Source organism: Anarhichas minor, unplaced genomic scaffold (genome assembly GCF_050575085.1).
Source record: "Anarhichas minor isolate MPS153535 unplaced genomic scaffold, ASM5057508v1 ptg000018l, whole genome shotgun sequence".
Lineage (NCBI taxonomy): Eukaryota > Metazoa > Chordata > Actinopteri > Perciformes > Anarhichadidae > Anarhichas > Anarhichas minor.
Genome location: NW_027466464.1, coordinates 4,586,853 through 4,658,941, shown reverse-complemented (window position 1 = coordinate 4,658,941; position 72,089 = coordinate 4,586,853). Strand labels below are relative to the sequence as shown.

General features: G+C 41.8%; 3 protein-coding genes and 1 long non-coding RNA gene across 6 annotated transcripts; 2 read left to right on the top strand and 2 right to left on the bottom strand.

Annotated features, from left to right (window-relative positions):
* Positions 1-5,216: 5,216 nt before the first annotated feature.
* On the bottom strand, positions 5,217-8,156 carry LOC142952746 (uncharacterized). The gene is made up of 4 exons (XM_076094649.1): positions 8,018-8,156; positions 6,866-7,413; positions 5,710-6,234; positions 5,217-5,621 (listed from the first exon to the last, which is right to left on the bottom strand). Exons 2-3 carry the CDS (start codon positions 7,409-7,411, stop codon positions 5,752-5,754), a joined length of 1,029 nt encoding a protein of 342 aa, XP_075950764.1. The 5' UTR covers positions 7,412-7,413; positions 8,018-8,156; the 3' UTR covers positions 5,217-5,621; positions 5,710-5,751.
* A 41-nt stretch (positions 8,157-8,197) lies between these two features.
* On the top strand, positions 8,198-10,835 carry LOC142952808 (uncharacterized). The gene is made up of 2 exons (XR_012954723.1): positions 8,198-9,414; positions 10,492-10,835. It is a non-coding gene; the product is annotated as an uncharacterized LOC142952808 (long non-coding RNA).
* Positions 10,836-23,086: 12,251 nt separating this feature from the next.
* On the bottom strand, positions 23,087-25,043 carry LOC142953033 (calcium load-activated calcium channel-like). The gene is made up of 2 exons (XM_076095101.1): positions 25,002-25,043; positions 23,087-23,780 (listed from the first exon to the last, which is right to left on the bottom strand). Exons 1-2 carry the CDS (start codon positions 25,041-25,043, stop codon positions 23,199-23,201), a joined length of 624 nt encoding a protein of 207 aa, XP_075951216.1. The 3' UTR covers positions 23,087-23,198.
* A 3,050-nt stretch (positions 25,044-28,093) lies between these two features.
* Positions 28,094-55,801, top strand: anos1a (anosmin 1a). 3 transcript variants are annotated; one of them, XM_076095087.1, is made up of 15 exons: positions 29,218-29,258; positions 34,577-34,624; positions 38,240-38,551; positions 39,711-39,776; positions 40,069-40,291; positions 42,723-42,907; positions 43,632-43,761; positions 44,682-44,887; positions 45,689-45,815; positions 48,404-48,511; positions 49,760-49,839; positions 50,144-50,315; positions 51,517-51,725; positions 52,705-52,846; positions 54,722-55,801. In XM_076095087.1, exons 4-15 carry the CDS (start codon positions 39,741-39,743, stop codon positions 54,772-54,774), a joined length of 1,671 nt encoding a protein of 556 aa, XP_075951202.1. In that variant the 5' UTR covers positions 29,218-29,258; positions 34,577-34,624; positions 38,240-38,551; positions 39,711-39,740; the 3' UTR covers positions 54,775-55,801. The 3 variants fall into 3 exon arrangements, with proteins under 3 accessions (XP_075951201.1, XP_075951200.1, XP_075951202.1); XM_076095086.1 differs by lacking the exon at positions 38,240-38,551 and having other exon boundaries at positions 28,094-29,258; positions 51,520-51,725; XM_076095085.1 differs by lacking the exon at positions 38,240-38,551 and having other exon boundaries at positions 28,094-29,258.
* Positions 55,802-72,089: the final 16,288 nt, after the last annotated feature.

Genomic DNA, 72,089 nt, shown 5'->3' with positions numbered 1-72,089 from the left:
TGTTAAGAATATACTTTGATCCTCTCTTTATTGATTATTGGTCGTAGACTGAATCATTATTCATCATTAGGCAAATTTACTGTGGGTCAAAATGCTGTATATTGATTATTGTGAAACAAACTTCATTCTGATGTTCCATGAATATGGTTTTATTTTATATTTGTCACTGTTGTCATCCTGGATTTAATTGGTGAGGTTGTTTAGTGGATAATGGGGCATTATCTACAAATACAGTTTGCAAATATAACAAAAACAAGGATTTTATTCAACTCGTATCAGGCCGAACTTTAGTGGATCATAAAGTATCAGGTATGGAATTAATCTGCAGATTCTCCAGTTCAAAATAAGACCAAACATTTCTTTTTTGAGCCACAACAAGAGCCAAAAACCAGCAGATCCGCTGGTGACATTTTGTGAACCAACCTCAGGCTGCTGTAAAATAACAACAGAGCCCCCGTGGTTCTGTGCACATTAAACAACTTCTTCTGAGAATCAACAGACGCACTGAAAACATTTCACACAGCTCCACAAAGAATTATGAATCACTTAAAACGTCTGGCCCCACTTCTAACTCCCATAGGGTTGTTCTTTCTGATCCCAGCCTGTGCTTCACAGGTTCACCACAGGTGCAAAACAGGTGCGCCGACGGACCTTGGCCACAAAATTACCAAAAGTGTGTTTGGCACACTCGCAACGCACTGGACAGAGCGCCACTGAGTGAGATCTGTCAGCATCACTGGGTTCACAGGTTCAGAGCCTGTGGTGTCCTCTTGACCGCACAGAGCAGCAACTAACCGTCCACTTGTGGAGGTTAAGAGATAAAAACACACTGAGTACTGACAGCTCAGCTGAGGACAGACAGGGTGGACATCTGAAACATGATGCATCCTTAATAACATGAATTAAACACCACAAAGGCAGTGGTAATCACCACCCAGCCTGACCCGCCGGACCAAACGCCACTGAAAGCCGAGTCGAGAGGGAGGAGAACCGAGATGGAGGCTAAACTAACCCAGCTAGGACCTACGGCTATTCACATAAGCTGTGTCCCAATCCAGCGGCTGCATCCTTCAGAGGACCCGGCCTTCGTGGTCCATGTCGGCCGTTGTGTATTTTTCTTTATAAAGTCTAGATGTCTTTACCAGACAAAGGTAAATCAACATTTAATAACAACATTAACACAAGTTGCCTCAAAGTCTCACTTAACAGTTATTCAAAGATTGTTCATTTTACTCACTCGATCTACTTTTGATAGTTAGGTGAAGGGTTAGGGTACCAGATGGTATGGTAAAAATGACTAACGTCAAGAAAAGTCTCCAAGTCTCTTTTACTCAGGTATCGATGGCTGTGACACAGGAAGCAACATCCAGGATCTCCTAGACAACAGAGAAGATGTGTTCACTCTGGACCAGATGAGAAGGATGGAGGACCACAGGACCAGATGAGAAGGATGGAGGACCACAGGACCAGATGAGAAGGATGGAGGACCACAGGACCAGATGGAGAGCGGCGGTCTCCTTTCTTTCAGTGGGCTGAGTAAGTAATCCCTCACTAAGACTACAGAAGTATCAGTAATAAGATTGGAGGCCAGATTCAACACAACAATGTAAAGGTCGTATAGTTGAGTTAAAAGTTTTCATCTCTTGTGTTTGTGTCTCACAGGGCAGGACTCCTCTGTGCTTTTGTCTCACTCCTGGGGCAGCTGAGAGTGGACGTCAACCAACCCATCATCCCAGGAAGACCCAGACCCATCACAGACCACTGAACCACTCTCAGCACCCCAGTGAGTCAGAGACCCAGTGAGTATGATTACGTCCTCCCTGCTTCTTCTCACGTCTCTGTCTGCTTCTTCTGTGCTGGTGGGTTTGGGAAGCTCCTCACACACACAGGAAGCTGTCAGCAGCTCTTTGCATCTGCTCACAAACCAAGAAGGAGACAGACGGTTCAGGATGAACGAGAAATAATCATTCTAAAAGCTTGAAGGTATTTATAGAACACAGTATGTTCACGTAAACTGTATGTACTGTATGTATACTGCTTATTTACTGAGTAGCACAATAAAAAGCAATGTATGACAAACTTTCTAAATATGTCTTTATATTAGAAACAATATCATGATATTTCTGATAAAATTCAAAAATCTGACAATGTATGACAATTCATATACAATAAATTTTGTGCAAGTGATAATTTAATATCTTTTTGATTTTCATTTGACTCAAAGGCATTACTGTTAGTACTGTTAAGTATTGATAATCACAATGTTGCATGTTGATATGAATAAAATGGGGAAAGCTTTAGATTACGGCAACGTGCAGTATAATTCTTCCCAATTGAATTCAAATGAAATCATAAATAATTGAAATCTTTACTGATTGTTAACCAGTACAGAACGTAATGATACATACTGTACATGTAGGTGCAAGGGAAGAAGATGTGACGTTAATGAATAAGGGGAAACAATGTGGGAACTTAATGCATTATTATTATGATAGGCACAGATGATAACAAAATAACTTCGAGGTACATTTGTGTTTTTACTTTGCAACAAGCAGAGGTAGAGGTAAAAGAGTACTGTCAGGTACATACTGTTGGCCTAAATAGATCATTGAACAATTTGAGTCATTGCACAATATCAAAATGAAATCAATATGAGAAAATGGTACACAGAACGTGAAAATAAATCAAAAAGATGGATCGAGATTTATATTTTGTTGTATCCATGTTTTTATGTAGCATATATGCATTTGCTGCTATATTAGCGTTCAAAATATGAACTACAGCTCCTTAAAGTTATCAGTTATACATTTGTTTTTCTCTGCAGCATCCATAAATGTTGCAAATGTGAGTCTTAATTAAATAAATAGATCAGTTAGTGAATCATTACATTCAGATAATTCCAGTCGTGATTAGCAATTCATTCATCATGTTAATTATGTTAATTATTTAAGCTATTTGTTTATTCATTTAATTTAGCTCTCTTTAAATTGATCGCAAGAGCCAACACGTTTGAAAAGGAGAAACTTTTACTTTTACATTTATTATACAACGTGAACAATGGCAGATTCATGCAATGTGAGCAAGCCATGCAGATGGGGATGTTTTAGTAAAAATATGACAATGCATTTGTACAGCTGTTTCTATTTACAAATGATGATGTACGGAATGTAAAGAAGAGACACACACACACACACCGAGATGTAAAGAAGAGACACACACACAGATGTACGGATACAAATCACTCTGCATTTATTTGTGCATTGTCTTATACAAGTTATGCAACTCTACATTTGTTTGTGAATACGTATGAGACTGATTTAACACCATGTAACTCTAGTAAATGTCTTTTGTAATCAATAATCATATTCAATATCATATAATACAGTTATTTCACATTGAGTGTTGAGATATTTGTTGATGAGACGATGTTGCATGTGAAGAAGTACTGAAACATGTCTGCCATCTTGTGGTTACTAATGTTTAGTACAGCAACAGTGGAAGTGGGATCTGCTGTCAGGATAAATATGTGTGACATAAATACATACTTTAGATCAGTCGTTCATATCAAATGTAATGTTTGTATGAAATGATATTTTTTAGGGTGATTCTATGGATGTATACTATATACATTACATAATGGAATTTGTATTCCTGTTTAAGTTTTGGCCAATTTATTGTTTGTTCTTTTTTCACCAAGTTGCTGGTGTACATTGTATTATTTTAATTAAAACAACGATTTATTAAATTCATATCTATGTTGTTATTTATTATATTTTGATTTACAAAGTTAGGAAAGCAATGTTTAAGTCAAGTCTGATTCTCTTGCTCATAAAATAATGATCCCTGTCACTTCCACCCAGCCGGCCAACATCCAGAGCCCAGGTACTGCTATCGCTATCGGGACTGACAGAGTTACATCGGTCCATCCCTACGTGGTTCCAGTAGTTTTACAGCTACTATGAGCTTGAAGCTGGGGAGAGGGCCACAGCTGTGGAAAACATCCTGCGTGGTACCAGTCCCAAAGACCCCGCGACCCAAGGACTTCAACAGCTTCAGGCCGGTGGCGTTAACATCCCACCTGATGAAGATGCTAGAGGCTGGTCCTTGTGCATCTCCGCCCCCTGGTGAGCTCATCTTTGGACTCACTTCAGTTCGCCTGCCAATCTAGCATCGGAGTGGATGTTCTCTGACGACTCTGCAATCGTCGGCCTCATTTCCGCCGGTGACGACAGGGAATACAGGGAACTGAACCAGGACTTCATAGGATGGTGCCAGCGGAACCGCCTCCAGATCAACACTGGTAAAACCAAAGAGCTGGTAGTGCACTTCCACCAGGGTAAACGCTCTCCTCTGGTACCAGTGAACATCCAGGGAATGGACATTGAGATCGTGAGATCTTATAAGTACCTGGGTGTTCACTTGAACAATAAACTGGACTGATCACATACACTTTACAAAAAGGGTCAGAGCAGACTCTGTCTGCTGAGGAGACTCAGGTCTTTTGGAGTACAGGGAGCACTCCTGAGGACCTTCTTTGACTCTGTGGTGGCATCAGCCATCTTCTATGGAGTGGTCTGCTGGGGCAGCAGCATCTCGACAGCTGACAGGAACAGACTGAACAAACTCATCAAGAAGGCAGCAGTGTGCTGGGGTGTCCACTGGATACGGTGGAGGTGGTGGGAGACAGGAGGATGATGGCTAAGCTATCATCCCTGATGGACAACACCTCCCACCCCATAAGGGACGCCCTGGCAGCTCTGTGCAGCTCTTTTTATTTAAGATGTCACACTTCATATTACTTTCCCACCCTAGCTAAAAGAACCACCTGAAACAGGCCACAATTGGGGAACTTCGCTAAGCGCTTCTCTAATCACTTCCCTAATCACTTCCCAAACCCATCTCCTCTTCCCTCTCAATAAGGTATATTGTAAACAAGGCAAGTCATTTAGAAGTGTTACATCGGACCCAACAAAAACCCACTTGTGTCTAAGACTCACTCTCAAGGCAACTTTCCAACAGGAGCATTCCCAAATAATCCAAAAACTGCCATTCTGACAACATTTGTTTGGGGTGGACATGGAGGACAATTGTCCCCACTTAAATAGCAGAACTTGTCCTGATTGTCAGTAGGACAAATAAGACACTTTTGGACAGAAAGTGGTAGGGACACATGGTATACACATGACATTTTATGTGAATAAGCAGGAGAACAGTGATCGCCGTTAGCAAAACAGATTTATTCACTTAAATATGTAAACATCATATTCAAATAATATCAATACTAAAATACTCAAAAATAGTAAAAAAACAAACATTTATATACACCTTTGGATTCCAACACAATGTGCATCCTTATAACCTATACAATGAACTGTAAAGTAAAATATACTAACGAAAATCACGCAAAATGAATTTTCTTTTAAATATCTATACATAAAGAAAAAGTGAGCAAATGTAAGTTATTTAGAGAAACAATACATTTAAAACTATTTACAGAAAATGTGTGTGGTATGAGAGTGTAGTGTGTGTGTGTCTTTGTGTGTCCTTTGTGTGTCCTTTTCTTTTTGAGCTGAGCACTTACTGCTGAGATGTAAACTTCTGGAACTCTTTCAGCTATGAATCTGTGAATACAAATTCAAAATTAAGTTTTAATTTAACATTGAAATGGAATATTACACCACACACACACACTCTACTTTTCCTTCTTACCAATTGGCTTGGGGTGCTCATGCCGAGGCCTCTCCCACTGCCTCAGAAAAGTCTGCGGGTCATTTGTCTGGTCTGGACACCAGTCCGAACTGGCCTTGCCTCGTCCTCAAACTCCGAATCCTCCAGTGGTGCTGACTCGGGATGCGGCGGTTCTTCCTCCGGTGGTTCTTCCTGCGGTGGTTTTTCCTGCGGTGGTTCTTCCTCCGGTGGTTCTTCCTCCGGTGGTTCTTCCTCCTGTGTTTTTTCCTCCGGTGGTTCTTCCTCCTGTGTTTTTTCCTCCTGTGTTTTTTCCTCCGGTGGTTCTTCCTCCTGTGTTTTTTCCTCCGGTGGTTTTTCCTCCGGTGGTTCTTCCTCCGGTGGTTCTTCCTCCTGTGTTTTTTCCTCCGGTGGTTCTTCCTCCGGTGGTTCTTCCTGCGGCGGTTCTTCCTCCGGTGGTGGCTGCCCGTTTGGCTCGGACTCTCCGCTGTTGTACCCCTCCTCCATCTCCTCTCCACCTGACCCGCTGCCAGCTTTACCTGGCTTCGGCTGAAAAAGAAACCAGAAATAACAGAGGGTATAATAATAATTGTTATTATTTTGACAACCAGTATGATCATACCTGCAAACTCATAAGAGGTGAAAAAGGTGACAAGCACCTGAAACCCTGTCGGGGGGTGCGGGGGCATGCTCCCCGAGAGACTTTTATTTTAAATATGACGTTAATGAGTGACCGCGTGAACTGAACCGGAACATGGGGGGGCTGCATGTTTCATCACGTTACGTTTTTCCTCCTAAATCGTGATAAAGACGAACGTTAACAGTGGACAAAGTTTTGCATGCAGTGGACGTTAACTTAACCCAGCAAGTCTGAACGGTAACTTAACTTAAACTGTAATGGAGGGAAATGAAGACGCTGTAGACATCTTAACGCTGATTGGCCAAGACTCGACACGTCACATCAAAGATGTTGTATCGCGAAGATCACGACATCACCTTTTCTCCTCGTCTCACTCCAATCTGAGAAACGCTGGCTGGCCAGTTGACCCCCCCTAAAAATAACCCCTCTACGGATCTACACGAGTCACGTGGATGATATATTTTGATTCAAAACGGCGAATTTCGCCGACAAGTTTGCAGGTATGATGATGCTTCTCATCTTCCAGCCAGTTGCACTCACCGTTTTAGGTGCAGAGGAGAAACGGCGGAGCATTTTTGACAGCCTCTGGAAGGTCTTGCGGGACCTGGACAGCTCACTCTCCAGATGTTTCACCTGTATTGACAGCCGCCTAAATAGGCGGGCACATTTGGGGTTGCTGCAAATCTTCTTCATCCTCTTCTCTACCTCCCCCTCCTCCTGCAGCTCCATGTCCATGTCCATGTCCAGTCCCGTTACCACAGGGACAGCAGGGTTCGATGCCCTCAGAGCTGCCAGAAGACGGAACGTGACCTGCCGTCTTGCAGCTTGCAGGTTAACCTGCACCGTGGCCATGTTCAGCTTTGTGTGGCCGTTCCGAATGTGCTTGTCCAGTCTCGAGCTCTTGTATTTACAGCCCGAGACTGGACAAGCCTCGTAACGGACGTTGACCCGACCGCTTGCGAGGTTGAGCAGGAGTCTTCTCTCCTCGATGTTTTCCACCCCGTGAAACCTTGTCAGGTGATGTGGCAAGGCCATATACACATTGGGGCACAACGGGCAGAAGCTGGCGGACTTTGTCGGGGTCATTTCTGAAAGAAAAACAAAGAAAGGAGACATCTTTAGTCAAAAACATAAGAAGGTAAGTAAGAAAAAAATATGTATAAAGCGCTTTTCACAGACAAAAGTCACAAAGTGTTTAACAAAGTGGAAAACATAAATAACACAATGTGACCAGACAGTAGAGCAAGGTATGTGGCACAGAAAAATTCCTCTTAAAACACACAATTGAAGGAAAACGCATCTGGTGGTAAAAAGTAGGGACAACACCTCGAGCTATGAGGCTGACATTTCAGCAGTGAGCCCCTCCCCCAGACATGGATACTTGCTGTGAATATAAAAGAGGTCGGAAAAGGTTCATTTTTTACCATGTGGTACCTTTAAAATAGTCCACAACCCAAAAAAAACGGCCAACTTCGATGTCTCTTACAGTTAAATCAGGCAAATCAGTTAGTTAATGACTACCTAATTCATTAATAGAGCCATTTATAAATAACATACTGCTTAATTTCAATACTGGCACTCAAACACACACTCATATCTTGAGTTGAATTACCATAAGGAAGAGAGAGCAATAGTTACAGAGACATAACAACGTTTTTGAATTCAATTCAGAGAAAGATAGTTGTTACTTACTTTATGCACGCCGTATTCCTCTTCGAGAGACCAGATGAGAAATGCAGTGGAAGAGAGAGCGAGGGAGCGGGTCAACTCGAGCCCTATTCTGATTGGCTGAGCTGCGGAGGGCTCACCTTGAACCGGATGTTGTTGTTCTGCACCCCCGTCCCAAAGCTCTCATTTCTGCTGTGAGGCTGATCCGATCCGTACCCCGGTCCGTTTTGGTCCGTGTACGTTTTAGTCATCTGTTTTACCGTTAATTCGGAAAAAACAAAATACGGACCAAAGAACCAAAGTCAAATAACGAGCCGTATTTCGTTTTTGCAAATCCCTTTTTTGTTTTTTCCTTTAAAACGAGACGTAGAGCACAACATGTAACCCGGAAATACGAATATTTCAAAATATAAATGAAGGCAATATAATGACCATATGCAAGAAATGCTTACCGTTATAGTCTGTGATGCAAGCACATACCAGGGTAACATTAGAAGAAAATACATTAATAAATATAAATAAATAATCCTGGGTCGATGGGAGTGTGTTAGCAGCAGTAGTAGCGATTTAATTTAATTTATCCATGTATTGTACACAGTAAGAATCAACTTTTCGATTAATCGGTGCATTGTTTGATGCAATACAGTTCGTGATATAGTTTAATCAAAGTCATTTTTGTGTTCACATAAATGTTGCAGTTGGCACTGATATTTCTTGTTCCATTGTATTGTGCTGTTGATTTAGTGAACGCAGAGTGTAGCCTGTAAGGACACGCAAAGTAAGTGTTCACCTTTCTACCACTAGATGGCAGTATAAGTGTATTTAAACCATAGATTTAGTCATATTTACATGTGCTTTTGTTAATTATCTAGGTTATTGATACAGATGTATTTAATGCTGATTATTTCATCTGATATTTGATGTTTATGGTTAATTTACATTAGTTGTATACATCATACTTGTTATATTTGTGTAATTTAAGAACTAAACATACCTACATGGAAGAGTGAGCATGTGTTGATCACGACTGTGGTCACCATGAACAATGTGGATTATCCTCTCAGTACACATTTAAAAGTCTGCCTTCTGAAGAAGAATGTAAGAATAAACACCTTGGTGCCCACTAATCACGGAATATTGTTATAAACCAAGCCGCTGGTAAAAATAACCAGATTTATCATGAAGTTAAAAAGGAAAAAAATTAAGGAAAAAAATGTGTAATTGCTTGCTTGTCCAAGAAGACGCTCTTTGCTCCCCGTTTGTGTTATTCAGAGGAGATGGTACCTTTCAGCATCTCAGGCATCTTTCTGAGAGGATTACCAAATATGAAAGCAGCAGCAGAACAATGTAATGAAAACACAGCAACTCAAACTGACAGCACCTACAGATTGAGCAGTTTAACAGCAAGTTGAGAAGGAAAGGTATGTGCTCAGTCAGATTATCACCTGTGTTAAAAGAATAGTTGTGATGTTTTGAACTAGGGTTGTATGAGGTGCTTATCCAGAGTCAGTGTATAACCTACTAAGTAGATGGCATTCGGCCCCAGCTTGGAGGAGCAGGGAGTCATCACGCGGAAGCAAAGGAATATATTGCTTTGGACGGGGAGTTGAAGGAGTTCAATTTATGATTGACAAATGTTTCTCTCACATCCTCCATCACATAACTCGTTGAAAGAGGAGAATGCTTTAACAGTGTGTGTGTGTGTGTGTGTGTGCGCGCAAGCATTACTGACAATCCAGTATTGCATTAGTGATATGGGCTTCAGTTCAGCGCTCAATATTTTTTGCTGTACAAAAAAGACATTAAGTTTTAGTTCCGATGTGCTCGTCTTCAGGTTCATACTTTTATTTTGGGTTGTTTTCATTATTATTATTCAGACAAATGGATCCTTTTTGCAATCTAAAAGTCCATTTGTGTGTTTTCTGCCCAAGCTGAACATTGGTAGGCCTTCTGTTTATTCAGTCTCACTGGGTTTTGACCTCAAATCCGGACCCGGACCTCAGCTCCAGGTCTGCCTCAACGGATCACGGATCGATCCGTGATCGGTTCGGATCGCACCTTAAAGTTCGACACACTTGTGAACCGCAAATGAATTGAGTATTTCTTTTTTATTTTATTTGTTTTACAGTTTAATCATCACAGTGTGTAATAAAGTTTTACTGCTGCTGTTCCTTTTCAAGTGACAAGTCCCCAAATATCAATGCAAAGTGTCAGTGAACAGATATAAAGCAGTAGTGTGTTCACGTGAACGGAGGAACTTGAGAAGCCCCCGGCATCATTGAAGTTGCAAGTTTGGGAGCATTTTGGCTTCCCTGTAACTTATAATGACAGGATAAGGGTGGTGGACGAAACCGTTACAGTATGTAGGCATTGTTTAAAGAGAGACATAACAGCAATACAATTTATTGTTAACATGTAAACATGTGAAAATATGTTTGTCTACAGGGCTACAGATTTTATACGCATTCTGCTGTTTACACTGTGTGTCTGTTTTTAAGGTGATGTTTCTCTGGATACTCGAATCAGCCTCCGACTTGCTGCCTCTCAGGTGGCCCTGAGCTTTGAGCCAGCCTCTTCGCCTCCGCCTTCTCCTCTACCGACTCCTCCTCCTCCGACACCGCCGCTGGGGATGCTGGAGGTTTTCGCAAATAGCCACGGCAGCCACCGCCTCCTCCGCAGTGGTGGCTGCCGTGGCTGGGGATGCTGGAGGTTTTCGCAAATAGCCACCGCCTCCTCCGCAGTGGTGGCTGCCGTGGCTGGGGATGCTGGAGGTTTTCGCAAATAGCCACCGCAGCCACCGCCTCCAGTGGTTACTGAATACTAATAAAATCCTTGTAACATCTTTATGAATGATGTGTATATATTTTTATGTATATATTTTAAGTGCTGCAGAATAGATTTATTTATTTATTTTTTGGCTGCACAACTGGGAAAAGTTTTTTATATATATTTTGGATATAGAATATACTGTTACTGTATACTGGCATTTTAGCAGAACGTTTTTTATTCATTTATTTATTATTATTTATCTGGTGCAGAATACTGTTTTGTATTTCAACTAAGGTTTTATTACTGTTATGTTGAAATCAGTTCCAAGTTACACAAATGTTAATATATTTTTAATTAAGTTTGCCTGTTCAACATAATATCAACTAAGTTTTTTTTATATGGCGGGGGCTGGCAGTGTCCCTACCAATGCTGAGACCAAACCTACACCCTTGCCCGAGTTGGACATATTAAAGACATCTAGAGTGAACACAATCACAGTTATCCGTCAGTTGGGAGGCAAGACAGGGGAACTTTTCTTGGGACTTGAGCTGCCATTTTTTTTTTTTTACAACTAAACCACATCTGAACTGCACATTTAACGTTAACGTTACCACTTCACATCTTACTAGTGGTGCAACGGATCACGGATCGATCCGTGATCGGTTCGGATCGCACCTTAAAGTTCGACACACTTGTGAACCGCAAATGAATTGAGTATTTCTTTTTATTTTATTTGTTTTACAGTTTAATCATCACAGTGTGTAATGAAGCTTTACTGCTGCTGTTCCTTTTCAAGTGACAAGTCCCCAAATATCAATGCAAAGTGTCAGTGAACAGATATAAAGCAGTGGTGTGTTCACGTGAACGGAGCGTGTTAAAAGCATTTAACGGTGAAAGTCATGGCGAGTGGAGGAACTTGAGAAGCCCCCGGCATCATTGAAGTTGCAAGTTTGGGAGCATTTTGGCTTCCCTGTAACTTATGACAGGATAAGGGTGGTGGACGAAACCGTTACAGTATGTAGGCATTGTTTAAAGAGAGACATAACGGCAATACATCGGGCATGTCCACACATATGGAGCGCCACCATCCTGGTCTGTCAGCAACGAGGGCCAAGCCACAACAATAACAACTTATCACCACGGCATCTAAGAAACCGTTTGTAGCAGAATCAGACCGGGCTAAAGCTATTACAACATCCTCCAGGGTAATGGAGAGCTTCATGACTGTGACCGCTCACTTCATCATGCGGAGTGGGAGATTCATACAGACGCCAGACACACCCCCTCTGTGAGAGTCACACAGACAGGTGCTGTGGACACGCCCCTCTGTGAGAGTCACAAAGACACACACCTGGTGCAGGTGCTGACAGAAGCAGTAGTGGAAGCTAGGCAAGCCCAATAGCAATATCCCAGTCACCACAGAAAGGTCTACCCTCTCCCCACACACTGTAGATATTCATTTTTTAAGACATTTTTTTAAGTTGTAGACCATTTCACAGTAATGGTAAACATTATTGCAGTGTATTTGAATAACTTAACCTGACAGGAAGTAAACATAGACCCAAGTTGTTGCCGAGCAGTTCAGTTCAGTTGAAACAGTGTAAGCTACCTCTGGTCTGCTCTGCTTTCTTTCAATATTGATCAATGGACGAGGGTATCAACATACCTCATGTTGCACTTAAACTTGACAGAATTGAGCATTCTTGAATGATTTATTTTTATTTGTTATTTTTTTTAATTTTGTTTCAAATTGGACATCATAAATATAAAATATATTTTTTATATGTAAGACTATAGTCAAAAGTTCTTTGCTTTAAGTGTTCTTGAAGTTCTTTAATTAATAAATGGAAAGCAAAGTTATATTTGTTTCCTCCCCTTTTCTTTGCTGATCCGAAAAATTATCCGAACCCTGACTCAAGAACTATGATCAGAACCGTGAGTTTTGTGATCCGTTGCACCCCTACAACTTACTGATACATACTTTTTCTCTGCTCCATCGCCAACACCTGTCTGCTCTTACCGCATCCAAGTCTCTTTCTCCCTACCAACACGCTAAGCGCGCACATACACTAACGTTAACGCTACGTACTTTCGTGCCACTTCTGACCGAACGATGAATGCAATTTAACTAAGTTAACTTTAGCTAGCTAGCATTGACCAACAGAGTGTACGCTAGATCATGAACATTAACATTAACTCAGGTTACATCAATTTATAATGATGGCCAGAACACAATTTAAGGAACCCAGACAGCTAACGTTAAACGAAGAAGCTCTAGCTATCTAACATAAGCAGCAGCTATTCAACTAGCTTAATGTTAGCTTTAATGTTAGTTAGTGTTAGCCAGCTAGCTAGGTAATGTTGGCAAACTATTATGATAGAACAGGGGTATTCAATTAAAATTCCAAAAGGTCCAGATTGAGAAAATCTCCTCGGGCAAAGATCCGGAACATTACAATAATATCTAACTTGCGCTATTTAGTGCCATATATATATATATCTATATTCAAGAAGTCTATTAGTAGTAACGTCTCTGTGTAGTCAACAACTGTCAAATCAAATAAAGAAAGTACACATCAATTATATTTTAACAATTATTATTCTCAGTTTTCAAACTGAACTGGATAGATTATAAATAATACATAGAAATACATAAATAAATGTTCTTCTCATTTCAAGTAAAATAAGAGCTGGATTAAAGAATAACTGACATAACAGAAAGATTTTCAAAAATGTGCATCTTAATTAAAATGAAGTACTTAATTTTAGAAAAATGAATTTCACTGAATTGTCCTTCAGCTTTAAATTCAGTTCATTCTGGTGTGAAGTGATACAAATTTAAAAAAGCCACAATATTATATTTTTCTCATCTTTTAACAGAGAAATGTTTGTGCATGATCTTTATCTGTAGTTATTAAACCACTTGTTTCAGCTCTATTCTCTCTGTTAACATCATTGTTGGACAGTGAATTCATGTGTTAGGATTCTGATCATATTGGGCTCTTAGGTTTATTTTCTGTGTCTTCATTTAGATGTGAGTGGGTATGTTTGCTCAAAAGAGTTCTTTGTCTCGTAGTGACGCTTCATTTACCGCTTTTAATAATCGTCACTGTCTCTGAACATATGAGACACACTGGTTATAAACTGTCCGTGTGAAGAATGAACCTATAAGAGTCTGTTCATTAATGGTTAAAGACTCTGGTCTCTCTGAACACTTTTCTCTTTTTGGAGAACGTCATGTGAAATAACTTCTCTGACTCACGTATTATTCTCCTGCTCTTCCCTCGTCTCTCCCCCGGTGTGTGTACGTCTCAGAATACTCATATTTGATTGGCTGAGCTGCATCACGTGATGTGATTGGCAACCCCTGGTCTAGAGACATGGTTTTAACTGCTAAAATCATGATATTTTTTTGTTAACACGAAAATGACTTTAAACATCAAAACTCTCAAGAAAAATAAAGTCAGGTTACTTCTATTGGCATACAATCAACACCACTGTTAGGCACCTCACAGTTCATGAAAAGCATTTAATCAACCTATATTGGATGAAACCTTATTATGAGATTACATTAACACTGAATCTAATCATCCAGATGCCAGATTTTTATTCAAAAACAGACCAGATTCTGATTTTAAAATATAATTGTTGAGCAAACATACAATTAAACAGTTGATACTTGATCGATAATCTACCTGGCCGTTTTAACAAACAAGACTTGGTGTTTTACCTGATTGGTTCAACATTAAAGATGTTATCTCCACTCCAGCAAACATTTGCCCTTTATACAATGAAGTATTCAAACTTCATCTGCTGGGATAACACCTACTGTACAAAAGGGGAGACAAATTAAGCTCAGATTTTACCAAAGCTTTTAACAGCATCACGTTGATTTAGCTCTAAGTACTGTGGCAACCCGGGGGACGTGGAGGTAAGATTCAGAGATAAAACAGGTGACTCAGGCTACATCCACACTACTCCGTTTCTACTCCGTTTCTATTTGGAAGCAGATTTGTCAAATAGAAACGATCTCCGTCCACACGGGCGTTTCAGCATCATTTTCGAATTGATCTGCATCCACACGGCAACCTTCGAAGACGGACAGCACGTGACCATTAACGTACACTGGGCATGCGCGTGACAGTGTAAACAGGAAGTAGATTGGTTGCTTAGTTTTAAAAAATACGACAGAGTAATAAAGTAGTCTTTAATAATGAAAGGTTGTATTTGATACTTAAGATCTTCCTCTAAAATAGACTCAAACAGACAGTTCGTGGAAAGTTTTAGAAGTTTTATTTTTCAGACTTAGTTACAACGCTGCGGGTCTATCTCTCTGTCTCTCTCTCTCACATCAAATTTACTTTAATATCAACACTTACACGTAAACGTTTACTAGATTATGTGTCCATAAATGTGGTCAACACACGTCTCTCACTCTATTCTGCTTCTGCTTCGTGCAGGAAAGCTTTGCAGATCGCTAACAGTAGATCCGTGAAATAAAGACCATGGAATCCGTAGATGAGTTTCAAGACTTTAGTGTGAATCTTTCTTATTTGTAAAACTGTGGAAACACAATATGAAATATGGCTTTACAAACTGTCCATATACACATACATGAATACATGAATACAAAACAGCAATCCATGATATTCATGTAACATGTCCGACTAGCTAGCTTCTAAACTAATTTTAACATTACCGCCAATGGAGAAATGCTAACCGCGATTAGCATTTCATCTGGACTCGGGAATTGTCGCTCATCACTCGAAGAATAGCTCGCCTCCTCCGCCTGTAGGCAGTAGCAGCATTGTAAAATGACGAATTTAACTCCACAATAGCTGCTAGTGCAGACAACAATGTTGAAATGAATTACTGGTCGCCCTGGCTGTTTGTTTTCTTCCGGGTACGGGTCACGTGATAGTGAGTGTGACGAATCAGGGACGGAGACGTCATGGCTGCTAATAACCAATCCAGTAGCGAACATGGGTGTGGGCGTCATTTTTTCTAAACACATCCGTATCCGACCATCCACATGCAAACGCAACCCCGGAGTTTTCAAACACCTCCAACCTCGGGGGAGTTTTCAGACTCCTCTGTTTAGGGTGCTCCAAAACTCCGGTGTAGTGTGGGCGCTCAGTGTAAACGTAGCAAAAACGGAGTAAAAACGGAGTAGTATGGACATGGCCTCAGAGACAGTAGCCATGTAACAAAAAGTGTCCTTTAAACAGGGTAGGGTAAAGGGGGATAGGGTCAAACTCAACAAAAGATTCCTCCCGGTCGGGGTCTTTGGCCTTCGGTCTACACCCAGTGTGAGATGATTCCTCCGTCCTGTTTGGGCAGAGCAGAGGAGAGAGGTGAGTCCGCTTAATTACCTCCGGTCTGCTGAAGCTCCTCTCCAGAGGTTCAGGAGATCCTCGTATTCTTCTGCCCAGTCTGTCTGCCGCTGCTTCTTCTTCTTCTTTTGTTTTTAATGGCGGTTGGCAAACAACTTTTAGGTGCATTACCACCACCCACTAATCTGGAGTGTGGACTAAGGAAAGTAATTATCTAATACAAAAACCAAACAAACAAACACAAAATAAAATAAAACAAAACAAAATAAATATAATTCTCAAATTCTATTCACTAGTCTTGTTGACTCTAAAAACTCCAAAAGAGGCTTCCAACACTCTTCACCAAAGCTTTTCTTTAATATATCAGTTATATTCTCCTCTCCCATCTCTCTTAGACCACTTTTTAATATTTCTCTCTCTGCCTCGTACCTCTGACATGACACTAAAATATGGTCCACAGTTTCCTCTTCATCACAAAATCCACACATTCCATTATTATGTTTTCCAATAATACAGAGGGAACTGTTAAGACCAGTATGTCCATTCCTTAATCTTGTCATTACCCTCTCCTCTTTTCTATTTCGTCCACTAGGCCCTGCACTCCCAACCAATGGTTTATTTTTAAACAGATATCGTCCTTTGCTCCCTTTATTCCATTCAGTCTGCCATATCTTTTTGATTTGTCCCTTAATCACCACTTTAGCTTCTGATTTACTTATATTTAATTTAACAATATTTCTCCCACTCTTCAAAGCCTTTTTGCTGCTTTATCTGCCTTCTCGTTGCCATCGACTCCAACATGAGCAGGGACCCACACAAATTGAACCGCTAAGCTATCCGCATTTGACGGATTCTGTATAGTGCTTGGTCTGCCGCTGCTGCTTCACAGCCCTGGGAATATATGCTCATTGTAATTAGCTCATGGGCTGCAGGTGTGACCACTGCCATGTGCCTAGTGGCTGCAGCACCTGCACCGGATAGTATACTCCCTCTATCACCTCCCCCAACCTGAGCTTGGGGATCCGCCTCCTGTGCTGTGTCGGCTCGGCTTTTCCCCCTGGTTTGCCACACAACCAAAGACAATTTTAAACACTGTAACAACAGTTACAAAAAACCGCAAAGAGCATTATTATTTTGTATATACTTTATTCATCCCGCAAAGGGGAAATTTGTCCTCTGCATTTGACCCATCTCTATATATAGGGAGCAGTGGGCTGCTCCTGAGAAACACTTCGGCACAGCACACATAGTAACCGAGGATTGAACCGCCAACCTTGCGGTTACTTGACAACCCTCTCCACCCCATGCGCCGCGGTTGGCCCTAAATTATATGTATGAAACATGAAAGGCACTAGGTGTCAAAGACAGTTTTAATCACTGTAACAGTTACAAAAAAATGCAAAGAGCATTATATTAATGAAACATGAAAGAACTAGTGTAAAGTCCTTTTTAGTACATTCTTTTTCCACTTTCACGCTGGATGGTAGTGATCCGGTTTTTCACATTGAACTTTACTGCGGTCCAGCTTCTTTTCTTAAGGGCTTCTGGTGAAGCTTTAATACATGCAACACAGTCGGACTTCCTTGGTACTTTCCCAGATTGTATGAAGGCCATCAGTGTCTTTTCCACAGCATGTATCTCGTTAAGTGACCAACTCCTCCTCTTTGAGGTTTCTAAGAAAGAGACAAAGAAAGAAAAAGACAGTCAGGGGTGTAAATAAGCAATGTAAAACATCATTCAGTGACCAATCGGCCTTAATAATTCAATCAAATGTGTAATCACGGTTTTGCTGCAACCCGTATGTCGTATGAATTTGCTTTATATTAATATATATGTCTAAGGTGGTCCGTCATGTCAAATAATAGAGAAGACCTTTCAGCGTGTTTTTGTACTTTCAACTGTTATGCAGTCAGGTGTAGTGTCTGTATACCTGACCAATTCAGATCCGCCCGTGCCCTTACATTTTAGCGTATGTACCTTTCCCTTTTTAGGTTAATATAATTAGGTGAATTGTTACAACTCACTTTACACACTTTGTCAGGAAAACGGTCCCCACCAGTGCAACGACACCGCAATACCGTCTATGACCACTAGGTCACACACAAAGTAGTAAAAATCAACTCTGTGGGGTTTTCTTCAAAAAAAACTGCACCAGGCTGTTTCCTATTGATTACAATGCTCATGCCTGTGGAGACCAGGGGTCGGTCCCCACGGTAAATATTGGTCCCCATGACGTGTGTGTTATGTCTGGCGATGGACCCCATATAAAAATGCACACACATACATACACACACACACACACCACACATGTAGTAAATATTCCATAAATAACAGCTTAATGAACATTTGCAAAAACATAATTTTAAATGAAATAGCCAGCTAGTTTAAATTTGCACGTCTGTTTTAAAACATTAGTCAGGGGCTCACATTAACATTGAAACACTCGCTGTGTCTCAATTCAGGGGCTGCATCCTTCGCCGGCTGCATTCGTAGACGTATAATCCTGCTGAGCAGGTATATATATATATATATATATACACTATAAATATATATATATATATATATATATATATATATATATATATACACTAGTGCTGGGCAACGATTAAAATATTTAGCAAAAAATCCAATCATGATCACGTGGGCAACGATAGGGCAATACCATTTGATTTACAAACACTTTAAACACATCAGGTGCTTTTTAACAGCAGTATTCCCTTTACACAGTAGCGATCATATTTCTTATATTATATCATTCTTATATCATATGTATATTTTCCCTTTAACTCACGAGATGCAGGTAGCATGTTTTATACTTAATGTGAATATAATTCATACTTTGTTGGCATCTTATTCTGAAAACCGGATGTTCGTCTGAAGAAACCGGATGTTGTCTCACGTTAATCTTTCCGCTAACTTTCTCCTTCACTCGCTCCCGACCTGTGCCGTTTGAATGCGTTTACCGTGAATTTCAGCATATAGGTGCACTAAAAGTGTCTGCTGACTTTACCGCAGCAATGTCCAGTAGTCTCCAAGGAGAGCAACAGCTGGTGCACGTTGTAACGCCGTGTATTCCGTATACTCCCACATGCTGCATCAACGTAGGCTGCTGAAGACTTCTTCCACGGACTTTCAAAATAAAAAAATGCGTTAACGCGCTATAAAATAATTGTCGGCGTCAATTAATGAATGCGTTAACACGATAACGCGTTAACTTGCCCAGCACTAATATAAGGCTCGTTCGACTTGAGCCAGGCGTGTGCAGAATCGATCACCGGCGATCGGTGCACAATGCATGCTGGGTAGATTTGCGTCCGACTTGCTCTGACGTCATGAAAACGTGCGTAACGATGATCTCACGTGAGCGAGGCGGCCGCAGATTTTAGAGCCAGGCGATGCAGAATTGCTCTCCACCGACTGCATGACCCCAGGGCATGATGGGACTTGCGCTGACGTCATGATCATGTGGGCAACGATAACCTCACGAGAGCGGGGTGGCCGCAGATTTTAGAGCCAGGCGCTGCAGTTGCTCTCCACTGACTGCGTGACCCCAGGGCATGATGGAAAACTTCTTGCTATCTTCGGATCAAAGAGCTGATTGGCTCTTAGATTTTCTTTAGTGGAAAAGGTGGGTGACCGTGGCTCACTGGGTTAAGAGGGTTGGCTGTTGACCACAAGGTCGGCTGTTTGAGCCTTGGCCTTTGAAGTGTCATGTGTCGCCTGTCAAAGACAGCCCACTGCTCCCCATATATAGGGATGGGTCAAATGCAGACACATTTATCCTTAATTAACAGGGTAAATATAGTATAAACAAATTTAAATCCTAATTTTCTGTCTAATTGTAATACTTAACGCTAGATTGTTGGCTATTAGTCTCATTTTGTGCAATAACAATAATAATATATAAGGTTATTTATTTAGCATCTGTAAATAAAGATATTTATTGACAATGCCTAAATCCTACTTGATGTCAACATGTTCTCAGTCAGAGCACTGAATGTGTCCATCGATTAATGATTGTGAGGCATCACAAAACGTATTGATAGAAAAGCACAATTGTCACTGATGGAAACTTGCAGCGTTGCTTTTTTTGCGTGTAGCCTGTTTATGTAGCTGATGTTTGGACAGTTGGTTCAGTTTTTAAATTTCTTAAATTTACGGTTGTATGATTTAGAAATGACGCTATCTTCACATATATTTATTTATATAAATGTTTAAATAAATATGACATCCAGGAACTAAAATATGCCCAATCTTATATCCTCAATTATAATAATAACATAGTTAAATATATGAAAAGACATCCAAACTTAAAGACCAGCAATTTTAGGGTTAAGTGTCTTGCTCAAGGACACATCGACATGCTCCTAGCAGAGTCGGGGATCGAACCGCCGCTCCTCTGATTGAAGGACGGCCCTGCGCTCCACTTAGCCACAGTCGCCCAAGATCAGTTCTAGACTATGGCTGTGTGGCGTATAGGTCGGCGTCTAAAACCTTGTTGGAAAAACTGGACGTAATACAAGCGTCAAGAATATGTAGCGGGGTCTTTAAAACAACATCTGTGACGGCATTGCAGGTAGAAATGGGGGAAATGCCGTTGGAGTTGAGAAGAATACAGATCATGATGATATTGGGTCAGTTTACAAGGACATAACAACTATCCAACAATAAGTGCAATTGAGCCATGCTGGGAACATGACAACAGGCCAACAAAGAGCTTTGGTTGGGTTGTTCAGAAGAAGGTTAGTGAATTAGGTTATAGGAGTTATTCTCCAGCTGTGGTTAGCTGTTCCTCTTTGGTTACTGCCACAGCCTGGAATAGATCTTGGTCTCCTTGAACTGATGAGAGATGAACGGGGGGGAAACTGTAAGATCTTCAAGTCATACATGCAGTTACCACAATTAAATACAGATTTATGGATCTAAAGACCCTAAAACTGGTAGAACAGCAGCAGCAGTAATCCCAGAATTCCATTTGGAGTGTGGGAAGAGACTCAGTGATGATTTATCTGTGTTTACATGTGAGATGATGGCCATATAGTTATAGCGTTGCAGTGGGTAGAGGACGTCAGGCCAGAGAGAGTGGTGATTGCATCAGACTCATGTGCAGTGCTAACGAGTTTGACATTGTGCCACTCCAGAAGCAGAGAGGATTTACTGTTTGAAATTCTACAATCATTTTTAAGAATCCATCAAATGCGGATAGCGGTTCATTTAGTGTGGGTCCATGTTGGAGTCGATGGCAATGAGAAGGCAGATAAAGCAGCAAAAAGGTCTTTGAAGAGTGGGAGAAATAACGTTAATGTAAATATAAGTAAGTCAGAAGCTAAAGTGGTGATTAAGGGACAAATCAAAAAGATATGTCAGAACGAATGTAAAGGGAGTAAAGGAAGATATCTGTTTAACAATAAACCATTGGTTGGGAGCAGGATCTAATGGACGAACTAGAAAAGAGGAGATGATTATGACAAGACTAAGGAATGGACATACTGGTCTGAACAGTTCCCTCTATGTTATTAGAAAGCATAATAATGGAAAGTGTACATTTTGTGGAGAAGAAGAAACCGTGGACCATGTTTTATTGTCCTGTCAGAGGTACGAGTCAGCGAGAGAAGTTTTGAAAAAAGGTCTAAGAGAGATTGGAGAGAAAAACATCATTAATGTACTAAAGAAAAGCTTTAGTGACAAATGTTGAAAACTTTTTCTGGAATATTTAGAGTCAACCAGATTAATGAATAGAAAAATTAATTATTATTTATTTTTTCTATTTTAGTATTTTAGTATACATTTTTATATACATAGCTTTATTTATTTACACACATATATGTATATGTATGTGTATACATCAACCAAACGAAAAGAAATACAAATACATATGTATATGTATTTCTTTTCGTTTGGTTGTCGTATTAGAGTCCTTAGTCCACACTCCAGATTAGTGGGAGGCGGTAATGCACCCGAAAGCTGTTTGCCAACCGCCATAAAAAGCAAAAGAAAGAAGAAGAAGAAGCAGGCGGCTGAAAACGGTCCGACTTGAACGCAGTTTTTTGTCAACGCCCCTTTCTACGTCCGCCTGCTCTCGTCTGCTTTCCAGGCAGATGTTTCAGGCCGATGTTTCAGGCCATGGTAGCCTTGGGGGTCCTGCCATTGCTGGATAGGGACCCTGCAAGTGCAATTCCAGATGCCATCCTCATCTCTCACCTTGGTAGCCTGGCCTTTCACAGTGCAGTATCTACCCAGCCACAAATAAATGTCATCCGCATTCACTGTCTCATTGAACACTCTGACAATGATCGTTTTTAAGGCATTATCAGTCAGTTTCTCAACATTAAAGGCAGAAAACTGGGGTTTTGTATTTTCAAAGTGTGTCCAAAAGTCCCTCAGTACTTATAGCAGAACAAAAGCCTACGTCAAATCCAGTGGCGGAAAGTTTTCTAGGTAGGGCCATCCTATACAATTTTTTTTTTTAAGAGTTATCATAAAACGTTATTAATAAGTAAGAAACAAGGATACAGACAATGACATACAATAATACTGACAAACAGATCTGATGTTACTGTGCCAATTAATCATTGACATCTCAAAACAATGTATGGCCTGTGCTGAACACAAGGTATCATCTGTATCCTTCAGCAATCAACTTAATCACGGACTCATTTTCTTCTTTTAATTTCTAAGCGAGACGATCTTAAAGTTAAATAAACAAAACATGAATGAGAAATCCGACCGAAGTTAGTGACGCCGCGGCAGATAGCGCCTTTGCTCCATCCAGCACCGCAGAATCTGATGTTACTGTGCCAATTAATCATTGACATCTCAAAACAATGTATGGCCTGTGCTGAACACAAGGTATCATCTGTATCCTTTAGCAATCAACTTAATCACGGACTCATTTTCTTCTTTTAATTTCTAAGCGAGACGATCTTAAAGTTAAATAAACAAAACATGAATGACAAATCCAACCGAAGTTAGTGACGCCGCGGCAGATAGCGCCTTTGCTCCATCCAGCACCGCAGAATCCGTTTCGTCTGTGCTCTGGGGACGGAGCCACGGCTGCACACAGTCGCAGTGCGGGAACGGAGGCCGTTGAACCCGCCTGGCGATCAGGAAAACTTGGCTGCTTGGGGAGGAGGTCCCAGGAAGCCTCCAGCCTGTTTGGTTGCAGCTCTGGAGGGCGCGAGACCGAGCATCTTCTGAATGTTCTGTCTGATGGACATGGTGCACAGGATGTAGAGGAAGATGAAGGAGCAGTCTGTGTAATCCTCGCCCAGCAGGTTGCAATGCGACAGTCCCTGGATGTACGAGAGCGGCATGAACGGCAACTTGGCCACTACTCTTCCGTCGAAGATGGAGTTGAACATGCCCATCAAAGCTGTGAAGCAGAAGCCGATGGCGAACATGGACATAGACAATTCTCTGTTGTTCTTCAGTTTCTCTTCTTGTCTTTCAATTTTCTTCTTCAGTTGACGTCCTGCAGATTCTGTGATGGTTTCCTTTTTCTTCTCAAGTTTTTTGCTCTGTTTTTCCACTTCAGCCTTTAGCCTCTTGTACTTTTTTTCAGTGCGATACAATAACACCCAGGTAATTCCTTCGGCCAACAGCGCTGTGCAAACAGAGATGAACACGATGAGGACTATCCTCATCGTGTTTATCGTGTACTTAGTTTTACTGATATGAATGATGAGCTGTATAAGGTATTATCCTTTAAGATTTTAGTTTGTCCTTTATTTAGTTCCTGTCTTGATTGAAAGGGATCCAAACCAGCAGTTGGACCATCAGTGAGAACAATAATGAGCAATATCCTTCTACATCCTAATGGAAGGAAGTCAGACAGTTGTACACGTTTCTTCCCCTTTCTTCTTTAGACTTCCTTAGACTATAAGCTACAAACACTTCGGCCACTTAAGTAAACTGTACATCTTTCAATTTATTTTACAATATAGACCAATATACAGAGGGTGGACTATGATATTCTTCATTTCAAGTTCAAGTGATGGCGATGAACCCTTCAGTTAACCCTTGTGACCTGTATGGTAGAGTCTGCATTTGTTATGTCTCTACACTCATCTTTTCAAGTTTTACACACAAAAGAAAACTACAAAAAACACATGCATTACCATTAAACAACTTATATAGATTAGAATATATCCAACCTAAGTGGAAGATGACATCTGAACAGATTTAGCACATGGTTACATGAGGTACTGTGTCCGGATCTTAATGAAGCTTTTAGTACTTTAGTTCAAGATGGAAGAGACCATCACACTAAGGCCTTTATGCTTGATCCACTGTTCGTTCCAGTATTATCCGAAATGCCAGAGGCCGTACAAACAAAAGCATTTAAAAAACCAATTTACCGTTGTAAGATCCTCAGACGTGTTCGTAGTGCTTTTATCAGTGAACTATTTCAGTCATGCTGGGTGCCAAGTTCCAAGAATCCAGAGGTTCACGACCAATCGACGCAACCACTTGCGGACTGTTTGCGAACGACGCACAAGCCACGGTGACTCGTGGTCGCTTCACTATGGCGAATATAAGCCAAGCTTAAGGTTCCACCTCTCAACTATTATCCGATGATTTCACGGGGTCTATTTACGGCCGTTCTTATCATCCAACAATCATCGTAGCTAATAATATTTTAACAACCTCACCTGTTTGGTCTTTCTCTGCTGTCGTTGCAGTCTCTCGCCCCACCCCACTGTCCCTTTAAGTCAGTAAGTCATCAGGGTCAGCGCCAAAAAAACTATCAAATATATTAAGCTGAATAAACTGTAGACTACATTTAGAAACAATATGGTCACTATTAGCCCCCAGCAAACTGGAAAACACAACTGCACGCATAATGAGTCAATTACACGATCTTAGTGTGTTGTTTTTATTTGTAAAACACTAAGCATGGAGCTCACAGGGGTTTTCTCCTTCCTGTTGTGGGTGGACAACCAGAGCATCAGCTCCACACAGATCTGGAGACGCTCACTTCATTAACAGCCTATAGCAGGGGTCGGCAACCTTTACTATCCAAAGAGCCATTTTGCCCTATTTTCCACCAAATAAAATTTGTCTGGAGCCGCAAAATTATTTATTTGATATCACAGCTTATAATGTTTTGTATATAGTTATATTATATATACAAAAACTATAGTTTGTTGTATTTATGAAAATATAGAACAAGAATAAAGACAATTCTTGACATTTTATTGCAATTTTACCTGTTATAACAATATCAAACATATCAATCTTATGAAGAGGAGAGTTTGCTGCAGCAGCTGAGAAATCGCTTTTTTTCGGTCATCTCCAGCGTGACACTTTTCAGCATATGCTGTGTGCTTGTTGTGGAAGCATACAGTAAGCCAGCATCGTTGGCAGTGAAAGCAAATGAATACGTCCACGCAGAGTTAAACTCTGTATTTTCCTCTGTGACTTTTCATTTTTTGGATTTATCCATTGATAGTTTACAGAGGGCGGGGGTCTGAAAATCATGATTAGCCACCTGCAGGGAAAGGCGCTTGACAGGGGTAGAGGATTTAACTGCCTGTGGGAATAATTAATTAACATATAAGATTCTGGTCATTCTTGCTTATAAATTCTATTCTCTCTGAACACGTTTCTCTTTTTGGAGAACGTTATGTGAGATTAGCTCAATTTCCCTGCTCTTCTTTCTATTTCCTCGTCTCAGCCCCGTGTGTCACGTGTGTGTAAACCTCGCTCGAGTCAGGAAACTTGTCAGAATACCCATATTTGATTGGCTGAGCTGCATCACCTGATGTGATTTACAATGCATTGGTCTGTGTGTTTCCTGCACCGCCAAACAAGTCCCGTAACAGCTGAATAAGAGGCGCCTGTTAGAGTTTAGACTCGGTGCCTAATATGTATAATTCCGAATTATCTATCGGTTTTAGGTCCTGGGCCCAGATCCGGTACGCCAGTTGGGGACCTCTTATATAGACTCAGGGAGCCGCAACAGAGAGGCTCGCGAGCCGCATGCGGGCTCGCAGGTTGCCGACCCCTGGCCTATAGGAATGCCCCGAGCAGATGCAAAGCAAAACAGAAAAGCGTGTCAGAGATTTGGTTGTGGGCTCCATGTCAATGTCTCCAGTGGCTATACTGAGAAAGATTTTGTCACTTGGGTCAAACATTTGAGTCTCTTGGCTTCTGAGAAGAAAAGATGGCCTTCTAGTCTGAGATTGTGCATGTAGAGGTGAAAGGAACCTGACTCTTTCTGTGTCAGAGGTAAAAACTCTCAGCTGCAAAGGCTCATTAAGACAAAGAGTACTATAAAACCTGCAGGAGAGCACCACAGTATCAGTGTGTGTGTTTGTAAATGCAATGTGGCAAATAGGCATGTCGCAGGATGCTCCAGCGGCGTAAGCATGAGAGAACCCACAACCCAAAGATGAGCTCTTCAGAGTTTCCAGCACGTCATGTTTATGCCTTTCCCTGGTCAAGGAAGATATGTTCGTGGTTACTTTAAAACCTTTTAGTGACGACAGCCCCCTAGCCCTATTTTTAGGCCTCTGCTCAAAAATTGCATACCCATACTAAAAAGACTAATTCTATAAATACAAGGTCTATTTTAATAATTTTGATGGTATAATACAGGTAAAACTTGTGAGAGACTTGTTCAGATGTGTAAAGATGTGTATATGTTACTGGTTAATGGTGAATGAAGATGACACACAGCTAAAATTGAAAAGTTTCAGGTTCGCCTGAAAAAAAAGCACTTTTATTGAAAAAACATATTTGAAATAATGCAGATTGAAGCCTAAAAATACTCCACAGTCATAGCACAACATGTTTGTGGTCTCTCCAAGCAAATTTTACTTAGATTGAGTGAAGCACGTCAGCATAATAGGAGGTCTGAGTACAGAGTTTCAAGCCGAATTCCCATTTTTGGAACCAGCTTTTGTGCTGCTCTATTCTAATTTTATATACTATATAACTATATATTAACTATATATTCACTTGCTTTATCACTAAGAGTGTTCAATACATCATAATAAAGCAGTTTGGCATCATTTTCAGCCATGTTCAGCCATTTTCAGCTGTCATATCTCTCATCCATAAAAAAATCTCCTCTCAGTCTGTGGCTCTTTAAGCCTTGGTAAGGCCTGTGATTGGCGGATTTCATCATGTGACACCTTGTTGAATGCGGAAAAGAGTAACGAAAGCAGTCCGCAGTTTATTTCGAAGATTGACAGCCTTTTAGCAACTCAAAATCTCGATATAGTTCGCACAACCCCCATGCGTGAAATCCATTGGTCCAGCAGGAACATGCTGGCCATTTCCACAGAGAAGGTCGCAGCACATTCATTTCACTGCATAGAGAGAGCGGAGGAGACGGACTATAGCGCTGCATCAAATTTCAATGGATTAGCTGCGTTTTTTCGGCATGAAAATCAGCAAAAGGTACGCTGCGTTTCAATTTTTTTTGTCGGGGAGCTGTGTGTTGTTTGTTGCTTTGGTTATGTAACTTTTGAATGGTTTGGCGGAGGTGAATCTGGACAGCGTGACTCGACTCGCCGTCGTTTCCTACGCCTGTTTCATGTATTCATCCGCCATCACAGCTGCCGGCTTTGTGATGAAAAATGAAAACGGAGTGGAGTTTTGGCGAAAAATTTGATTTTCTGATAAATCTTCTAGATATCTTCGAGATATAATATTAGATCATGGATAATTGTGTTTGCAGTGTGTAAAATGGCTGGTATGATGATTTTGCCCAGACTTTTTTTGTCAATTCGGTATTTAATATGTCTGGAGCATTTTTGATATTTCTTGATGAAAAGTCCATTCGGAACCACGGTACCACGCTAAACGGTCTCACTCGGCACCCAAATGGGGGTCGCTCGTCACCAGAAGGTTTTAACAGAGGAGTCAATTAAAAAAGTTTTGTTTTGGAGCTACCACTGAACATTACAGCTGGGATTCCCTGGGAAATACATCGCCTGTGTCCCCCTGAAATTGGTTGCACTGGGGAGAAAACATCATTGTGGGTTTAAAACCACAGATTCCCCAACATAAATGTTTCCACTGCATTAGTAGAGGAGCAAGAGTTGTGAAAAGATTTACCCTTCCACCCTAATCAGTGTGTTTTGCAGGTGGAAGACACGAGGCGCACCGCGCTGCCTTTTTGATAAGCTTAACACAAACCATGACCTCTGTGCCACCTAATAGTTAAATCAATGAAAACAACTTACCCAAAATCTTAAATACCGCACTAATTCGCCTCCTGCTGTCATGCTAAGTATGGTTGATAAACTCATGGTAGCTCTGGGTGTCCAGCAACTGCCTCCAGGCCTGCTGCTTTCTGTTCACATTATGGTAATAACGGTAGGCATAGTCATAAAGCTCCGGGTGTCCATCTTTTCCATTCCAGCTAAGTTTCAGGGAGCTCCTGTAAAAACGTGAGGCGCATAAAGCAGAGAAACAGAAGTGTGCAGAGCGCTTCTCTTTCATTGACAACAATTACAAAAAGTTGCCACAAGTTGGCCATGAAGTATGGCTAAAAGCTTTGAAAGTCATCATGTGGTCCCTTGAGCTTTGATTACTCTGTTACACAGCAGCCACATATGAAGACATGATTTTTTAATGTTAGTACTGTGCTCTATCAACACAGTCACATATTTATTATTGTTAATTAGCTGATTAATAAGTACAGATGTGAAAGCATGATACACAGAATATAGAAAAGCATACATAACAGTATGAGATTAAACTGCTTTGATGGATTTAGATCACAGTGCTGATCTGGTGTATTCTCAACACATTGGGGGCTTTAGGCTGTAGATCCTATGTGCTGCTGTGAAGTCACTGGATTAAAGTCTGCCAGCAGTCCTGACTTTAACTGTCTACGCCTAGACTCTCTAGCTCCTCCCTTGGCTATATAACTGTAGTTAAACTGGACCTCCATCAGTCTAGTCCCCACTGAATCTTCTTGTTCCTCACCCCCACTCCTGAACACGAGGAAGAGGATGCTGGCGCGCGGCGTTATCATTACGCACCTGTCTCTGTGGATTATTTTCCTTCTCAACTCAGACGTGTGCGCCAGGAGGCAGCGAGTTGAAGATGAGGATGAGGAGTCCTGGTCGGAGAGCGTGTCCAGAGCGACGTGCTCCTCGCGATGCCTCAGTCTGCACAGCGTAGCGGCGCTCTCCTCCCCGCTGCAGGTAAGGACGCAGACGCATAGCGAGGTATTGTGTTCAGCATCAGATATATGGTTAATATACCAGCAATAATCATAATCAGCACGTTAGAGGGCCAAGACATGACTTCAAAGTACATTTAGACAAATAAAGGAGCATGCTGACCAGAACCTCCCTCTGTTTCATTACTAATCACATCCACTTTATTGACTTCTTCCATAAATGCCTGAGTGCAGCAAATATTGGTTCCCATTCTTCTGAATGAAAGTATGACCTCAACCTCAAGGGACGTGAAGCTGACTAGAGTTTGGAAATCTCAATCTCAATAAACAGCATATATGTGGCTTCTTTGCAGCTAATTGGCAATGCCACTGTAAGTCAATTAAAAGCTTGATCTCTGCAGTTTGATTTCTATGCTCTAGTGAGTGGAATTAAACTAGCGGCTGAGTAGAAAGAAGCAATGTGCTCCACAGGGATATGTGTTTAAGGGTTAACAATGGTTGGTGTGAAGGCCATTGTTCTGTGCATTAAACACTAAAGGTAAAGCAGTAGTGGTGCTTTCATTTCAGGCGTAACATTTCTATGCACTTTCTATATTCACTTTGTTATCTTAGCAATAGTTATTATTATTTTATCTATTGAGTCTCAGGCTATAAAATACCAACCATGTGATTATAGATTGTTATTATTTATTATGTATTACTACTATTGATTGTATGTTTTTTGTGTTGTTTTTTTTGGAGAATCCTCATAATGTGTCTTTGATGAGTGACTACTAAAAAGAGCCACTCTGATTAATGTGGATTCAATTTCAGAGTTTGAATGTTAAATATAAAAGAATGTCAGTCCTATAACATCTCAAAAGACTGGCATTGCATCATGTATTACATATTTAACATTATTTACGTACTAAACTGTAAAATAAAGCGAAATGTAATCTAGTTTTACTTTTCTTTTTCTTTTTAAATATATTGAATACATTTAGACATGAACCTTTAGTCAAATGTTTGGCCCAACAGGGACCAGAGCAGACCATCAGGCATGTTAACCTGATTATATTGTTCATACAGATCTCTCCTCCTCTGTCAGTAACTATATCTCTCCACACACACACACACACACACACACACACAGATAATGCAGCAGTCCCCTTTTCGCTCCAGGCTTCAGAGTGATGGGGACAGCATTCCAGTCCACTCAGTTAAAGGGATGATAACTGCACAGAGTGATGGTCCTGTCCACAAACCAGAGAAATCAGACTCAATTATAAAGGCCAGTGCTGCTGTCTTGATATTCTTTGCCTTGTATCTCCACCCAACCAGGTATACTGCAGCTCTACCTCCCTGCTCCTTGATCCCAGACATGCAACATGGAAGATGTTACTCTCCATTCTCTGCCTTACACTTCTCAGCATTCTGCCAAATTGAGTCAGTGACGGTTTTGTGCAGCGCTGATGTCAAATCATAGGCTGCAGATGTTTTTATACAAATGATGCTCCCATCAGGCTTTTCAGGGATGATACCAATCACAACATTATCATTCTGACTGATACATCCTGGTACAGGTGATCCATTTATACAGAAAGCTCCTCTATAACACACCCTGTTAATGTGTGTGTTTTCATGGGGAAATACCTGAGATGTGTTCATTAAGCATAACATTTATACATTTCACAATATAGGAAAATATTTCTAAAATATCTTCAGTGCTTTCAGCTCTGACACCCAGACATTGATCAGTCTTTAATGAGTGAACTGTTCAAGGTTATCTGGAGTGTAACACTGCAACACACGGCTCAAGAAGCTGACACACCTGATTGAATATATGATATGGCCGTATGATAAGAGAATATATACTTATATATTTGTGTTATATTAATGGAATTCATGGTAGTGTTAGATTGCTGCCAGACCGCTCCGTTAAAACCTGTTCAACTCCGCGAGGACGCCGGCGTCCTCGATCCCCTCCCCTTCCGTTCCTACGGCTTGCTTACGCAAACTACGTCACAAAACATGGCCGTGTTTGGTATCCCAGCATGCCCAGAATCCTCATCTTTGCAAATAAAACATCGATTTTCTTTCATTTCTTATGGATTTTTCACAAAAGGAGCCCAAACACACACTGTCCAAAGTCGCCATAACCGCTGCAAGTCGGATCTTGCAGCATTTCGACAGAAAAAGACACATTACAGACCAGACTATGTGCTAGCGGATGTGACCATGGAGCTAGTGGCTTCAGAAAATGCTAGTACTTATAGTACAAACCTTATCTTCCTCTTACATAAGCCGTCAACCAACGTATAAACTTGCGTAACAGAGCTATCCGCATACTCGGTCGCAGCCATTACGTACAGCAAGTCCGTTACTCACACACCAGGTCTTTGACCATATATACTTAGTTTTTGCAATTTGCAAAGGCTAAAAATAAAAGGAAAATAATTTAATATCAAAATATAAAGGGAGAAACACCTTTAGTGTGTCAGAATATCATTTGGTTACCATGTGTCCATTTGGGTCTCCAAATATCCTTTTAGAGCTCCGCCTGGATCTCTTCATGGAAGAAACACTGTAGAATGGTCATACTTTGTCCAATCTTCTTCAAATTTGAGGCAGTTTTTCACTGATAGTGTAGTTACAGCCATATACTGTCCTTTACCTGTACAGATACAGCCACAGGCCGTTATTTATACTGAAAGATACTTTTTTATTTTAGGCGGACAAAAATCTTCAATTTGTACTGACTTCAAAGGCCCACTGCTCTGTTTCTGTATGACCTACAGGTTTTCTGACACTTTTCCAAGGAACGTTAGGGGGTTTTCTTTCTAGCAAGACCTCATTGATGCATATAGTCAGAGTGGTTCAGAAGCTACAGCCATTTTAATTTGGGTATGTCATTTTAGGCGGTTTTGCTCCAAAATAGGGGTGGAGTTGAACAGGTGCGTATTGCATGCAGGAGACCAAACTGTTTTTTAAAACATGTTTTTCACTAAATGTTTTTGAAAGGCTAGACACCAAGAAATATGGAGTGAAGCAAAAATATTTTGTTTGATAAAATGATGTTGTGAATCTTGCAAATGATGATCTGTTTTCATGAACGTTGGACTTTACAAGGCTCTGGAGTTGTTGGAAACAATCCTACTGGAATAATAGGACTAAAATATGTTTTCACATGTAATTATAGTCAGATCTATCGTGCTAGTGATATAATGAGCCTATCAATTTACCTGTTCACACAGGTGTTATGGAAAGTCAAAAGTGACATTAAACGCCTCTATTTTCACCTGATTTATGTTAAAAACGCCGCTTTTTACGCCGGTTTAAAGCAGTAAAACCTTCTGGTAATGATCCCCTCCTCCTGTTTCTCGTAGCCAGTGGGCCCAACGTTTCTCTAACCCATCGGTCAAAAGTAAAGCCAGACCAAAACAAAAGTCTTTGTGAATGGCACAGGATTCAGAAGATGGAATAGTCATTTTCTTGATACTATAATCATCTTGCCTGCCTTCATTGATTTTTAAAATGGCCTCTTTTAATCATAGTCGTGTAAATACAACTATTGGGTTCTGTCACTGCACTGCAAGACGTGGACTCTTAGGCCGTATGATTGTCTTCATTCACTGCCAGATGATTGAGAATTGTACAGATCGGACTATCACATATTGATTTGCCAGAGAAGACGATCACCTTACACTGTCTTTTAAGATGACTTGTATCACTCTCTTTTGTGAGGATGTAGCTACACATGAATGTCCCTGAAGATGACAAGGTATATGATTGCGTACTGCTTTAATTGTGGCTTTTGCAATCCGGAGGCCAGGGTTCAAAACTGACTTTTACTATTAATACGGTCTTCTTATTAGTTGTAATAGTTTGATTGATCCACTCAGCGGCTGTGAGCAAGTCCCGCCCCTTCCGGGATATGACATATAGACAACGTAAAATATAATATTAAAATATGATACAATAAACTATGGGAATAATATAGTAGAATATCGTGCTGTATAATATGAGTGCAGTATCATTGATAACAGAATAAAACAACATATTGAGTATATATCAGACCAGGTGGGGTAATACCATAAAGGTGTCACCAAAGAGCTTTGGACCCCCCTCTGATTTGGAATCAGAGAGACTGCCTACAAGAACTTCTGCAACTTTCCACAAATGATTGGACAACTAGACATCCGCTCACTTCACACAGCTATTGGTCAGCTGTATGGGGCTGAGACAGTGGGCCGGGTTTGAACTTCTCCCTCAAGCAATTACACAATTATGTTGATTCCACTCTAGAAGTGCTTTCAGGAATGATCCCCGAACACTGCGCTCCACTCACCCCATTGGTGAGGTTATCACCTGTCTGTGTGGAAGTCAGACGTGTGAACTCACTAGTTTTGAGTACCTCTGCCTTTACTTTGTGTTATCTGCTCACAAATTTATTGAAGAATATGCATCAAGTGTAAATTCAACAGTAAATAGGTACTAAAACTACATTTTTCCTCAGGATATAAAAGGTCAAATGAAAAAGAGAAAAATAATTAATGAATTAATTCCCATTATCATAAGCAATTACATTTGTAATGAATAAGATTACCACCAGCTAATGGCCACACAGTGAACTCGGGGCACTATGGGGTCTGGTTATAAGCCAGCCTGGCCTCAGGCTCTTGTGTATTTACTTAAGTTAATTTGGTCTGTTTGGTGATTCTCACAACCGATAAAGACGGAGGCCCTAATTCATGATGCTACTCCCACGGCGGTCCGTCTCTTAAGCTGACGCCCGCTCTCCTTCCGGCGAAGTAGCCTCCCATCGGCAGAGGGTTGTAGTTCTTGTTACCATCTTGCTATCTTCCAAGCTACTGTAGCTGGCATATTTGCCAACTTTCATCATACCAAAGTGGACGTGGCTTCACCAACACACTGAAGTTTATTTTGACTCAATCATACACCATCCTGCTGCCACAAATACTCACAGAAGCACAACGTTGTGAGGCGTTTTTAAAGATTTACTTTTCAGTGGGAGCGGATGGGCTTGTGGGCGGAGACCCACAGACTGTCAGAAAGTATTAAAGGGATAGCTCGGGTCGTTTGAAATGGAGTTGTGTGAGGTTTTACCTCCAGTAGAGTCAGTCGGCACATCCCCAGTTTGGAGGAACAGATGGGAGGGGGGCTCTTTAGAATCTGAAGGGAAAGTTATCTACTGGTGTACTGTTTTTGTCTGCCTGGAGGATAATTATATTGCCTGTCTCTGAGCTGGGACAGCACTGTCTATAATAAGAGCATTCAACAACACCGACTTATTTATTTGTGCTTTCCTCTTTGTCTCCCTCTTTGTATTCTCCTCTTTAGAATGATGGATCCTTGGGCTGGTGTCATACTCATAAACAGTGTGCAAAGGTAGGTACCCAGTGATTTCAAGCACAGCACCCCTTACTTGTGATTACTCCTTCATGTTAGCCACAGAGCGTCTTCCCAGGAAAATAAATGACAGCATCAGTTGTTAAAGTGACAGCGCCCTCTAGCGACCGCTAGAGGGCGCTGTTATGACAGTTGTCGTCCAGGAGCAAACCAGTGGTGTGAAAAGTGAAGCTAATGTGGCTGAAACTTGCAGCCTTTGTTAAGGCCAGCAGGGACTCTGGTTGAGGAAATTACCTTACTTCTCACTTAATTTATTACCTCGGTAAACATTGTAAACATTAGTTTCAAGTCTCAATTGCTAGTTTGATGTTCACGTAGTCTCATTCAGAGTAAAACAGCCGAGCAGGGTATGCTTTAGGGCGGGGCTACCTTGTGATTGACAGGTCGCAACCACGGCATTATCTGGTTCGGATGTTTTCTGTGTTTTCAACATAGAACTTTAACCCTTCAGTAAATCCCTCCACATGTACCCCGGTGCCACTACTCTCTGCTGGGGTGTAAACCTGCATTGATGCCTGCTGTTGGACTTCAGTGGTTATTCCTCAGCTCCAATATGAATCACCAAACTGTATATATACTGTTCATCATGGAGTCATCTGTGCTGCCCGCTTGATATCCTGTAAAGTGGGGTTTGCCAGCCAGCCGTCTTCATGCTAATCTATTGCAGTCTATTTAAATGACTCTCTGTCTGCACTGTTGATCACTCTATTCTACTGGATTGCTTTGCAAAGTGATGTGACATCAGGGACACTGCACTGGTCCGAGTCTTATTTATCACACAGAACAGATTTGTATCTGCACACCCACCATGTGTATCGATCAGTGCTACCCTTTAGTTAAACTACACTCCTGTTTCATGTTGCTTGATTGTAAAATGAGAGGCTCTTTCAGCATGTTCTTAAATTAACACATTCCAGAGGATATCACGGCGTGTAACTTACTTCAGCTTCATCAGCGGACAGTAGCGGAGCTTTAGATGTGTGTGTGGTGAACACCGTCAGAGCTCCTCTGGGATGACAGCTGAATTCACAGCTCTCTGATCTCGTCTGACTCTGCAGCCAATTTGAATTTGCAGAAGTCAGGGCTGTGGTGTGGTTGGCCTTGTCCAGGTGCATTCTTTTGTACTTTGGGTGGTTCGTAAGTCCACATTACAGCTCATTCTGGTTTGAACTCTCATGCTGTGTAGGCATAAACTGCTTTTATAATGTTTGATCTGTTCTCTTTCTGAGCGTTGGCTTGTGTTGTGTGAAGGCTATGAATTCCTGAAGTGAATTCTACTTGTGTGTGTGTGTGTGTGTGTGTCCCTTTAATGGCAGGTTCCCTGAGATTGCAAACTGGAGACACCTGGGCCTGGTGCTCCAGAATAAAGCTCCGCCTTCCTGGCAACACAGGCCCTCGCCGATCACCCCGTGGCTTGTCGCCACCTTTTGTAGTTAGACGTCTTGTTTATGTCTAATAAAACTCTTTGCTTTTTGGTCAACTGTCTGCATCTCCCTGATTAGGTCATGGCTGTCAGAGCCAGGTCGTGACAAACGTAAAACAAAAACTCTCAGCTGAACATTTTCTTTAATAGTATAGATGGTATGAAGTAATGAATTTGTGTTTTAAAAAAATAAGAAATTATCTCAAATTCTCATGAGATGGGCTCATTCATATTTAAGTGATTATAGAGAAGATATAAATGGACCAGACTTGGATTTGATATCTGGACACTTTGCTGTCATAGTGAGGGTTAGGCTTTGACCTGTAACCTTCAGTAATGTGCAATCCCAGACCTCGTTCCCAACAGTATCTGATTACTCACATTCATTGTACTACAGATACATCCCTGTGCAGCTCTTGAGCTCTCAGAGGCCTGAGGAGAAGCTGGTTGAAGCTGGTTGCTGTGAGACAGCCCATCACTTTGGCTCGTGACCATTTGGCCCCGCGTCGTCCTCGCGGACCCTGCTGCTAATGAGTGCTTGTTAATCCTTCTGTCACTATCTCCACCAGGCAGACAGCCATTTGCAAGTGCCAGAGTTGATTATCGACACACACAGTCCAGTTTAATTCAGCTCTTTGAAAGAGCTTAATACATCACTAGTGTGGCATTGGAGCCGTGGAGGGACATTGTGTGTATTCACTGATACTGGTGTCTTAGTTCAAAATGTATAATTGGCATCGAGCGTAGAGCAACGAGTCCTTTCAGTAGCGCTTGGCAGCCATTAGTAAACCTCAATTGTCCCTACAGCTGTGCTGAGATGTTTGACTGAGACCCACACATCCTTTTCATTTCCTCCTCTCAACTCACACTTTCAAACGTATAAGAGAACTTGTGAGTGATTTGCATGGCGTTTGTTCCCGTGGTCTTGTCTGTGGATGTTTAAAGGTCTGGAACACTTTCAAAGACCAGTTGGGCCTGTTTCCTCTCTGAGGAGTTTGTCTGGGCAGCCGATCAAACGGTGCCGAGCACCAACAGAACAGCATTTTGCACAGTCAGCAGAGAAGTTGTTCGTTCCATTATCTGTGGTTGGTCATGGAGGAGTGGTGTGCACCCACACACACACACACACACACACACAGCTTTGCACTGCAGCCAAATAAACACAAGTCACGTTCTGTGACCTAAAAGAACAGCTTGGATCCCAAACCAATTCCAATTTGGTCCTAAATTCTGCAGCCAAGACAAAAAAAACTGTTGTGTTCGCTACCAGTGGGGACTTAGGTGCTATCTCAAATCTCACTCAACCACATCACAAAGTTCCCCCCAGTCAGCTTTATTTGCAGCGTAGTGGAATGGAATGCTTGATTTAAGCTTGAAATGGGGCGGAAAACTAACTGACGCCGGGCATGAGAGTGGGAACGTCAGTCTGGATTAGTGGACAGGTCCTCCTGTGGAGACAAGGGACGGGAGATCGGAGCTGGCAGGGCGGGCACAGGGCTGTCAGACATGCTCCAAGGAGTCGTCACTGCATCGCAGGAAGAGTTGTATGAAAATTCACCGTGTCGTCCATTTGGCAGAAACGTTTTCCACCTCTCTTTTCACCATGAGACAGTTTCAAAATAATAATACTGACCACAATAAAGTATATCTGTGGAATCTAATCAAAGTATGTTGGGTTAAAGCGAGGCATTCTCAATGACAATGTGATTGCCGAATGTGCAATAAAACAGACCCTATGTCTGGTATCACCGGTACCTTGTGGCTTATATGCTGTGACCATTGGTGTCCTGTGTGTTTGTCCTTCACATGAGTTGTAAAGGCCTGGGGAGCTTTTCTCTTGCATTGGGATTGGCGACCTCCCTCGATCTTGATGGCCTCTTAATCCACAATACTCTGTGAATTGTGAATGTAGCTCTCGAATGCATTTTGTAGTCCTTTCTGTCTACTTCTGTCTGGTTTTTCACACTTATTATTCCAGAAATTGCTATGATCTCTCACTGACATTGTGAGACAAAGGGCCAATAGAACTAGCAACTGTTCAGCCACAATCGCACACAGCCGACCTGCTCGTTAAATGCAACCAGCACCAGACTGTTGTATAATAACTATGTTTTTTCAGTGTCCTGAAATTGATGCACAGCCAAAGTATTTCTTCTTTCTTTTCCTTTAAGGGGCGATGCAGATGGACGAGTGATCCCTGCTGCCAAGGAGTCCTTGATATATCTCTATATAGCCTCCTGCTCAGGCTGGGAGAGGTTGTAGAGGTGGATGCTGGGGAGATGAGTGTCAGGCAGCATGGGGAGGCAGAGAGATTGCTTGCTATTTACTAAAAACAGCCGGTAGGTCATGGTACCACAGTCAGGTCGAGGATCTCTGGATAAGCAACCTGACTGGCGTCAGACTGAAGGCACATGGAATGACGGGAATGTAAACAGAGGCCCAATCAGTCCAGTGGGCGGCCCAAAACTACGTGAACATAGGGGGTAATTGATTACAAAGAAACTTAATTTACCTTGATGGTTACATGACAAAAGGAAGTGTACTGGAGTGTACTTGCCGCGTCCTTGTAATGCCGCTGTACATTGCTCTCCTCCCCACTGTTTTTCACTGCAGCATGAAATTACAATCAGTGTACCAGGCTCTCCTGGGCTCCCCTGGGCTCCCACTCTGCTTACTGGTGCAGGATTCAGCTTTATGGTAAAGACGGCGATGCTGTTAATGGGTGACACGCTCCAGAAACAGCCCGATGACGCAGGACGGCATTTTAGTGTGAATTTACATACACTATATGGATAATACAGCAAACAAATATTACTATGACAGGAATATGTTCCCTGGCAATGTGGTTTATTTTACTGCACATCAGCTTTCAGTGAGTTTTGTGGTAACTAGTCAAACTGCTGGGTTTATCAGCTGGGTTGAGTTGTACTGAAAGGGGATTTGGACTCTTGACCTCCATAGTGCTGCATTTTAGTGTTTTCCCAGGGGGCGGAGAACATATAAATTCAATATAGAGTGTGTATATACTACTGCCTATATTTATCTAAATATACTGCCTATATATATATAAAGCCTACATATATACATAAACATGTAGTGATAGATTAATCAGTTTATCAGTCAAAACAACCACCTCATCACCACATGAGAACAGAAAACAAAATTATAATATAACATTATATGGGATATAATGATAATAATACATTTGAACATACATGCAGGACTGCACATGCCCCCTCAAGCTTAAATCTTGTGTGTAAGCGAACAAAAGCTCATTTGATCAGCTACCAACACAGAGTTATTGTGTGCTTGCCTCATGTGTGCTCTTTAGAACCAATTAGGTCAGATGGCCGTTTCACAAAGTGATGCACAGGATATTTCACAAAAAGCAAACTTTAAACAGCAAGATGACATACCTGGTTTGATCAGTTCTCCGTCTGGTCAGTCCTTCAGGCTTTATTAATACAACTCAGTCTAAATGATCCTCAGCCTGCCGGGGGAGTTATTGTTACCTGTAATAGAGCTCTTTGGTTCAGTTTTCTCTGTGAAGAGAAGCTGAAGCTGAAGAAGCCAGTGAAAACATTTGACTCTTATTCAATAATCTAGAGAGATGGATTCACCTCGCTGCTTTCCCTTCCACAGTGCCTGGAGCCCTGCAAAGATTCCTGGGAGATGAAGAGGAAAAGCAATTGCAGAGAGCTGTGTGAGGTACAGTGCACCGCTGTATGCTGTCTGTACACTAGGAGTGGGAGTATAGTTCATTATGTGGAGCTATGGACTTGACTGAAAGACCGTAGGCAACAGGAGATGGAGGTCTAATGCAAACACCTCAACAGGAATCGACAATCAAACTTTATTTATGTGCTGTCATTAGTTCAGATCAGGAGTTGAGGAAAAACAGATTGTGTGAACCAGCAGCAGTTTGTTCAGAACCCACTCTTAGTAGCACATGGTGACGAGAGGAATGATGATGCTAACCGGTCTCCCTCCGACCATCTAGCGGCTGTTTCCGAAGAAGCACTGGGAGTGTGTGACCAGCTGTGAGTTCCTCCAGACAGCGTTGGCAGTGAAGCAGGGCCGCTGTCCACCACCAGAACGAGCCAGCGGCTTCGCGGCGGCCTGCGTGGAGAGTTGCGATCGTGACCGAGAGTGCTTGGCTCAGAAGAAATGCTGCTCCAACGGCTGTGGCCACACCTGCCAGTCCCCCAAAGACCCCTACAAGGGTGAGTAGAGCCATAAGAAACATTCTGCTACAGTTATGTAAGGAGCTAGTGTGGAGAAAGGACATGTTATACATCTTGCAGGGTAGATTTTACAGTGTATATGCTGAGTCGTACATTCAGCGATATGCAGAGACTGACAGTGGACCTTTTGATCAGATTCCCCTCCAATGCCGACAGAAACTGAATCATTCTGCTGTAATGATCGTCTCCGAGGACAGCTCGGAGAGAGCGAGTCGTGTGTGTGTTACAATGCATGAACTTGTTCCTCCTGGCTCAGGCAGAGACGTGATGAGTGGGGAGGAAACTGGAGAAGACAACCAAGACCAGCAGGGCAATTTTGTGTCAGTTTCTGTCATTTTCTAAAGTAATGGTCATTCTCTGAAGAAGGAGTGAGGGCCTCCAGCGTGTTACTGCAGCGGGGCAGCTGAGACATTCAGCCTGTAGAGAATCTCACTCTGTAAATTAAGCATTTATTTTCATCAAACCAGAATTGCTGATTGCTGGAACAGTGGAAAGACTAATGGTCTTAGTGAGTTTTATTTAGTTTCCGTCGAGTTTGAATGAAGTGTGTTTTATAATGAGTTGCATACAATGCATCGTACTGATCTGACATCCACATAAAAGGTGGCGAATATTCCCGTGTACTTAAAGAACGAAAAGAAAAAGAATAGTCAGACAACCAGAGCGATATTTTGGTGTTGGGAACACAGTCTCGCACCAGCGTACTGGTCCTGGGGTTACTGTATTTCCTTAACTGCACCAGTTGGATATCTTGGTACCTCACCATGTGATCGCACGGTGAGGTACCAGTGGAAGGTGAAGCGCAGTAGAGGGTTACACAGAGACAACATCCACACCTACGGGCCATTTAGAGCCATCAGTTAAGTGCATTGGCTGCATTGGGTGCTTTTCACTGTATTTAAAATGATTTTAAAAGCACTAATAAAAAAAAAAATCACATTGTTGACAAATCATGAAAAATTGAAATGATAGAAAAAACCTGTGAGATGACAAGAAGTATCTCTCTGGGGACCCTAGTTAGTGGGATGAGGGTTAAACTGTTATGCAAGTCTTCTCAACCGAAATTAAAAGTCATCCCGCCCCCCCATGGACCTGTACTCAGATAAATGAGGTAAGTCCAGGTGGAACAAACATGAGGTCTGAGTCAGCTGGAGCCTGCCCTACTTCGGCCTTTATTGTCGGCAGAGGGATCAAAGAGAGCTGAGGGAGAAGAGAACTGTGAGCTGGCTCCAGTATGTTCAGGCCCCACTGATGGTAGCACACATGATAGGAGAGGACTGATGTGGGGAAATTAATTTTGTCACACCGTGGCACTGAGTAAAGCTGTAAATCCCCACAACCCCGAGGGACGCTGGCTGACCTGACTGAGAGCTGGATGTCCTCCCTGCTAGGACACAGCTGGTACGTGCTGAGAATTACAGTAGATGGTGCATGAGGGACGTAGAATAAGACTTTCTGTTAGCTGACTCCAGTCTGATATAGGCCTTTCTTACAAAACATTCTGATTTCTGCTCACCTCTGAACCACAATCGTACACCATGTATCAGGGGTTCTCAAACCTATGAGGGCCAGGGACGCCTTACTGGGGAGAATGTTCTCCAAAGACCCGCTCTCAACAGGAACAACGATGCTCTTACAAACATTTATACTCTTGCCACTGAAACTATTTGTATTCCGACACGTTTCAACCGAAATACTTCATACCTGTTTCTCAGTCATGAACAGAAACACATATTTATTTGAATCATGTTAATACCGTGGGATGAAGTGATGAGGGTCGTGGGATGAAGGGATGTAGGGTAAAGGAATGAGGAGGGTAAAGAGGGTCCTGCAATGATGGATGGAGGAGAGCCTTGATGGACCGCTGACATCTGGTGGCTGGTGGGAACTGGGGGTCTCTTTGGAAGAGAGAAAGAGGGAGGAAGAAATATAGAAAGCAAAAGGGGTTGGGGGGATATGGATGTTAAAGCTGAGTCAAGAGGAAGTCAATGGGTCAGTTGTGCTTAAATACTTTGTATGGAGGAAGAGGAAAGGGGCGTGGTCCTCTTTCCAGAACTTAAGTTTATAAAACTTAATTTGCTGTGTGTCACACTCATATCAGGGTTTCTATTGGCCCAAATCTAACGTGGGTTGGAGCAGTGGACACCGTATGCTTGTTTCTGCAGATATGCACTTTTTAATGATACAGCACAATTGTACCCTTTATTGCCAGACAGACTCAGACTCTCACTTTGGGAATCATTTTACTATGATAAACATTCTGTGCTGTCTGTTAAATTAAGGATGATAAATGAGGTCCGAGCAGCATCACATCACCATGAAAAAGCAAAAAGTATATGTATCAAAAACAAAACGTCCCCTCGGTTTGATTCTGGTTCTGGTGGATGTGTGTTTCATGTTTGTCTCCCAGGTGCTCCGCTGAAGCCGAGGAAGGAGCTGGGCTTTGTAGAGCTCTCGTCCGGTCAGCTGGAGGTGCGCTGGTCCTCCCGTTTCAACATCTCAGCTGAGCCGGTGGTCTACGTCCTGCAGAGGAGGTGGAACTTTGGCATCCAGCCCAGTGAGGACACTGCCACCTCCTGGCAGGTGGTTGCACAGGTTAGTGGTGTCTGCTGTTATATCACATCCAAATCTGGGGACATATTTGAGGACTCACAACTGCTACCATTATATTGCAGTTCCTGAATGGCCAAACTAAAAATAATTGGTGTGTCGGTCCTGATATATGACTCCGAGGTTTTGCTCTTGAAGACTTTTAGCCATAAAAACTGAGTTCAGAAGACTCATAAATCTCTGGGACTGAGGCACAAATGGAATTAAAAATGCCTGTTGACTGCAGTGTGCCTTGGAATTGTGCTTTAATGGCATTCGACTGAGAACACTATTGCTTTAAATGAGTATTTTAATTGAGGGTAAAAGGTAGTTATGCTGCACTGATGAACAGAGAAGACCTCAGTCGTCTGTGTGTATGTATATATATATATATATATATATATATATATATATATATATATATATATATATATATATATATATATATATATATATATATATATATATATATATATATATATATATATATATATATATATATATATATATATATATATAATTGCCCCATTGAAAGATGAAGGTGACACACCTGGCTTTTGATGAAAGACACAGTAACACTGCAGTGGAAATACATTTCCCACAATATTTATTTTGATTGTGGGAAATGGATTTTATTTCCAAATGTAACAAATTTCAGAAAAGCATTTTTTTCCAAACATCACACGCTCTCAGTTTTCTTTAACCAAAGACGCCGTCTGATTGCTTCCAGACCACAGAGCAGGGAGCAAGGCTGTCTGACACCCGGCCAGGTCGCTGGTACCAGTTCAGAGTGGCAGCTGTCAACACCCATGGGACCAGAGGTTTCACCACGCCCAGCAGACACATCCACTCCAGCAGAGGTCAGACTGTCTGTGTGTGTGTGTGTGTGTGTGTGAGGGTGTTTATTTCTTCTTCAGCCACTATAGTTATGAAAGCAAGTATTCTGAAGCCTCATTCTACAGACTCCAGAGCAATACTTTTTTGTCTTATATCACACTTCATTACTTTATCAATCAATTTGTTCCAAGTGGCTTCACATCATTGTTTCAGGTTTATGTTTTATTCAGTGATTTCAAAGAAAAAGCCTTTAAGTTTTAATAAATAGATACAATGTTCGCCATAGGTCCTAATTTGTAAGTATATATATGTAAAATATGAAAGTTTACTCCTCCTTTGTGCATTTACCTATAAAAGGCTGCAACATGTGTCAATTCCCGCTCGTTACATTCATGCAATCTTTTTGAAATACACTCCCGTCCTCACAGGCCTGCATGACGTGTGGAATGTAACTCTTAGCTGTAATATCAGGTCACATCCTGAGAGCCTCCTTGCCAAACATCATGTGACCAAACAATTATTCATCAGAATTATGAAGTCTGAACTAATTTGAAAAACATTTTACTTGTTTCAAAGTGAAATGATGTACTTTCACTGAAATTGCAACATTATTTATACTACAGAGCCGTCCACCATTGTATGTTATGAACGTTGCTGTCTATACCGCATGGCATTGTGGGATATTTATGCCAGTTTAATACTAAGGTTTAGAATGTACTAAAACAATTCACATACACATAGCCTGTTAGTATAGAATTTCACATGCAACTAGTAGTAGTTACATGCAATACATATTCATATATGATTCATATTAGATATTGTATATGTATATACCATTTTTCATTCATATTTATGATCCTTACTAATAATCTGTTTATATTTTTGCTATGTAATATTACTCAGTGATTGCAAGTGTATAACAATAAACAACACCCCCCCTCAGACCCCGGCAATCCTCCGGCTCCCTCTGAGCTGAGAGTGGCCAACATGAGCTTCGGCCCGGGCGGGGCGGTGTCGGCCTGGCTCCAGTGGAGCGTGCCCACTGACCTCGATGTCCCCGTCCACCACTACAAGGTCAGCTGGAGCTGGACTGCAGTTGGGAATCCTTCTGCTTCATCCCTGACCAAAAGGAGAAACACAGTCAGAGAGGTGAGGACTGACACGTATATCGCAGTGTCACTGCTTACGTCTAGCCTTCATCTTCTGCTAACATCATGTGTGTGCCATGTCTTATAGATCAGGGCACATATGACTAAATCCCCTCATGCTTCAATTCTATTTTTCAACAACTCAAGGAGTGAGAGTATTTTCTTCCAACCAGTTTATATTCTTGGAAAGACGAATGAAAAAATGGACCAAATCAACTCAATGTCATAGTTAATAAGATACTGTCAGGAAGTCTTGTATTGCTTCATTTCTTTTCACCGTAGCCACCAGATGATACACAAAAGCATCATTACCACGATATTGTGCTTTTGCTCCCAGGAGACAAAGTATTAATATCTGCTTTACACGATATCATTCTGCTATAGGAGGAAAACTCTCTGGCCTGTTTGAATATCAGTTTAATGGGGGAGATTGTGTTGAATGCTGAGTCGATATAATACAAACATAAAACAACATTTTGACGGAGGTGTTGTTTTAAAGCTTTGTGAGGGCTCTGTGGATCTGTTGGCTCTGTATGCAATAATTCTTCAGTACAGCATGATGTAAGTTATGGTCCATTTAGAGTCACATGACCATAAAGCAGAGTATGCTTTAGGGCGGGGCTACACAGTGATTGACAGGTCTCTACCACGGTGTTGTCCGGAACCTTTTGGTCTCCGAAAAATGTCTTATCTGGAATTCAGTTCTACGTTAAGACGTTCATGTCATTGTTTGTCATGAATTCATTTTTTTATGCAGTGTTTGTGTGCGTCTGTGTGTGTGTGTGTGTGTGTGTGTGTGCAGACCCAGGTGGAGCTGGACAGCATGCGGTCAAACAGGAGCTACAGTGTGGAGGTCCAGGCTGTGTCCTATTGGGGACAAACTCAACTGAAAGGACCCCGTGCCGTCCTCCACTTCCCCACACAGCGCAGTAAGTCTTTATACATGATTAGAAAGGAGACTTTGGCATTTGGAATATCAGCTTGATGACCTTGTTATAATGTGAAAGAAAATAACTTATCTTTGTGTCTGCTGCAAGGATTAATGCTTCTTTCTCACATGTTCTATAATACAACAGGTTGAAGTGGTCAGCATTCCTGCAGTAAACGTTTCCTTTTGGTTATGAAAATGCATTTGTATGATCTTTAATGATCTTTTATTTGATCAAACACTCTCTATGGTGCTTTGAAAAAAAAAGAGCACATTTGGGAGAGACTTTCTCCCGCTGGGATGTTACATCTCTGATCCGCCGTATCTCAGAGCTTCACACAACATTCAAATTCTACACACAAACTTATGAGCGTGACGTAGCAAAACATTTTTTTTAAACTTTAAATCAAAATGTAAAGGTCTTCCTTTCTTAAAATAAAAAAGTAGGAATGTTTTAGAACATTTGGTAGTTACTTAAGATATCTCTACAACGTCATGGCCTAATTAACATTAAAGGTTGGCATACATATTCATGGTCCCCAGAAGATTATTTGATCTTGACAAAGGGTCTCACAAGTCTTGAATAGAATACCAGCAATTATGTTTGCTATTCGACATCTCCAAATGACAAATCCTATTCGTTTTTTTTTTTCGTTTAAAATGTCCATTTCAACACAAAAATACCTGAAATGAATGAATAAATATGCATGAATTCATACAGAAGGAGATTGAGAAGAGAAGAGAGGAGCTCAGCGTGTGAGGAGCATTAACTTGTCTATCTGTACCTGTGACACACACACCATGAAAAAGACCATTAGTGTGTGGATATGCATGGGAATAAGGTATGATGCAATCATTGCTGAGCCTTGAGTTTGTCTGTGTGTGTGTGTGTGTAGAAGAGCAAACATCCTTTACCACATACTGTATCCCCGGGGGGTTATTCAAACATTTTGTTTGCACAACAACTCAAGAATAATGGAGGTATAGTCCTAACTATAAACCTGAACCAGCCCTAACTATAAACCTGAACCAGCCCTAACTATAAACCTGAGCCAGCCCTAACTATAAACCTGAGCCAGTCCTAACTATAAACCTGAACCAGCCCTAACTATAAACCTGAGCCAGCCCTAACTATAAACCTGAACCAACCCTAACTATAAACCTGAGCCAGCCCTAACTATAAACCTGATCCAGTCCTAACTATAAACCTGAGCCAGCCCTAACTATAAACCTGAACCAGTCCTAACTATAAACCTGAGCCAGCCCTAACTATAAACCTGAACCAGCCCTAACTATAAACCTGAGCCAGCCCTAACTATAAACCTGAACCAACCCTAACTATAAACCTGAGCCAGCCCTAACTATAAACCTGATCCAGTCCTAACTATAAACCTGAGCCAGCCCTAACTATAAACCTGAGCCAGCCCTAACTATAAACCTGAACCAGCCATAACTATAAACCTGAGCCAGCCCTAACTATAAACCTGAGCCAGCCCTAACTATAAACCTGAGCCAGCCCTAACTATGAACCTGAACCAGCCCTAACTATAAACCTGAACCAGCCCTAACTATAAACCTGAACCAGCCCTAACTATAAACCTGAACCAGCCCTAACTATAAACCTGAACCAGCCATAACTATAAACCTGAATCAGCCATAACTATAAATCTGAGCCTGCGCTAACTATGAACCTGAACCAGCCCTAACTATAAACCTGAACCAGCCATAACTATAAACCTGAATCAGCCATAACTATAAATCTGAGCCTGCGCTAACTATAAACCTGAACCAGCCCTAACTATAAACCTGAACCAGCCATAACTATAAACCTGAGCCTGCGCTAACTATAAACCTGAACCAGCCCTAACTATAAACCTGAGCCAGCCCTAACTATAAACCTGAGCCAGCCCTAACTATAAAGCTGAACCAGCCCTAACTATAAACCTGAACCAGCCATAACTATAAAGCTGAACCAGCCATAACTATAAACCTGAGCCACTAATCTAGTCCAGAGGTAACAAATGCATGAACTTATTTCTCTGCATTGCTTTGAGACAGGACGTGCCTGATTTTTGAAAAGTTACGTAGGTGAAAAAAAAGATCCTAGAAATTTGTTTTATCTGAGAGTCAAAGGACATTAAACACATGCCAATATATTGACAAAGCAATTCATGGCAATGTGTCATTGTGGTTAGATATGTATCTCAGAAAGGTTAGATTCTTGTGTTTAGAATATCCAGGTGGCTCCATGTCCCATGTAAATATCACATCCTGAATATGGTCAGAACGGAGACTGGGATATTAGTGAGCATGTGAGATGACTCAGAGAGCTCGCATTGAGTTTAAACAGAGCCTGGACCACGAGTGATGGAAGGACTTCAGCTCTCTATGAGTTCCAGTTTCTGTCTCGTATTTTGACTAAAGGTTCTTCTTATGTTTTTAATCCTTACTCAGTCCATTATTGTAAATTAAATAAATTTGACTATTTATTACTCAAAATCATCTGACTATATTGTAGCATTTAGTCATGTGTTGCTTCAACAGGCCAACCCCCCCATGAAGTTTAATTCCATTGTGTCTGTTTTATAGTCACCAGCACTGTTCCAAGAAACCCCACAGCTGCCAGTCTGGATGTGGGGACTCCATTCTACCAGGCTGGACAGCTCCGGGTTCATGTGTACTGGCAAAGCTGCACGGGTATGTACACTTTGTACGGATGTGTGTCTGCCATCCAGAAGAATGAGGCAGTTAGTCTTCCTCTGACATACACAGTAAAGACTACTACCTGTAAGTTGTATAAAAAATATCTGTAATGCTGCAGCACAAAGGCACTTTGTTTGAAGATGACAGTGAGATGTTCAGTACGTCTATCAATTCAATTCATTTGTATTGCTCAGTAAGTTTGCCTCCGAGGGCTTTACTATCTGTACAACATACAAGATCACTCTCCCAGGATGGGAAGACGTGCAGTAGATGTCGTGTGGACAGAAAACATAATGAAATTACAACATAGGGAATCAAAAATCAAATGTTATGTAATGTTTGCGTAAAATGGATTGATTTCTTAATTCAGATACTGTATCTGCTTGTTACAATGTTGTATTGAACCTGTAAGATGTTTACACTGGGTGGAATATACTAGAGGCACAGCTGGTCCACCGCTTCAGTTTAGACTGAAATATCTCAGCAACTGTTGGATGGATCGCAATGAAATTATCTACAGACATTCATGATCCACAGACATGAATCATATTGACTTTTACTCCAGTGCCAGCATGACATTTGACATTTGTTAAAGGCTGTCTTGACTTTCATCATTACATCAAGTGGAAATATTCCAAATATCTTTTGTCGTTTTGGACAGAAATTCAGCCTGAGGTTACCCAGCCGGGGCTGTTGGTTTCAATACTGGAGTAGAAGAGCAATATTCTTCACTTCCACCTGTAATTGAAGTGGGAATATCTTTGGGCTGTGTGCTGCTGGACAATAACATCGGGTGCTTCATTTGATCATTTAAGTAAGAGTGAAATAAAAGATTAAAACACTGAAAATTCTGTTTTGTTTCTGACAAAAGACAGAAGAAGCACATTCAGCGTCAGACACCTGTATACATGTTTGACTTGTATTAATGTCAAATAATTAGTTGTAAATTAAAGCAACTTGGGGGAATATAAATTAGTTTGGTTTGTTATGCTATCATGCTACCAGGATCAGTGTCAACTTCCTCTGTGTGTTGAATAGAGAAAAGTCTGGGAAGGGTTAGGGTTAGGGAAGCTTTACTTTAGAGAAAAACTTCCTCGTCAGAAGTTTAGATGTGGGAATACGACTGTGCTGTGGATTTATCAGACGGAGAAGCATCGACTTTCAGTCTCGTCCATTCAGTACAGCTATTCGTTGCTGTAGACATGCTGAACAAGAACAGTGTTGTTTTCATAAATTCCTCAGCTGAATTCTACAGAATCCGGTGGGGACCAGAGTATTGTGGACACAACCAGACCAGACCCATGGAGAAGACCAGAACACAGGTGACTTATTCAAATAAAACAGCACTGTTACTGTGAACATCCATGTTAAATATATTTATATAAACATATATATTGTACTTGCAGGACACATAGCAGACTTCATGGACACATTTGTAAATCTTGTTGTGGCCGAGCGAGCGTATGCATTCTTGATGGATGACGTCTTATTTGCTGTAGAAAGTGACTCAGCCATCAGTGCAATCAGCCTTTTAGCTTTGTTTCTACAAGAGCTACAGGTTGACAAAGGATGTGATGCATGTAGAGAGCAGATCTTGTGATCATTTACTGTCTTTGTCTGATCTAGGAAAGCTTTGTCAGCCTGCACGGCTTGCTCTTCTCCTGTAAGTATAAAGTCCTTCTGCAGCCGGTCAGCAAGAAGAGTCATCCTCTGTCACAAAGCGCCAGCTTCTTCACTCCTCCCTGTGCCACCATCCAGGCCAAGAGTCCCAAACCCATCGCCTGCCCCGGAGAAACAGGTGAGACAACCAGAAACGTAGGTATTATAAAAATATGCAATGTGGTGATTCTAGCTTTCAAGTCAAACTGATGCATCGTATTATGTTATGTTTGCTTGTTCTCTTAGCCGTATATGCCTGCAGGTCATTTCTTCAAATTTGGCACAAACCTCGACTTGCACTTAAGGTTGAATTGATTGGAATTTGGTTGACCTCACAAAACCAAGTTTTGGGCCATATCTTAAGAATTCATACGATAATTATGACAATTTCACACACATTTCTAATAGGATCCAATGATGAAGTGATGACATTTTGCACAGACATGGATGTAAACTGCAACATGACTGGTTGGCAGAGGCATACAACAAAGTTGTAGCTTCCTCTTGGATGCTTGCACATGCGTGAGGAGCTACATTCCACAAACAGTCCAGAACACAGACAAATAAAAAAACATAGGATAATACAGGCAAAGGGCAGTTTGAGAGGGATGCCTTTTGTATAAGCATACAGTATATATACTATATACTGTATATAGCTATCTGGGGGGGAACTTGAGCATGGTCGCTACGGCTCTGCAACGACGCTGTTAGTCGGGAGGCTGTCATCAATAATTCCAAAATACTTAACCTTTCACTTTAGCCATCTACAGCTACAGAAGATACAGCATACCTTCACAGCTCCACTCATTCTGGAACCTTCTTAACTGAGCTTAACATACAGACACACAGCACTGACACATGTTCTGTGCGTGCTAGCGTATTTACCAAATACTCAACTCAACAAAAGTCAGCCCACTCACTGCATCTGAAATAAAAGAATATAAATACTTTATCCAAAACTAAAACTATGCAGGTCTGAGTCACGGCTTGGGAGCCAATGTCCTGAAACACAAGGTCAGCTTGACTCGCTAGTGCCAGCTATCAAATTAAAGTACATGTGCAATGTTAGTTTGTACTCACAAATCACAAGTCCCTGAAGTATGTGCAGGAGAAAGGTGTAAAGGCAGTGGGTGACAGTGCTCTGGCTGGCAGCAACAGTTCGGAGCGAAGCTGTAGCAGCCAGGAGGCATTTCATTCTTGTGGATCCAAGCAGAGTTTCCTGGTCCTCTCTGTCAAATGAGAACAAATATATAATGCTATAATATTAAAATGAGTCCCATTACAAAAGAAACCTGCAGGTATTAATATCTTCATTTGACCCCTGGCTGTACTTCCTCCAGCAGTGTCCCCTCAGAAGGTCCTGGTGAAGGCTGCCAATCTGACAGCGTCCTTTGAAGTTTCGGGCGGTAACGTGACGGCCATCTTCAGCTGGGATTTGTCCACAGCCCCGCCCCACCAGCAGCTGACAGGTTACCAGGTGACCTGTGCGGTCATCTCAACCAACCGCCACAACAATGACAAAGTGTCCCAGTCCCAGATCCTACCCCCGGTCAGTGCTTTCATAAACTGTGTTAGTATCAATCTAGAGTTTGGCTAAGGTTTGCCTGTGCGTACAGAGCAAAGGGGCATACCTACTACTATGAGTTATGCATAAATTAGAGACAGGTCCTCATTCTTTTCTTAGAATTTTAGGGGAATTGCTTACTTATTTTGCAGGTATGTGTCAGGGAATGTGACAAGGAGGGTGTCCTGCAAGGGTCTACTTCAAACAAATACAACGCAAATGGACAATCGATCGCAAACAAAAGTAGTGCACAGATGTGCGGCATGTGTGCTTTGGAGGTGTTGAGGGTGCAAACACAGAAGATGATGATGTTGGGTGGATGTGAGCCATAGGAAAAAGAGACAGAGTGAGCACTTGGGCCAACTTTTATAGCCTGGAAGGCATACAGTATATGAAATATAATGATTCCAAAAAACATTCACTGAGGTTAAAAGGGAGATTGCGAGGACATTTGCCCTATAATGTGTACCACTTGGCATAGTTCTTACTAGGACACTTCCCAGAAATGTATTATTGATGACATGTAGTGTTAAAGTGCTTTTAAAGGTTGGAAGACTAGAAAAACGTACTTATTTTCCGAATATTTCAACTTGACTTGTTGTAGGCCAACTGCTTAAAGAAACAAAGGATTGCCTGGCCAGAGTCATACTACTTTATGCAGATGATTTCAAAGATAATTTAGAACTTTGTTTGGGGAAACTATAATTGAAAAGATGAGTTTTGAAATTACAAAACATGAATATTAAATTTACTTGACTGGTAAAAATGACATTGAATGTTAAAATTTACATTAAATGTTGGTTGGTTGAAGTTGCCCTCCCTGTGTCTGTGAGCTTTAATGCAGATTCAGGTTTGTATCTGGACCCAGATCGCATTGTCACCAGGCTCATATATACTTCAACGTCCCTACAATTTGACATACCGTGAGGATTTTAAAATGTGTCTTCATCCTCCTCTCTTTCAGGATGGTAATATTCTGGTGGTGGCAGGCTTGCACCCTGCCAGTCTGTACAAGCTGGAGGTCAAGGCCGTTACAACAGAGGGGGAAGGTCCTGCAACTAGCCGGTCCTTCCTGACACCCGCACACCAAAGCACCCTGAAGCACAGTAAGACATGACAGATATGAAAGATAAAAGACAGAAGGATTCTTTGTTTTTCGAGATCAGGTTTGAATGAATCAGAATCAGAACCAGCTTTATTTAGCCAAGTATGCATGCATATCTCACAATGTACTTACAAAGAAGTACAAATAACAGCTAGGGACAATGGCAACACAGCTGTACAGATACAGGTCAAGAATGGGGTTTGTTCATAGTGGAAAACAGGCGTAAATATTATTAATTAGTTATATATAAAAAGCACCAATGACCAAAAATATAATAGGAAATAAAACGTCTACGTACAAATCAAATGTTCTGTAAGTTGTAAAGAAAATAGTGCAAAGAAATAAATACTCAATGGATATACATTCTACTGTGTGTAGGATTTATATTGACAGTGACAGATAATATGTCCACATTATCTGTGCATATACTGCTGCAATTAAAAAAAAATTTAATTTATAACGTCAGCGGTGTATATTTAGCTGTTAAAGGTTCATTGACAGTGTATGACTGATGTTAAGTGTTCATCAGATTGATGGTCCGTGGGGGAAAAACTGTTCTTGTGTGGTTGTTTTGGCGTACAGTGTTCTTTAGCGCCTCCCAGATGCGATACGTTCAAACAGGTTGTGGCCAGCGTGGGACGGGCCTGCAGTGATGTTTTCTGCCCGAGTCCCAGATGCAGAGCAGGCCGACACCAACAATTTTCTGTGCAGTCATGACTGTCCTTTGTAGTCTGTTCCTGTCCTTTTTGGTGGCCGATCCAAACCACACAGTGATGGATGTGCAGAGAACAAACTTATTATTGCAGTGTATAATTTTGTCAGCAGCTCCTGAGGCAAACTTCCTGATGTCCTCAAAAAATGTAAGGTTACAGTGCCAGTGAGTTTATTCAGGTCTGTAGCTGCATCTTCAAAACATTCCAGTCCTTTCAGTCAAAGCAGGCCTGTAGCTCCAGCTTTGCCTCATTAGTCCATCTCACAGTCTTGACCACAGGCTTAGCAGATTTTAGTTTCTCCCTGGAGGTCGGGAGAAGATGAACCAGACAATGATCAGAGAGTCCCAAAGCAGCATGGGGAAAAGAAAAACAGGCATCCTTTTCCGAGTTTTTTCTCTGGCCAGAATAAAGCATTGGTCCTGTGTGTTATTATCCATGGTGGGACATTTAATATGCTGTCTGTTTGGAAGTTCATTGCTGAGGTTTGATCTGTCAAAGGCCCCAAGAACATAAGCAGGGAGTCAGGATGTTTGTGTTCCACGGTAGTAATCTGGTCAGTGTGGTAACCCCTCACAAACACAGGCCTGAGGTGGTAAGGAGGTAAACACCAACCAGAATGAACGAGGAAAACACCCACAGGGAATACAACGGTTTGCAGTTCATGACAATGTACTGTTGGCATTGTGGCTATGAGAGCACTGCATGTTTTCTTCAACACTGTGACATCTGTACACCAACCTTTGCTTATGTAGAAGCTGATTATACCTTGTTGAGGAGTTGGAAGCCCGGCAGATGGAGTGAAGTGTCACCAAGCCAGGTTTCAGTGATGCACAGGGCGGCGAATCTACAAAAGTTAGTCTTTGCTCTGTTGAGGAGCAGCAGCTCGTTGGCCAGACAGCAGACATTCACCAGATGAATTGACGGGAGCGCAGTTCGAGAAAAATAATATAAACCATATCTCGTCCTTATAAGAAAAGATCAGTATCTCGTAATCACGAGAAAAGTATGGTTGGTATGTCTAGCTTGATCGATAGATATAATTCGGTGTCATCTGCATACTTGTGTACCCTGTATGTACCCTAAACAGAAAACATCATACATTTCTTTGAATAGTAATGACATATAGTTTTTTACTAATACATGCCTTGTCTCTCCTCCTTCAGAACACAGGCTGAGGAAGCATCACCAGAAACCCCCAATCATTGAGAGGCACTGATGCCCAGACAATCAATCAGTCTGCATGAACCAAGTCTCTCAAACTCAGGATGATGAGGGATCCACAGAACAGTGATCAGTAATGACAAGTGCAGCCTCGGGTTCATGATAGAGATGAATTCTCCATCGCTCACATTTGAATCTCTCCCTGCGATATCTTACAGTGGACTGGGCTGTTATTGATGAAGCTGCTACACATACTGTAGCATTTCCATATCAAAGAAACCATTCCTGACATGATTGGCATCTACACTTTATGCCACAGTGTGAGCCAACACAATAACTGCCGAAATACCTAACCCAGGCTGCCAATCATCAACCACTGGTCTCACTGATTTATACTAATAACATAGAGATATACCACTTAATATGACATTTAGATACAATGAATCCACAACATGGAATATCAAACATTCTCTTTTTGGAAAAAAAGCCGAGTTCATTCACTCTTAAACAACAGTATAGTTGTATGCACTAGTTCCAGATGTTGTATGCTCCTTTGATTCCCAGCTGAGAGATACATCTCAGGACTTGTTTGTGATATGTGTGTGCACATTATCATAGCATGTAGATACAGTAGCCATACCAGTGTTATTACCTGTAGGGCTGGGTGTAATCCAGTTACATTAATACATTACCCAAAGTTTAGTACATCAAGAAGTATGTAGGTTTGATACCCAGCCCTAACTCCCTGTTGTACCATCACACAGACCTTTTGATGGTGTTGTGTAGTGTTGTAGGTGTCATCCAGTGGTACATTCAGTATGTTTCAAAACCTCCTGCAGTTGATTCACTGATGAGATTTGTTGTTTTGTAAATGACACGTAGCTCTCCTGTACTCTGTACATGCTGTATATACTGTTTGTCTGTATTTATTAGTTGTGGTGTATTTGTGTCTGAACAAGTGTCTACTGTAAACACAACTCTACTGTATGTGTGCTCAGCCTTTATAAACCCAGAGAGACCCTGCACAGTTGTTTTTCCTCTAAAGATAAATTCCATGTCAATATGTGCTGTTTTTAATTTCATATTATTTGATCTTTTGTCTTTCTGCTCCCTCATCAGTATTGCTTTTTATTACCCAGCAGTGACCTTTTGTCCGTTGAGAGGATTGATAATGATGGTGTAACTGAGCCTGTATTCCTGTGAGGAAACAAAGATCTTCAGTCTAATTCTACCTCCATTATTCTTGAGTTGTTGTGCAAACAAAATGTTTGAATAACTCCCCGGGATACAGTATGTGGTAAAGGATGTTTGCTCTTCTACACACACACACACACACACGGTGTGTGTGTGTGTGTAGACAAACTCAAGGCTCAGCAATGATTGCATCATACCTCATTCCCATGCATATCCACACACTAATGGTCTTTTTCATGGTGTGTGTGTCACAGGTACAGCTAGACAAGTTAATGCTCCTCACACGCTTTAGCAGTGGCGGGCCGTGCATTTTATACCTGGGCCTTCTGTGCTGTCCTACTGAGCTATGGTTATTTGTTGTAATAATACACGTATTTGTATTAAACCGTTTGGTACGAGGCTTAAGAACCGAACAATATGTTTGAATAATACTAGTGCATTTGGAAAGTGCAGAAGCTTAAATTGTGGGAAATATAATGTTTTCGGTGGACTGCGCTCACGTAACAGACAACGGGATGTGTGACCTTTTGAACCCGGAACAATACCAAAATCCGAAATAACCCCGCGATGACGGGATGCTTCGTCGTTTACGGACAAGTCAGAATCAATGTAATTAACACAATGGCAAGAACCAGCCGGCGAACGAAACACCGGCCTGCGTTAACGAAATAATCATCGGCCGGCGAAATTAACACCGGCCGGCGTTAACGAAACACCGGCCGGCGTACGCATCACCGGGCTGAATCTCTCCTTAAAACAAGCAGAGCAATAGAGGAAGACAGGAGCTGTGCAATGAAAAAATAAGATAAAGGGAAAAAAATGATTAAATTATAAAATAGCTATAACTTTATGATTCTGTTGAGGCCAGCAGAGAAGGCTTAGCTGGCCCTGACTGCCCACCACTGCGCTTTAGACACAAAACATGTTCTGTATTCTGCCCATAGAGATACAAAATATAAGTCCATAGTTGCTGTGACAATGTTAGGAGCAGCTATGGTCTCCCCATTGCTCTGTTAATGAAGTTCTGCTGGAGGAGGCTGCATACAGACACACTGTGCAGGGAGTTTGGATGACGAATCGATTGGCCTGGATCATTAAAAAAACACATTTACAAAGGATTTATGACCATTTCCAAGTTTTCTCTGGCCAGAATAAAAATGCTTTCCACGCTAGAGGGAGGGACTGAGAGAAGAGAAAGTAGCATGACGCCGTCACCATTACACCCCGCGGTAGTTCCAGACTGCTGGCAGCAGGGCCCCAGGTAGCTGTATCACATTCTTTAGGTATTTATTTACCATATGAAGGAATACCATTAACCCAACAGGGGTCGGCCATTTTGAATATCATGTGCAATTTCAGGGCTTTTTATAGGATGTGAACTTTAATGAACTGCGGATTTAATCAGATCGACATCAAATTTGTTCACTTCAATCTTAAGATCTTTGCGAGAAAAATGTATCACACGTTTGCATTTTCATGCAGCTTTGTCACCTTGGCGAGGCAGCAAAATGAAAAAGCGCCTTTCACCATGAAAAAGGAAGTTTTAACTTCAGTGTCCAGTTTGCACCAAATTTCTCAGGTAATATAAGTGTTCAATCCTGTGGACATTTACATGCCAATAACACCATTTACATTTCACCATGAAACAGGCAGTTGTTATAGCTTGGACGTACATTATCAAATTTGCACAAAGTGTCCAAGCCTGAACACGTCTCCATGCCAATATTGACTCATAGTCCAACCCCCTAAACATGATCATGTGGGATGCATCACACCCTTTCATGACTCATGAACCATTTGTCTAAGAAACATTTGGAATTCATCATTACACTTGGCAGTGTTCCTCTTTCAGGCGAATCCTCATTCATTATCGACGTTGTACTGCGCCCCTACACTGTAACCCCACCTCCTCAAAGAGTTCATGAACAGCTTCACGGGATTCCTTCTCCAGTGATGGCCTTTTAAATCGGACCAGCCTGGAGTACTTCAGTCCTCCACCACCTCTTGGACACACATTCCATTTCTATCAGGGAGGCCAACGTGAAAGGCCTAGAATAAGTTATACAAACGTTCCACCTCCTTTAGCAGGCTGAGACAGTCTGTATGTAGATTTTGGGAAGTACATTTGATAGCTAAGTCAAGAGGGTACAGAACAGACGTCCTCCAGTGTCTTGCCCACACCAGGAGGAAGTATTGGTTAAACAGAGAAGCTGTCTACCATTTCAATGTGATGGTCAATGCTGTCAACTGCCAACTGAGATCTAACAAGACCAGTCTTTTGTCTGATGCAATTAGAAGGTTGTTCTTAATCCTCACCAGAGCTGTCTGTGACACTCTAAATTCTGACTGAAAATCCTCAAACAAACTATTATATAGAAGGTAATATAACTGATGTGCGACTGCTTTGTCAAGGATCTTAGAGAGAAAGGTTAGTATTAGGTCTATAGTTGGCCAAAACCTCTGGATCAAGAGTTATCTTTTTAAGAAGACAGCTACTTTAAAGACATCTTGATCATATCCTTAAAGAGGTGCTATAAGGGTAAAACTTATCCTCGTCGGGATGGGGTCGAAGAGACAGATAGATAAAGATATCGTTGAAGTCGATTGGTAATGGTCAATGGGAGGAAAGCAGGCAAAATACATATCCGGTTCTGCAATTGTTAAGGTGTCAGTGTTTGAGGACAAATCAGTACCAGTCGAGGGCAGGAGTTGATTAATTTAGTCTGTAATAGTTATAATCTTATCATTGAAGAAGCTCATGAAGTCATTACTACTGAGGTCTATATACACGGCTCAACAGAGCTGTGACTCTGTCAGCCTGGCTACAGTGCTGAAGAGAAACCTGGGGTTGTTCTTATTTTTCTCTATTAATGATGAGTTATAGGTTTGCTCTGGCATTACCACTACATTGCTATATTGCTTTTGAAGAACCGCTGCAAGGGAGGGTGCAGCGCCGCTCCAACCAGCATCATGTAAAGGCCCGTTCCATCACAGAGCGGGCCTTTGGGATGTTGAAGACTCGGTGGAGATCGCTGTTCTTCAGGGCTCTGGAGGTCCACCGTTGTCCCCCAAGTCATTGACCCGGGATTCCAACCAAGGCAAGATGTTTTTCCACAACTTAAAATTTATTTACAACAGTCTGTCAGAAAGATGTAAACCCTTAACAAAAAGCTGTCCAACACATGAGAAGATAAATAAATCATCAACACAACGATTAAATTTAAAAAAATTATAAATGATTGTTTTTCCACCAACTCTTCAAACTAATTTTTAAAAATCTAGCGGCGTTGCCTTCAGCAGCCTGAAAGCGCTCTTCTGGGGGGTGGGGGGGGGGGGAGACAGGGCGAGGTGGATGACTCATCGTCCTCTGTGGTGATACAGGTGCAGAATCCTCTTCCTCACATGCCTGGCCACAAGTAGCTGCTCCAGAGGATGAAGCCACTACCACTGGGGGCCACGTCAGCTCATGGTGTCCCCCAACACATGAGTCCATCAGGACTGGGGGCTCCACAGAGGGCCGCCTCCCGATGGCCTCGTGCATGAGAGAAAACCACGGCCAAGTAGCTGCTGTAGCCTCTCCTCCATCCGTCCCTGTGGGTGGATTCATCCGTGTGAATTGAAGAAGAATTGTTTATTCCGAGACATAATTCCTATTTCGGTCAGTTTTGCTTTTATAGCATATTTAATGTTCTCCTTGATGCGTTCATCTCCTACAACCACCACTGAATAATGGTCTGCAATCCAGAGCAACTGCTCTCTTGTGCATGTATCCAGGGACTCCTGAGATGGAGCGGCAATGAACGCTTCAACCTCAGACATTTCAACTATTTACAGCGACGACTACCCACCGAGCAAACCCACGTTTACACACACAGCCGAACCAGACAGACACTTCAAAGTTTACCCTTGTGTGCAATGAGGAATAATCCTCACCTCGGGTTGGAGTCTCCCCGCTATCTAAAGACCAACACCGCTAACTAAGCTCATCCCTAGTCTTCATGCAGCTACTGGTGGTGGGTATTTATGCACTGAAGACCTCTGGTTTAGCAGAGCGACTAGCGAGCTAGCAACTCTCTTGAAACCACGGGCAAGCTCCCAAGCAAGCTCCAACCACGTTCGCCACAGCACTACCCAAAACCAGCTCAATGAACCCAAAGGGGAACGTCGCTACAGTCTACAAGGGAACACTCCGCACCACTTTGATAGAGAACGCACAGAGCAACCTGCAGGAGTCATCTGGGCCCGCTGCAGCATAACATAACCACGAACCTCCTCTCTCCACAAAGTCCGGGGAAGAACAGACCACTAAAGATATATCATGCAAAGATCACGTACCTTACCCCGTAGAGCTATCCCAAAACCAGTGTCCTCTCCCTCCAACTAGTCCTCACACGAGCAGCTGCGTTTACCAGCGGCACCAGTAAACACAGGAACAAAGGAACAAACTAACCTTTACGCACACTAAACCTCAATCTGAACACACAAACGTAGTTACGATGAAAACCAATCTTCAGACAGTTTTACCGTTTAGTTGACCCAAACGCTGCGAACAAACAAATTCAAAACCGTACGACTAAGTACCAAAAGCACAAAACTACACGTTCCCAAATGTTACCCTGAAGCCACAGCACGAACAGGAAATAAGACGGACGAGCCCCCAATTTGTCACAACCCGGCTCTCAGGCTATGACAAATATGGAACAGACACGAGCAATGATGGCAACACAAACTATTTGAACTAAACCACGGAAACACAAGAAAACCAAAGTCTAACCGGGCAAACTAATAATTTAGTTTAGGTTTAATTAATAGGCTTGGGTCAAAGACAATGTGAGTATTAGCACGACTGGAAAGAGTTGATTAATTTAGGCTGACATATTCTTCAGGAGATATAGATTTTTAGTAACACTATTTCGTTGCACTATTACGGTGGTGGTGTTTTTTTATGGGGTTATTCTGCATACGTACCTCCTCTTCTATTTACTGTTGGTTTAATTAATTGAAGTGGTCATGGGGCAGATACAGTGTCTATGAGGTTTTGGGTGGGTAACTGCTCTAATCTCTAAGCGCAGAGAAGCGTGTCAGACTGTGACACTACTTCCTGGTCACAGCCCTGGGTTCTCATGGATTAATTCTACCAATAAACTCGGTCAGGTTTCTAGATATGAGATCCGCTTCCTCCATATTTGGATGAATGTCATCTCTCCTAATCAGACCAGGTCTTTCCCAGGAAGTCTGCCAATTATGTACAAAGCGCACATCTGGACACCATCTCTACAGCCAGCAGTGGAATGATGACATACATACATAGCGGGTAATTACTGGGCCTAATGAAGAATATAACACAAATAACTGAGTTAGGCTAGAGCAGCTCAGGACATTTAAAGCGCTGAGTGACAGATGCAAACGACCCGAAGAGTCCATCACAAATGGTGAGAGTCCATGGTATGAAGAAACATCACACTGTACGCGGCTGTTGCAACTCCCTAACGCAGATTATACATTTTGCATGATGCTACGGCCCAGCACAACACATCATTTTTATTACTCTCCCTGCCAAAGGGACAGTAGACACACTGCATAATAATAATTATAAATCAAAACAGGTACCAGCAAGGTGGCGAAAACCTAGCTACGAGCTGGCAGAGATGGTTGGTTGAAATCGTTTTCTAGATAAATGAATCCTAAATTCCTCTCCTCCGTGCCAACCTCTGTCCACCCCTTCTGGCAGAATAGAGTAATTACAAAAACACTGTTGATATGCGCTTGTATGCCAAGTCTGAGCGGGAGGTGTAATGCTTTGGTACATTTGTAGTTCCTCATAGCAAATCTATCTACACCAAGAGAAACTAGAAAGTACTTCCATTTTTTTCTCATTTGTGATTTCAGGCCACCGTCGTGTCGTCCTCCTCACTGTTGGCTGATGGATGGTTTATTGTAAAATCATCCGGATGCTGCAGTGTAGCTGCTGAATGTCCCTGATTATCATTCATTATTTACAATATTGTTAAATTGGAAAAACAAACACAAGTGCACTCATAGGTTTAGAAAGACAATGCTTTATAACACTTTATAACACATTCAACATGTGTTATGCAGGTAACATTGTTTGTGGCAACATTCTGGGTCACCTTCTTAGAAAATGTGCTTTTCACTTTCTGCATCTTTAAATTACTGTGCACCAGAGAGGGTGCAGATCACATGTGGGTGTTTTCAAATATTGCACATCATTTCATGCGTGGTGTGAGCCAGAGTGCTCAGAGGAGCCCCGCCTCCTCCCCCGACACTCACAGAAGTTGGCCTTAGTTGAGAGGATTAATTTAGGAAGAAAAAAATGGAATCCTGATGTGTTGAACATCAAAAGTCACATCAAAGATGAGTTATTTTTTTCCTTGAAATTGACCGTGTGGAACATGAATCGGAAGGAATCGGAGCGAGATGATAACCTGCTGTGTGGGAAAAGTTGTATTTCTATATCTTTGTAAGTAAAGCATTATTTTGATTATGACTGCACTTTAATCTGATCGTGCACATCTAGTGGGGACACTCGCACTCAATTCTCCTTTTTCTCCAAGGCATTCATTTCATGTGTACTGATCACATGGACAACGACAATTACACATAACAAGATCCAAAATGGTGCTCCATGGTGCAATGCTCGCAAGAATTGTTTAGCACTCAACACATCGTGAATTTATTATCTCCCTTCAGGAGGACCATGCCATAGGAAGCTTGTGTGGTTGTGTGAGTGTGAACCTATCGTGCTGCTGGGTGTCCAGTTATGGCTGCATGCTCGTGGACCTCTCGGGGTTGTGCTGACTCACAATTTCTATAATCACCTCTGTTCACCAAATTGATACTGTTATTGACTGCCTGCTGGCTCCTCACCCACTACCTGTAACCGGCCCCTGGCTGGTAGAGGCCGCTAGTAACAACACAGCTGAGTGCATCGTTGTTCTCGTTTATTACATGACATCTTGATGCTGTGTGCTGTGTCTGCCTTTACTTATTTGGTAGTGGAGTGAATAGAACGAGGACAAAGCAGTACAAAGAGATTTGAAAACGAATTCTTGGCTCCAAATGAACGAAAAGACCTTGAAAGTTGCAATATTTGATGGAATGTGGCCTCGTGAAGACCTCTCCCATACTGTTTACCTCTTTCTTTGTATCTCTGCAGACAACATCCTCAACACACTGAGGTGAGAGTGCAAAGGTCATCAGATAGAGCTTTTTACACTCAGTGTGTTGGCATCTAAGGCCCTGCAATACGCCTGAAATAAGAAATGCCGATGTTGGGTTTTCAGTATATAGTTCTTAGTGTAGCCGAACTCATAAGATGTATCCAATGAATAACTAGTAAAATAAGAACAATCAGGTGGTAAATAAGAAACATTAAAACCACCATATTAAAAACCCAGTTATAGACACTTTTACCACAGCAATGGTTGGTGAGAAGGTTCATATTTTACACCCATTGTGCTGTGGTGTGTCTCTTTGTTCAACTCTACATAGTCATACTCCAGCTCCAGACAGGCCTCTATGTCTGCCTATTTAAAGTTTCAACAAGATGCCCAGTTGGGTCTCCCACTTTTGGTTTGGTGCAATTAATAAATGATGTTTCCCAGAGCACAATATGAATACTAACTATGACCAAAAACTAAATATTCAGATATGAAAAGCATTCTTAAAAGATCAAAATAGTGTGTATTTATTTCCAGTATTTGTTCTTCAGTACACAGACATTTCCAGATGAATAATGCATGTTTTGTTGTGAAATACACGGTCAGAGATGATGAAGTCAGCTGTCAGCGGTGAAAAAACGCCTGAGATCATTAGTTAGATACGGACATGACTCATCCTCCTACAGTGCAGATGCTGGCTTAACAATAAGGCACACCACTGATACCTAACAGAAAGCAGAGGCATTGGTGCGCAGTGGTTGTCCTGCCAATGAATGTTGACCTCTTGTCAGTTCTCCTTCATCTCTCATCACTTTCTCACTGCGGTGGAAACCCCACAGAGAGCCGTGTGGCTGCAGAGACAACCCATTCGCATGTCCTCAGGTAACACAGAGGAGGAACAAGGAGCTTTGGATCGTGCGAGTGCTTGGCCAGCAGAGAGAGTCACAGCGCTCATTCAACCTTGGATTCATTGGTCAGTGTATCGCTCCTCACATGACTGTTATTGTAGTCACGTCATTAGATGATGCCTATTGATTCCATTGCATTACTGGGTCTCCTTGTCGCAGAGACAGCATACTCCAGAGTTACAGGTTATAACACAAGTCCTAATTTGTCACTCTAAATGTAGACATCTTATTTATTTATTGTTTGTTTACTGGGCAGTAGCTTCTTAGCTGTACCAGAGGAAGCTATGAGAGCATCTGCAGCAGATAATAACTCAAAGATCTTTGTCAAGAAAATGAACATATCAAATGATACAATCCTAATACAAAGAGATTTTGAACAGAAATCCAGCCCGCCATCATTGCAGCTAGACTTTCAAAGCTCTGAAGAGAGGTTAACATAAATAAATGGTGACACTCAATGCTTCACTTCCCTTTGTCTCTTCCTCCACATCGGCTGAAGTGTTAAGCAGATGGACTGTGAACAATAGGTGGGAGTGTGAAGTGTTCCATTGATACAGGAAGAGTGGCTCTATTTGATCATGAAACACACTGATCAGATGAATCCAGAGGAAATACCATTCGCTTCAACCATGAAGCTGATATTGATGGAACTGAAAGGATTGAAGCTGCCAAACACATGAATTATTTCCGGCCCACCCTCTTCCTCCTCACATGGTCAGGTTTGTTTTGATTTGTCTTCAGAGGCCCCTACACATTTTGGGCCCCAAGCCCCAGTTTGTGCTTCTCACGTGTCATTATTATTACACTGAATATCTCTGCTTCTGTTTTTCTGAAGGAGTAATCTTTGAAAAGCTCAGCTGCTCATTAAACAGCCTTTACTACCAGCCCAAAATATAGGTCAGCCTCACACAAATTGCAACTAAAATATGTAACAAAACTCAGTTATTATTATATAATCCTACCAGAAATTCCTTTTCAGCCAAATTTTAGTGACACGACTGTGCAAAGAAAATACAACATACAGTATATAAGTGATGAGAATGTATTATAATCACATTATTATACTGATCCCATTTTACCCAGATCTGGTCCTATCTTACTCAAATCTGGTATTCACCCCAGATCTGCAATTATTCTAACCAGATCAAGTCCTATTATATCCAGATCTGGTCTCATTCTACCCTGGTCGTCCTTCAACCAGAGGATCTGCGGTTCTGACCCCGGCCCCGCTAGTCCATGTCGATGTGTCCTTAACCCAAACATTGCTCCCGCAGGCTGTGCCTATGGTGTGTGAATGGGTGTGGATGTTAGATGTAACCAACATGATGTGCTTGACCTCTGAAAGCTTTATTCCATTTAACCAACTTAATATCATTCCAAAAGTTGTAGTGATAGTAAGAGGCAAAAACATTATTTGATCAATTCTAAATTGTTTATTTTAATTCCATCTTTCTCAAATTATTACCTTCACTTTTGGAGAATTAGTTTAATTTAACTTAGAATATAGGACACATGTCAGTTCCACTGTGGATTGTGTTTTAAACTTGAACACCATCGCTAAAATCAAACTTGATAAACAAATGTACAATAATACTTTATGAAATGAAATTACAAAGTTTGAACTTCAACCTGTGGGCGACTCAGTGGTAGAGCAGGGTCCTCCTTCAATCAGAGGATCGGTGGTTCGATCCCCGGCTCCGCTAGTTCATGTCCAAGTGTTCTTTGGCAAGACACTTAACCCCAAACTGCACTCGTAGCTGTGTCTACGGTGTGTGAATGTTGTATGAATGTTCGTCCTGATGGGCAGGTGGCACCTTGCATGGTAGCCCCTGCCATCAGTGTGTGAATGGGTGAAGGATGTCATGTAGTGTTAAAGCGCTTTCAGTGGTCGGAAGACTAGAAACGCTGCAAACGCTGAGTTACATGTTCAGGTGATGAATAAGTGTATACTGCAATCCAGATGAGCTATCAGAAGGATGGATGAAGGTCTCTGACACATAGACGGAGGTCTCTGAGGTATGGGCGGAGGTCTCTGATGCACTTTTGATGGAGCTGTCCACATCAATAAATGCGAATGTGTGAGGTTCAACAACGTGTACCGCTTTGATTGTGTCCTTGATGTCATTCGTTGAAGAAGCAAAGTAAATGTCTCCCTCACAACAGACTCAGGTTCACCCCCCGTCCTCGGGATTCCATGACGTTAATCCAGTTTCCGAATGTCATAGTCCTGAAATACAATTTGAAGTTTGAAAATACCCAAAACATAAGCTCTTGAAATAATTCAATAATAATGAACCACTCACTTAAATGTGCCATCTCAAACTTAATGGAGATCACATTTAGGCAGATTACGTTAACGTCATTTGTCCACTTTTCAATTATTTGTGCACAAGTGGAGATCAAGTACTTTACTGCAAAAGTCTGATAATTTTATTCATTAACTCCACCACAATGGTGGAAAGCACAGGTGGACCTCCCTCTGTATGCAGCCATCAGTGTGGCATTAAGAGTTTTCAGCACTACGGGAGATATTTTTCTGCGCACCACAAAGTACTCAATTGATTTTTTTTTAAGAAAAATCTAGTCAAGCACAAGCATACATGAACTTCTTCACAGTTTGTGAGGTGTAAACAGATACAGTTTATATTATGCAACTCTAAAGTAAGGTGATGGAAGTGTAGATCTTCTCCCCGCCCTGTGTGGGCTTTTGCGGTCTTTATACGTTCTTTTTATGATTACGTCTCAGCTCAAACTGATATCAAACTCAACAAAGGCTCTCATGCATAAAACTCTTTCAGGTTCATACACCTGAATAGTCAAAATAAGAAAACCTAACCCCTGCTGACATCATTATAGCACCAATGTTGCAGATAACCTTTTCGTCCAACACTAAGAGTATCTATTATATGCACTGTGTTTTATTGATAGACAAAGCCAGCTGGATATAAAAACCACGTCTAAAGACAGGCTGTGATCTTATTATTCCGACCCCAACATGAAAACAGTACTTTTAAAATGGTCCCGATACTTTTATAGCAAAGAACCACAAGGGATAAAAGGATCATTATCAGCACATTGTAGACATAATGACTAAAATTCTCTTCAGTTGATACTTTAACCATGTTACAAATGTGATTCAGGAACGTCCTGTGTTTGTTTTTGCTCTGTAGACGGGTATGAACCACAGCAGATGGCTGAGGGCTGTGATTTCCCCCACCACTATATCAAACACTCAACTGGAACCATGAGACAGCCTTCCAGTTGGGATTGTGGTCTGAGTTGTGAAGTAATACTGATGTATATTTCATGAGAAGCTCTTATTTTCAGGGTGATATCAGCGGCCATACTGAGATTTTTGTTTCATTATCGCTGAACTGAGGGCTCACCTCTCTCTCTCTCTCTCTCTCTCTCTCTCTCTCTCTCTCTCTCTCTCTCTCTCTCTCTCTCTCTCTCACACACACACACACACACACACACCATCCAGGTCAGAGAGATGAAAGGCATCTGAAGCCTGGGGCAGATTGGGAGAGCTTGCATGTGCCCGTGTCTGACAGCAAAATGAGGGCATACCATGCATGGGACAGCTGAGAAATGCAGATGTACGTGCATGTGAGTCAATACAGCACTGTAATAACACACACACACACACACCAAAAAGAAAACAGGCTTGATCAGAACTCCTGGCCCTTTGGGTTTTTAGACATGCAGAGAGAAACAGTTGGAATTCTGTCTTACAAAGAAACTTCAATGCAAAGCAAAGATCTAACAGGACTGAAAATATCTTTCTTTGGCCTCAGTTTGTTTTCTGTGATGGCGCGTATGGCATGCTTATTTGCATGTAATTCAGTTTTGTATCTGTATGTTTGTTGATTGCAGAGATCAGAGGACAGCCAGAATCACAGTAATGAGATGGATGATCAGAACTGGCTCCTCATGTTGACCTCATTTGGCTGTGGCAAGGATATCGAAAGGTTAAGAATGCTCATTTAGAGGACCAGCTCTGCGTCCAACACCTATGGAATTCAGCGTCTGCAGTCAACTTTCACAATCTAACCTCCAGCCTTACAGTAAAGTATTTTGCTTTAGCAGATATAAGCTTCGTGTGTATCACTCAGAGAGCCTACCACTGATCTGCAGCTACTCAGGGATATATATGAAGCTGGTTTGACTGACTAGAAGACACAACAGTCATCTTCCTTGGTGGTAATTCTGATGCAATATGTGTCGTCTTCTAGTTATGGCTTTTGGAGTGAGCTTTACACAGAGGCCACTGTGCCTGTTTTCATATTCATATGCAGTATTCTTCGTGGTCAGTACTTCCATGTTGGACTTGGGTAAAGTTTCTGCTTGTTTGCATGCAGCTGTATACCATCATGCACGAGGGTGAGCTATGGCAACGACAGACCTTGGTTCACAGCTAAACTCAGACAACTAATGTTGCAAACGGAAGAGGCATTTAGAAGTGAGGACAAGGACGGTTTTAAAAGTCAAAATACCGCTGTAGCAAAGAGTACTGTCATTTAGCATTTCTCAGCTCAGAGAAACTTCACCACCAGCTCTCAGCTAGTGACTCTAGCTCTGTCTGGAGAGGCCTCAGACAGACCACCAGGCCTGAAGCCTCCCACTCCATGAATGACTTGCATCTGGAAAATGACCTGAATGAGTTGGGGCCGACTGCAGCGCATCATCCACACTTTTGAGAAGGAGATTGGCTGCAATCTACCAGCGCTCCACACCTCCAGGACCCTGAGGCGGGCAAGAACGACTGGGACCAAATTATACATAGTCATCGAATTAGAACGCTAATTTCTCATCATCAGTTTGAGATTTAATGTTGTCCAATACTTTTTTACCTGCAAAATAAAGGTTTTATGGTTTAAGCACCAAGGACATGTCATTAATCAATGCAAGGAGAGCTGATGTATAGTGTTGAGTCAGAAATATCAATAATTCCTAATCATTCTCCATCAGCAGCATGTGGAGGAGCCAGCGAGCTTCAGATCAGTGACTCAGAGACAACACTAACATGGCTGGCTATGATTGGCTTTTTAGATTTCATGGAAACGATATTAGTCATCTTTAGTGCTGTGACGTGAGTCAGCTCCAACACTCTAATCTTACCCGTACAGCCAGAGTAACGCTAAATGAAGCAGACAGTTTGTAATGCACAGACCTACAGGAGAGCACAGTATACATTTATTGAATTATTTTGGGAGAGAGAACTCGGGAAATGAGGGGAGCTGTCTCTTCCTTTCTGACAGTTGTGCTGCATTCTGTCTGTGTTGTAATAGTGAGGCCTGTGTGCAAATGCAGGATTCAGCTCAATGTGACAGCGTGGTAGGTCACTGCTTTGTCTGCATGAATGGATTTGATTTCCACAGATAAAAGGTTCACTTGATCATTATCTCCCACAGGAGGATCATGCATTCAGTCGCGTGCATGCATCTGTCAGTGAGTGAGTGTGAACCTCTGTGTCTGTCCGTGGCTAAACCTCGCATTCTGTTTGCAGCAAACTGCACAATATTTTGGGTGGCCAGTTATGGCCGTGTGCTCAAGGACCTCACTTAGTTTGAGTGACTAACACCCCCAGCCGGTAGCATCACCAACCACCAGCTGCTACCCTGCGGCCAGAGAAACGGGGGATACAGATTACTCAATTTTTTTAGTTTTGGACATTGTGTTTGGCTAACAGCTAACAGCTAACGGAATGTGTCCTGGTTTCTGTCTTCTCTGTCTTTCAGGATTTTGATCAGCAGCTAATGAGCCACACCTGAGCCAGATGTGGTGATGGTTATATAAACCCACAGCTGACCAAGGATCAGCCCCTCTCCTCTCTGACTCTTGTTTGGAGACACAGCTGCTTATTTGTCTGTTTGTTTAGTTTAGTTATTTGTTCTTAAATAAATGTATGTTTATTACTTTTTCCACTCGTCTTGTCTCCCTTTTGTTACAGCCTTGGGGCCGGCTTGTGACACACTGGTTACAGTTTTGCACTCGTGGCGAGAAGTAGAAACTAGAGAAGGCAGAGTGAGAAGAGCAGGGGGACACACAGAATACAAGATCAATGCCACATTTACAAGAACCCAAAAGTCTGAGATTAATAGACCTGAAACAGTCCTGTAATTTATGGAAGCAAAATTGTTTCATCTGTCATTCATTATGCAAAACCCAGTTATCAGATTTGTAATCAGATAAGTTGGCACATTACCTTAAGGAACTGATGAGGTTGCAATTTTGTGCACAATCCACGAGAGTGCGAAAGGCGCAATATATGCTGAGGTGCAGAGAATGCAACATCATCCCCAAAACCCAGCTCTCCGTTCCCTCCAGCAGCATTTCATAACTCTCACTAATGTGGAGCTGCTCCTGGTTCCACATCCTGACGGGCAAGCTTCAAGTCTCTGGAAGCAAGCGGCGTCACCTCAGGGAAGAGTTCATCTGACACTACTCAGTTTGGTTTGAAATATTCACAACAACACAATTTTATGGCTGCACCATAACTATTCTAGATGTCTGATGAGTCATTTTAGACCCAGTTACAACATTCGGAGGGATTCTGCGCTTTTATTTTATTTGTATCTTTAAGGACCTACATTGAATGAAGATGCTTAATGTTGTCCAATCACTCAAATGTTTCTCTTATCGTCAACAAATCCCATGTGCAGACCAACCATCGATGAATTGATCCGATTGACAGTAGCATAAAGTAGGCTAGGATAATATTGGATCAACAGACAGTTGGTATTGCCTGTGTATCTACATGTGTTCATGACATATGGGGACTACATGTTGATGTAAATCAACATACAAGTCATACTTATGACTGGTGTTCATAACCATTTCATCACCATTTATTTATTGTATATAATGTTCAAATGTGATGTTTCTGATAAAGTATTTGATCCCTTGTGTAAAGTATGAGGGGTATGAGGCTACGATGACACCTTTAACCCGTCTCAATGCTGCTTACTCATTTTTCTCATGTCCTCTAATAAATAATAATAGATACAACTCAATTCCAAAATTTCAGGTCAGCTTTTTTTCTGATCCTTTCCCAGGAAATATGAAGTGTCCGGCAGCATAAGAACAAAAGGCCATCCATAACCTCTTCTAAAAACTATGACTCACTTTACTGTTGACCAGATTGAGATATCTGCAACTGCATCATGACAAGTCATGTGTTTAGACTAGTGCTAAATGAACTGCAGCTGTGTGACTCCTGTCAGGCTCATAAATGGCTGAACCAGTTTGCAGCCTGGAACACTGACTGACTCAGCTGCACACAGAGATGAACCTTACCCCCCCGACTTCCACAATCTTATCATCCACGTACTTTAGTTCCACCCAGTTTAGTTTAAAGTTCACACAGTTATTGTCTCCATGTGAGTGTGAGCTGTCTTTACTGTAGACCCCTGGCTAAACCACGAAGGAAACATCGTGGGTGACAACTGTTAGTGATGCAACAGTGTGTCAGCCAATTATTTAAAAACTCAAATTTAAAATCTATTTTCGTGCCTCTCTCTACATGAGTTGTAAAGATTATTTTCCCTGCAGTGCATTGTGGTGGTTGTAGTCAAGGGCTTGTGTTTATGTTGCAATTCATGCCTGAAATGTCTTTATCAATGGAAAGGAAAACCCCAAACTCAGGCGCCAGGTGACAATTCAAATATCTAAATACAACGTATCCTGATACAACGGTTGATATGATATCCTACGAGAAGTTACTAGTTTTTGTGAGTTTTCCTACAGAAGCCTGCAACACGTGTCAATTTCCGCTCGACACACGCAAACGATCTTTTCAAAGTAAACTTGTGTCTCCACAGGAAACTCAGCAACAGAACTACTTAGCTAGGTGAAGGGATTGATCGTTGTTTGGGTGAAAATACCCAGCGAAGTGTCGTTACTGAGGTCAACTTTGACCTCTTGTTTCACTCAGGGAAACTGTTCTCTAGGCTGAAACATCTGTTGGACCCATCCACCTCCCACCCGCCCGGGTTGTGATTTAGCGGCCTTCATACGTCCTTGTTCAAGATCACGTGGATAACATACGGAAAAGAATTACGACGCAATATGTTTCGTAGATATTG

Coding starts and splice junctions, on each gene's coding strand:
- anos1a (XM_076095085.1), top strand. CDS start 29,064: ATGCTGGCGCGCGGCGTTATCATTACGCACCTGTCTCTGTGGATTATT. Junction 29,259..34,576: donor CGCTCTCCTCCCCGCTGCAG/GTAAGGACGCAG, acceptor TCTCCTCTTTAG/AATGATGGATCCTTGGGCTG. Junction 34,625..39,710: donor CTCATAAACAGTGTGCAAAG/GTAGGTACCCAG, acceptor TCCCTTCCACAG/TGCCTGGAGCCCTGCAAAGA.
- LOC142952746 (XM_076094649.1), bottom strand. CDS start 7,411: ATGACCCCGACAAAGTCCGCCAGCTTCTGCCCGTTGTGCCCCAATGTG. Junction 6,235..6,865: donor TCTCCTCTGCACCTAAAACG/GTGAGTGCAACT, acceptor TTTCTTTTTCAG/CCGAAGCCAGGTAAAGCTGG.
- LOC142953033 (XM_076095101.1), bottom strand. CDS start 25,043: ATGCTCTGGTTGTCCACCCACAACAGGAAGGAGAAAACCCCT. Junction 23,781..25,001: donor ACAGGAAGGAGAAAACCCCT/GTGAGCTCCATG, acceptor TACCTTATACAG/CTCATCATTCATATCAGTAA.